This window comes from Rutilus rutilus, assembly GCF_951802725.1.
Source record: "Rutilus rutilus genome assembly, chromosome: 8".
Taxonomy (NCBI): Eukaryota; Metazoa; Chordata; class Actinopteri; order Cypriniformes; family Leuciscidae; genus Rutilus; species Rutilus rutilus.
In genome coordinates, this window is record NC_140222.1 from 24,223,193 (window position 1) to 24,295,281 (window position 72,089).

Below are 72,089 nucleotides of genomic sequence, written 5' to 3' on the forward strand. Positions count from 1 at the left end.
CTCCTTCCTTCAAGAGCTGTTGGATAAGGGCAGAGCCCCATCCACGCTCAAAGTTTATGTGGCGGCTATCGCAGCGTTCGCTGAGACAACGCTCGGTCAGTCGATAGGAAGGAACGATTTGGTCATCCGCTTCCTCAAGGGAGCTAGGAGACTGAACCCTCCCAGACCCCCGTCGGTCCCTGTTTGGGACCTCTCTACGGTCCTGGAGGCCATGAAAGGTTCCCCTTTCGAGCCCATCCAGACGATTAGTCTCAAACATCTGTCATTTAAGACAGTGTTTTTGCTGGCCCTTGCTTCAGTGAAGCGCATAGGGGACCTGCACGCGCTCTCAGTGAGCCCGTCGTGTCTGGAGTTTGGGCCTAGTGACTCGAGAGTCATACTCAAACCTAGGCACGGCTATGTGCCGAAATCCCTCAACACGCCGTTTCGGGCTCAGGTTATATCCCTGTCCGCCCTGCCGGTGTTAGAAGAGGAAGGAGACTTGGGCTCTCTCTGCCCTGTCAGGGTTTTAAGAGCCTATGTGTCTCGCTCTGCTGCCTTTAGACAGACTGAGCAACTATTTGTCTCGTTCAGTGGACGTTCCAAGGGAACGGCTGTTTCGAAACAAGGCCTATCCAGATGGATAGTTGACGCCATAGCGTTGGCATACACCTCCAGGGGTCTTCAGTGCCCGCTGGGTGTCAGAGCGCACTCCACGAGAGGCGTTGCCTCTTCGTGGGCCTGGTCTAGTGGAATATCTCTACAGGATATTTGTATGGCGGCAGGCTGGGCCTCGCCGTCTACATTTATCAGGTTTTATAACCTCGAGGTTCCCGCTTTGCAGGCTAAGCTGTTATCGGTGTAATTGAACACTGAGAATGCAAGCACAGTGCGTTACTACTATCTTACGGGCAGTTTTACGTAAGACCTATATTCCCACTTTAGTCAAGAGTGTCTTGTCTAAGTGATGTCTTATATTACGTCTGCAGACGCAGCCACATATCAGAACGGAGAGTTCCTCCTCTTGTTCTAGGACTCTATGTCAGTCCCTCTGGTGATTGTGCACTGTAAATCCTGGGTCAGCCTCCAGGTTTATGGTTGTTAATCCCTGCACGCACGGCGTCTTACATTGGGTTCCCGCAGCGTCTTAGCTAAGACGCAGTACGAGAGAACTCTCGTAAGAGAACGTACTCGGTTACTAACGTAACCTCGGTTCTCTCTAGAAGAGGGAACGAGTACTGCGTTCCCTGCCGTGCGTACGATTCACTTTGGTTCGCTTCTTCGTTGAAATAAATCAAGTGAGTCAGCCTTTTCGAGCTACCTTTATAGGGCGAGGCCACGCCCGCGTCGGCGGGAAGTGGCCTCATTGGTCTGATGTTGCATCAGCCTGCGCTCGATAGGCTTATGCATTTGCTAGTACAACAGCCAATGAGCAAACGAGCCGTCTTGCCTATGGCTGCATACTGTGGCAAATGCGTTTTACAAATATTAAAATTAAGGATAATTTTTTGCTTCAATATTCGTGAAAAGAGACTTTTCCCGCAGCGTCTTAGCTAAGACGCAGTACTCGTTCCCTCTTCTAGAGAGAACCGAGGTTACGTTAGTAACCGAGTACGTTCTGGCTCAGAAAGAGAGTACCACGCACAGCGTGGGCCTCCGGTCGGCTTCGCGTCAAGGTCAATCAAGCATGCATTGCAGCTTTGAAACCTTGGGAGGCAAAAGACTGGTACCAATCAGGTGTAAGCCTGGGGACTTCCTCGAGAGTGATGGTGGTGTCCACGGACGCATCCACCTCGGGATGGGGAGCGCTGCTCGAGGGCAGACCGCTTTTTGGCCAATGGTCAAAGCAGGAGAAGCTCTTACATATCAACTGCCTCGAAATGTTGGCAGTGAGCAAAGCGTTCACGCGCTTTTGTCCCCTCATAAAGGGACACCACGTGCTAATACGTTCAGACAACGTCTCAGTGGTGTCCTACATAAATCGCCAGGGCGGCCTCAGGTCCCTGACTCTGTACAGGCTAACCAGGCGCCTCCTGATATGGGCCCGCAGCAACCTGCTCTCGCTGAGAGCAGCGCACGTGCCAGGGCTCCTAAATATAGGACCAGACAGACTGTCCAGGAACCAGGTTCCGACAGGAGAATGGTCTTTGCACCCACAGACAGTCCAGCTGCTGTGGAAGAAATTCGGCAGAGCGGAAGTAGACCTGTTCGCGTCTCAAGAAAACGCTCACTGTCCAGAATTTTTCTCGAAGAGCAAGGACGCGCTGACCCACGAGTGGCCTCGCCGTCCTCTCTACGCTTTTCCCCCCGTCTCCCTCCTGACTCAGGTGGTAGAACGGGTCAGGGAAGAAGGATGCTCAGTGCTGCTTGTAGCCCCACTTTGGATGAGCCAACCTTGGTTCCCAATTGTGATGCAGTTAGCGAGCACCGCCCCGTGGCCAGTGCCTCTGAGGAGGGATCTCCTCTCTCAAGCCAACGGCTCGATTTGGCATCCTCACCCAGAGCTGTGGTCCCTCCATGTGTGGGCCATCAACGGGTACCCGCTGACCTCCCACAGGGAGTGTTAAACACTATCACACAGGCCAGAGCTCCGTCTACGCGACGTCTCTATGCCTCAAAATGGTCAGTGTTCTCTAGCTGGTGCACAGCTCGTGGTGTGTCACCCCTGCATTGCGGTGTGACGGAGGTTCTCTCCTTCCTACAGGAGCTGTTGGATAAGGGCAGGTCCCCTTCCACGCTCAAAGTCTATGTAGCGGCCATAGCAGTGTTCTCTTCGACCACGCTCGGCCAGTCTATTGGAAGGAACGATTTAGTCATTCGCTTCCTTCGAGGAGCTAAGAGACTGAATCCTCCCAGACCTCCCACAGTCCCTATATGGGACCTTTCTACGGTACTGGAAGCCATGAAAGGTCATCCATTTGAGCCCTTGCAGGAGATTGATCTTAAACACCTGTCTTTCAAGACGGCGTTTCTTCTGGCTCTCGCTTCAGTGAAGCGCATAGGGGACTTACACGCGCTCTCAGTAAGCGCGACGTGCATGGAATTTGGGCCGAATGACTCTAGAGTTATACTCAAACCTAAGCATGGTTATGTTCCTAAATCCCTCAATACACCGTTCAGAGCACAGGTCATTTCCCTGTCTGCCCTGCCGGTCACTGAAGGAAATATGGACGAAAGCTCCCTTTGCCCAGTCAGGGCGTTAAGAGCTTATGTGTCTCGCTCGTCTGTTTTCAGACAGACGGAGCAGCTCTTTGTTTCGTTCAGCGGGCGTTCTAAGGGACTAGCCGCTTCGAAACAGACCCTATCCAGATGGGTAGTGGACGCAATAGCGCTAGCTTACACAACCAAGGGCATGCAGTGCCCGCTGGGTGTCAAAGCGCACTCCACGAGAAGCATGGCTTCATCGTGGGCATGGTCAAGTGGGATTGCCTTGCAAGATATTTGTATGGCGGCAGGCTGGGCCTCTCCGTCTACATTTATAAGGTTTTACAACCTAGAGGTTCCCGCACTACAGGCCAGACTACTGTCGGTCTAGTATGGCCAAAATCTCATAACTGGCGCTGTCAGTTATGCAGCTATTGAGTATTGCAATCCTTGCTCTATGCTGCTATAAGAAAGATAGTGGCTAACCCCCCTCTCTTCCAGGATTCCCTGTGAGTCCCCTGGGTGATTATGTACTGTATGAACTCCGGGCTGTCGCCCTTGAGTCTATGGTATCAGATCCCAGCACGCACAGCGTTTTACAGTAGGTTCCCCTAGCGTATTCTACGCAGTACGAGAGTATCTCTCGTAAGAGAACGTACTCGGTTACTAACGTAACCTCGGTTCTCTCTAGAGAGAGGAACGAGTACTGCGTATCCTGCCGTGCCTGCACGCGCTCTGGTTGCTTCGACTATGAAAAACCAGAGAAATAATGCCTGCGAGCGGTATTTATAGACCTAAGCCACGCCCGTCTCGGCGGGACGTGACGCAGAGGGCGCGAAGCGCCCTCATTGGGTCTGACGTCACTCTAGGTCTCGCTCGATAGGCTTAAGCAGTTGCCAGCAGACCAGCCAATAGGCGCGCGAGCTGCCTCGCCTATGTCTGTATGCTGCCGCAACGCGTTTTACATTAATACAAAATTAAAGGATAATTTTTTGGCTTCAGTATTCTCGTGGAAAAGGATTTTCCCCTAGCGTATTCTACGCAGTACTCGTTCCTCTCTCTAGAGAGAACCGAGGTTACGTTAGTAACCGAGTACGTTCTTGTAAGAACTGTTTACAGAGAGGTTCTTTGGAAAACCCCAAATGGTTCACTGCTGCAAAAAAATATGTGGAATCATTATAAGAGTGTAGACTAGCTTCTCATATCCTGCTAAATGTAACATGTATTTCACAAATTACTTTGACATTCTTCTGTGGAATACAAAAGAAAATATTTTGTGTCTCTGTGTTTTTGATTTTGTTGTTTCGGATCTTCTTCTTTTGTGTTCACCAAGAAAGTAAGTCATACATTTTTTATTAAAATATATTACACTTATTTTCTGTACAGCATTGTGGTCAACTTTTGTTGTGTTTATTTGTGCTTTATAAATAAATTAAATGAAATACATGTGTGGAACGACAGAATTTTAATCTTTGACTGAACTTTATGAGCTATGTCAAAAAAACAACTCGGTTACTATCGTAACCTCGGTTCCCTGAGAGTAGGGAACGAGTTAAATCAAGGAAAAGGAGTTTCCCCACTGCGTATAGCTACGCAATACGAAGTAACCCGTTTTTGAAAGGGAACAAGCTTCCAGTAACTGATAAGGAAGTTCATCAAAGCTTCATCAAAACTACCTTTCCCTTCCCAGCCAAAATGAATGAGTAAGGCTGACTAATTTCACATAAGCCCATCCTGCAATTGTGATGAAATGCAGTGTATGTGTTCTGCACACATTTATAACAAACTTCAGAGACTGTTCAGAATTAACATGGGGGCCGACTGCTTCCAGGAATCAGTGTAAAGGAGTCAAAACAGCGTCAGGAATCCCTCTGTCACACACAAATTAAGATCTGGCATGAGGAGACACGTTTCTGATGCCTGTACCGAACTGTGATGGGAAACATTGCAACTATGACGAGAAAAAAAAAAACATTATGTTTGAGCATTCTGTCTTTTTAGGGTTGCATCTCGTGACATTATGTCCCTTTTTTGGTTTATGTTTTTGGTGTTCATACCATTCAAACCACACCAAAGTTCGTTTGGAAACGGATTGAGACCCATTTTTTAAGGGAATTGAATTGAACCATACCCGGTGTGAACACACCTTAAGGCATTGCTGCGAAAACACCCTTTAGCATTTATTTTTACATCCCTCCAAAATTCAGATGTTTATTCATTTTTAGAAAAAGCAAGAAGTGGGTGTGTAGTGATGGAGGCGGTGGGGCTGAGCTCCACATCATGCTGTCTGTGTCCTCCATCGCGTCTCATTTTTCGTCCGCAGAACAACAACAGACGACTTGGGCACCAGTCACATTTCCCACTTATGCAGCTGTCATAAATACCCACAGCGGCAAGTGACAAGACACTGAAGAAAGTGATCAAGACAAATCCTGCATACTGAAAGAACAGAAAAAAACCATTACTTAAATTTTTATTCGTCCAATATAATTTGTCATTTTCCCTTTCTGACATATTGTGAGGTCAAGAAAGGATTAATTTAATATTTCCTTTATGATATTACAATAACAGAACAAGCTCATACAGTATAGGATATTTACCTGAGATTGATGAATATATTTGCGAGTTAAATCTCGTGCCTCCATCTCCTTTCGCATCCCTTCAGTTGGTTTACACCACCGCGTTTCTAGCTCATCAAAAACAAAAACTCCGTTCCAGTCTGTCATGGCACATGCAACATATGCACCTTCAAGTAACAAGAAGAGGATCCACATTACAGGTGGAATCAGACAACATTATGAAAGCTTTAGGACAGCTCAGAGGAGTATCATCTTCCACTCGTTCAGGGCACTGAAACCATCCGTATTTAAGAGGCCTTAGAATGTGGAACATTATGACAAAGAGAAAAAAAGCAGGTCCAATGAAGAGGAACACGGTTACCACTTCATTCTGATCATTTCTACATGGGCATTTGAATTGACGAGCCAGTCCAAACAATAATGCAATTAACAAAAATGTCAATATAGCATAGCCTAAAGCAGTACAACGTTTCATGTAACTTTGTTTCTCTTGAAATGACATCTTCTGAGGGAAGTTTGATGAAGCATTTGATTGCTTATTTCGCTTTTAGTCCGGTTCAAAAGCTCTTTGTAGTCTCGACAGATTCCCTTTAATGAAGAAGATGAGAATTATTATTCATAGCAGGAGAATGAAGCATATGGTTTTGAACATATCAATAGAATATTTCACTCTTAAAAATTAAGGTTATGTATTTGTACAGTATTGATGGTTCCATGATAAAATTTAACATTCATAGAACCTTTCCATTGCACTAAAGGTTCTTTATGTTGGAAAAAGTTCTTTACACTAAGAAAAAATAATTCTTTGACTGGTTAGGTTCTTTACCAAAAATGTTTCTATGGCACTGCTATGAAAACCCCCTTTTAGAATTTTAGAATCTGTGTACAGTGTACAGAACAAATATGAATAAGGTGAGTCTGAATGTACAGTAATCCTTATTTTTAAAGCATCTGCATAGTTTGATGGACTTTAAAATGATTAATACTGCTGTTTTCTCTTCTCATCTCTTATTTTTGCATAATATCTTATCCTCTGCTGCTTTCAAGGTTGCCAGGTCTGTGTAACACAACTAGCCCAATGGCCAATCAAAAAATAGCCCAAAAGTAGCCGAATGACCTTAACTTAACATCTATCACAGTTTTAGCATTAGTAGGATATAAAATATTTCAATACAATCACTTCAGTCAAATATTATTTATGCAATATGTCAAACCATTAACCCAACTTATTTGGGACTTATCTTGAAGTATTTGATGGTATTTTAGACTTTTAATGTAATTGTCCAATTGTTTGTTTAAACAAAATGTAAATTTTCAGTTAGTGGTACCCCAGAGAGCATAAGAAAAAGGTATAAAAGCATTTTCAGGGCAAGTCAATACCTGTGTCACATCACACAAAAAGACTAAATTACTTTATGAATTTGACTTTTCCTGAATCACGTAATAAAATCTCGAATAACAACCTACCTGCAACTAGTGTGATTTCACTTCGATGCATGCAACTTTCGGAGTCTGCTGCACAGTGCTCTATAGGCCTACTGAATGTTTTCCACACCCTTTTCTCTTTGGAGAAAACACACATTCTTTTCAAATTGCTCCTCCTTTACGCAGCAGACAGATGTCTCAGTTTACACAAGCCCGCATGCGCACAAGTGTTTTGCAGCATGGCACAAGCCTGATGTTGTATTGATTCTATGCCACTTTTCATGCGGGCATAAAAACGTCTTTACATCCATCTTGTTAATTTCGTTAACGAAACATATGAAGAAAAATATTCGCTGACAACCTTTTTTTCCCTGAGAGCAAAAGTTACATGGTGTTGCATGCGTCGCGTCTGAACACGTTGTTGTCTTTGGAGCTCTATCGATTTGATTTATAATTCTTGATTTTTCTCTTTAAACTCACTTACAACAAACATTTCTACTTTTCCTCACTGAGAAGCACTACTGCTCAAACCTCATAGTTACAATGCGGACTGTTGAGCAGACGCGTCTCAAGCCCTTTAGTGATCCAACAACGGATACTCTTATAGGTTACTCCTGTGGATCACGGCTGAACGCGTATTCTCCACACTCACTTACAAACAAAATATTATTTTTTTTTCGCCTATCGTGGGTCTACTCTACACCCTTACCACTAAAAAGACGGATTATATCCAAGACTTCAGTCATAAATTAGTATTAATATTGATAGCATCACTGGTAGCTTCATTGCTAACTTACTGTCCATCTGTTAAAATGGCGAATATATCAGATGTAAGTAGTCTACCTTTTGGTGCAGGTGAGGACACATTTGAGCTGCACGCACTGCAGTCTGAGCTGGAAGCTGTTGAGAAACAGATCCACGACCTTTTACTGAGACAAGCCGAGCTGAGAGACCGCCGTTTAGCTCTTGAAACATCACGCGCCGATGCACACAAATCAGTGATTAACGTTACTAACCCGCTGACTCCGACCTCGTCTACTCCGTGCGTTTCTCAGCATCGGTCCCGAGCGCCGAGGTCGCGATCAGCCATGGTCTCGTTCACTCCGGCTCCAACACGCCACCACGAAGCCTGGGTGGTTCCGCAGCGGAAGAGACGAGTCAGGTCTAGACCAAGACTCTCTCCTACCCTCCCGGTTTTCGAGTTATCCACACAAAACCTCTTCTCCCCTCTTTGCGAAACAGAACGCGATGCTATGATCATCGGCGATTCCATCGTTCGGCACGTACACGCTACGTTAGGTAAAAGTAAGGTGCACAGTCACTGTTTTCCTGGTGCTCGTGTTTCTGAAATCGCTGCTCGCGTTCCCGAGATTCTAAACGGTGACGAGCGCGTCGGAACTGTGGTCCTGCACGCGGGAGTGAACGACATCAGGCTGCGCCAGACGGAGGTTCTGAAGAAAGACTTCAGGAATCTGATCGATACGGTACGCAGCACATCGCCTGAAACAACGATTATTGTGTCAGGACCGCTTCCCACGTACCGACTAGGGCATGAAAAGTTCAGTAGATTATTTGCGTTAAATGAATGGTTAATGTCATGGTGCAATGAGCAGAAACTGCTCTTTGTAAATAATTGGAATCTGTTTTGGGAGCGTCATAGGCTTTTCCGTGCTGATGGCTTACACCCAAGCAGATTTGGAGCAGATCTTCTGTCGGATAACATCTCCAAAATGTTAAATACCGTTTGACTGGAACCAAAAGTCCAAATCATAGTCTCTGCTGCACCAATTTAACTGATATAAATACTAGTGTAGAACATTGCATAGAAACCGTGTCTATTCCTCGTTTAGTGAGATCAAATAATAAATCTACTGCAGGATCTAGGAAAAATCTAATTGTTATTAAAACAGAAAATGTTGCCATTAGTAAACAAAAACAATTTCTAAAGCTAGGTCTTCTAAACATTAGATCACTCACTCCTAAGGCAGTTATTGTAAATGAAATAGTCACAGATAATAGCTTCGATGTACTTTGCCTTACTGAAACCTGGCTTAAACCAAATGATTATTTCGGTCTAAATGAGTCTACTCCATCTGGATACTGTTATAAGCATGAGCCCCGTCTGATTGGTCGTGGTGGCGGTGTTGCAACAATCTATAGAGATATTCTCAATGGTACTCAGAAAACGGGTTATAAGTTTATTTCGTTTGAAGTACTTGTACTAAATGTTACGCTCTTAGATGTTAGAAAAACATCCCTATTATCTGTAGCCTTGGCTACCGTATATAGACCGCCAGGGCCTTACGCTTTCCTAAAAGAGTTTGCAGATTTTCTCTCAGACCTATTAGTCAATGTCGATAAAGCATTAATTGTTGGAGATTTTAACATATACTGTACGTAGATAATCCAAATGATGCGTTAGGGGCTGCGTTTACAGATTTATTAAACTCATTTGGGGTCAAGCAAAACGTCACCGGACCAACTCATCGTCTTAATCATGCACTCGATTTAATTATATCACATGGAACCGATCCAACCGATATAGATATCATTCCACAAAGTGATGATGTCACTGACCATTACATGGTAACTTGCATATTACGTACTGCTGTAATATGTCATGCTGCGCCGCGTTATCGATTAGGCAGAACAATCCTTCCATCCACCATAGATAATTTCTCAAATTGCTTATCTAATCTGTCTCAGCTGCTGCCTGAACCCAAACAAACAGATGAACTAGAGGAACTAACTAGCACTATGAGCACCATTCTCTCTGGAACATTGGATGTTGTTGCACCTATTAGATTAAAAAAGGTCAGAGAGAAAATCAAAGCACCATGGTACAACAATACTACGCATGTTCTAAAGAGAGAAACCCGTATTTTAGAGCGTAAATGGAAACAAACTAATTTAGAGGTCTTTAGAATCGCGTGGAAAGACAGTATGTCACGTTATAAAAAGGCCCTAAAAGCGGCCAGGGCTGAGCACCTCCGCAAACTAATAGAAAATAACCAAAATAATCCAAGGTTTTTATTTAACACCGTGGCTAGACTAACAAATAAACAGACGTCACCTGAACAAAATATCCCGTTACAGTTTAGTAGTAATGATTTCATGAAGTTCTTCACTGACAAAATAGAAAACATCAGAACCACAATTGTAAACGTTCAATCTTTAATTGCGCCTTATAATTCAACCTCATTTATCACCCCGCAAGAACAATTACAGTGCTTTACAACTATAGAACAAAAAGAGTTAAATAAACTTATCACTTCATCTAAAACAACAACATGTTTATTAGATCCTATACCAACTAAACTACTGAAAGAAGTGTTACCTGTAGTGGAAGAGCCTCTCCTCAATATTATTAACTCGTCTTTATCTTAAGGTCATGTTCCTAGAACATTTAAATTGGCAGTTATAAAACCTCTCATTAAGAAACCACAATTAGATCATAATAACCTAGCAAATTATAGACCCATTTCAAATCTCCCATTTATGTCTAAAATATTAGAAAAAGTGGTGTCCGCTCAACTGGGCTCTTTCTTGCAACAAAATGATATCTATGAAAAGTTTCAGTCAGGATTCAGGCCGCATCATAGCACAGAAACTGCGTTCGTTAAAATCACAAATGATTTACTTTTAGCTTCTGACCAAGGCTGTATCTCAATACTAGTTTTACTTGATCTTAGTGCTGCGTTCGATACTATAGATCACACAATACTCTTAGATCGACTACAAAATTATACTGGTGTTCAAGGACAAGCATTAAGCTGGTTCAAATCATACCTATCTGACCGCTACCATTTTGTCTATTTAAATGGAGAAAAATCGATCATAACTCCAGTAAACTATGGAGTGCCGCAGGGATCTGTGTTAGGCCCTCTGTTATTCTCAATATATATGATGCCACTTGGAAATATTATAAGGAAACATGGAATTAGTTTCCATTGTTATGCTGATGACACTCAAATCTACATTTCATCATGGCCAGATGAAAACGCTAAATTATCCAAATTGACAGAGTGTGTTAAAGATATAAAAGATTGGATGACGCGTAATTTTCTTTTATGAAATCCAGACAAGACAGAGGTAATACTTATCGGTTCAAAAAACCGCCCAAAAAAACCTTGCACAATACAACTTTAACATCGTAGGATGTCCTGTTACTTTATCCTCTACAGTAAAAGACCTGAGTGTTATACTCGATTGCAACCTGTCTTTTGAAAATCATATTTCATATGTTACAAAAACAGCCTTTTTCCACCTTAGAAACATTGCTAAGCTACGTAATATGCTATCAGTTTCTGATGCAGAAAAGTTAGTTCATGCATTCATGACCTCGAGACTAGATTACTGTAATGCTTTATTAGCTGGTTGTCCTGCATCCTCAATAAACAAGCTACAGTTAGTCCAAAATGCCGCCGCTAGAGTTCTTACTAGATCAAGAAAATATGATCATATAACACCGATTTTATCATCACTGCATTGGTTACCTATAAAGTTCCGTATTAATTACAAGGTATTGCTACTGACTTATAAAGCCCTAAACGGCTAAGCTCCAGTCTATTTAACGGATCTTCTATCGCCCTATAATCCATCGCGCTCTTTAAGATCACTAAATTCGAGGCTTTTGGTCATACCTAGGATATCCAGAACCACCAAAGGAGGGAGTGCATTTTCACATTTAGCTCCAAAACTCTGGAATAGCCTTCCTGATACTGTTCGTTGCTCAGACTCGCTCTCCCAGTTTAAAACTAGATTAAAGTCGCATCTCTTCAGCCAGGCATTCATATAATATTTGTAATCTTACAGTTCAAACTACAATCCAGCCTCTAGTTCATAAATGCCAGAGGAGAACTGGCCCCCGACTGAGCCTGGGTTCTCCCAAGGTTTTTTTTTTCTCCATTAGGTCACCTGATGGAGTTTTAGGACACCATTAGGTCACTTGATGGAGTTTTTCGGTTCCTTTCCACTGTTGCCTTTGGCTTGCTCAGTTGGGGATATTTTGGGGATATTTAATTTAAATTTATCAATCAATAAATTCCACTAGAAACAAACCTTGTTGTATTATTTTAATTTAACACTGTGAAGCTGCTTTGATACAATCTGTATTGTGAAAAGCGCTATACAAATATACTTGACTTGACTTGACTTGACTTGACTTGACTATGACTAAGGCAGTTTACCACGCGGCAGTTTCTTACTGTAAGAAACTGTTCCAGCGGGTGGAGTTTACTGGTACTGAATATTACCTGTGTATACTCCATGACTGATGACACCCAATCATAGAGCCGAGCGTGAGCCTCTGCGTCATCGTTTCTAAAGTCCTCCGTTTTGACCCGTCTTCACTAAAACGCCCTCCGGAGATTCAAAACGCAAAACGGGGTCGGCAGCGTTTCTAAACTTCTCCGTTTTAGGTCTTCGTTTTTGCCGTTTTAGTCTGGACGGGAGGTGCAAACGTAGCAAAAGGTCTCCGTTTCTAAACGAAAACGCAGTAGTGTGGATGGGGCCTAAGACAAGACAAAGACGAGGCGACAATAACTCTGTGGCTTAATCAACATACAATATCGTTGAGGAAAAAAACAAGACTAAAATATAGTGGAAAAATAAATAAAAACTAACCAAAAATCTCTTTATTTTCGTCAACATTTATTTTTGTTGCAATCCGCTGTTCATTCATTAGATGGCATGAGCGTCAGTTGTTGTTCCTTTTTTTCAAGTTCAGATCGCGATATAGCATATTTACATGATACTTGGCATCAGAGGTTAAATTGGGCCGGAGCGCATCGAAGCGCTCCGCCTCGTCAGGTCCACAACACCCTGCCGGAGGTCAGATCCGTCTCCTTCATTACCAAATATTGTTTTTCAAATACATGACATATGAGACTGCATAATAAGCAAGAGAGAGACCCAGGCTACATGGAATTATCAGACGTCATAATGCATTAATCTCTGCCTTCCCTGGTTCAGCACCCCGCCCACAGCCATCAAGGGAAAACTGTCACAATTGTAAGCCTAACAGCGACATTTCCATTTTTTACCATCATTGTTAGTTCATGGTACACTGAAAAAAAAAAAAGATTTGTTGAATTTAATAAAAAAATGTATGGTAAGTGGTTGCACACAATTGATTTTAGCTACATTTAAACAAATGCATTAAGTTGAACTAAAATTGATTAAGTTCAACTTAATGCATTTGTTTAAATGTAGCTAAAATCAATTGTGTGCAACCACTTACCATACAATTTTTTTTATTAAATTCAACGAATAATTTTTTTCAGTGTACAGGTCCACTAATTAATTTTAACAGATACAAGTAGCAGACATTACAAAATACAGCGGTACTCTCTCAATCTTTACGCTAAGGAGAAAATCCAATGCAACTTTTATCAAGCAAAACATGATTACCTATTTCTGCTCAGCTAGCGACATTTGGCACCAACAACATGGCAAAACCTAAAATTTTTCATATTCAGTTTAGTTTCTTTGTCTAACAGTTCATTCGAATAACGTATCAGACAAGACTGTTGTAACGCTTAAGTTCAATAAAGATGAAGATGAGGAATATACCACACAAGGTTTATTAGAATAATCCAAACAGCCAACATGCGAAACAGCGTGCAGACACAAACAATACCAAACAATAAGGAGTGCAGGTGAAGGAGCAACTTAAAGGCCCACTGAAACGCGCAGCTTTAATGATGCGTTGACGTAATTTCCACTGAAACAGGAAGCTATGGCGGGACATATTGAGCCCCTTTTCAAATAGATAATAGCGTTTAGACTGCACATCGTACTTGACAGCACCATGAAAGCGAATCTGAGCGCTGATGATACTTTGGATTCAATAGTAGATGTGTTAATAAATTCAAGCCATTTCATTCTTAACCAACGTACGGAATAAAAGTCGAGCGTTTGAGCAACCGAACACGCACATCTCAAACCCATATTGCTCCGGTGTCAACAAAACATGTCCGGTTCGTGAACCATATAGTTGTATATCTCTCCATTTAAAACATCTGCGTAGTTTGATGGACAAAATGTCCATTTACACAGTTTTTTATTTTTATTTTTCTCTCTCCGTCTCTGCTGCTTTCACCAACATCATCACATCCTTCCTCCAACATTCCCTTTTCTTTCATAACTTCTTTCATTCATTTTATAATTATGTTAGCTTGAAATATTTTAAGTGATTAAAATAGCTTGTAATGTAATTGTTAGTTTAAACAAATGCAAACTTTTGAAACAGTTTCTCCTTACTTTTTATCAACAGATGTCTCATTTTACAGAAGCCCACCAGTGTATTACAGCAGCATTGGCACAAGACTGATGTTGGATTGATTCTATTCCACTTTCATTGGTATGAAAATGTTACATCCATCAATGCCTACAATACGTACATTTATAGGATATCTCAGTGGAACAGACATTATAATATTGCTAGTGACACAAGGTCCCATTTGTTAATGTCAGTTGATGCATTAACTAACATAAACTGCTAAAGATTATTAAATATTGTAACAAATGTATTACGCATTGTTAGTGTTGAGTAATACATTTAAGTTACTTATGACATCTGTGCAGCACACAGTGATTTTTGATGATGTTTTGGCAGCTTCTTTCTCTAATGTGGAAATGCATCCATGAGATGCATGTGAAATTATGGTGGGCAGAACTGCTTCAATGAAAATAATAATAATAATGTCAAGTTTTTCTTAGTCTTGCTTTTTCTGGGTCAGAGTGAACTGCGGCACTAAGTTCATTCACACGTCGCATCTAAAAACATGTGGAAAACACCGACCACGCCACTTTCTCCTTCTTTACAAAGCGCTCCAGTGGTGTCTACCATTGCTAAACATGTCTACCATTGCTAAACATGAAGAAAAAAAAAAAAAAAAAAAAGACTGTGTTTGGGAGTTCCTCCATCTTTGCTGAGATTTCAATGTTTGTGATTGGTTGGTTCTTGTCACATGACCTGCTGTGCACGTGCAAATTTCGAAAAATGTGAGATTTTTTCATCTCGCTGTGGCGTAGTTGTGCCTGGAAAAAAATTGAGCGTGCAATTAAGACTAGAATAAAACATATAAGAGAAATAGGGGGCAAAAGCATTACATTGGTTTTATAACAGCTGTGTATGTTTGTCGTTCTTGGTGAAACCATCTGATTCAGAAAGCCAGGTTTAATCAGGTATTAATTGATGCAAAGATACCTTTTAAATGGTTAATGAACTCTTAACTCCAAAAAAAAAAAAAGAAAAAAAAAAAAGGATAAGCATTTGATTGCATTTAACAGCAAACACATTGTCATTTAAATATACACCGCATTTTTCCAATGTATCATGGCCTTTTACCTTTAAAAATATAACTCAGAACTCGGGAGTTTGGTCTCATTTTCTCAGTTTTAGAAGTAACTATGATCCTGTTAAACCTACAACAGCACCATCATCAGAACATGCAAGAATCAAATGAATAATGAATGAAAGGAATCAAAGTGCTTTATAAAGTGGTAACTTAAATATAAATTGGTTTCACTTCATGAACACTTCATGATTTCAATGTCAGCATTTTTGTAATGTATGTATGCATCTTGGTTTATGATTCTAACATCTTGTTTCATTTCTCATTGGTTCATTTCTCACAAAAAAAGTTTCTCAACGGCCACAAAGTTCTTAACCTTCAAAATCAACATTCATTCATTTTGCTTTGAAGTCCCTGTGAGTTTCAAATAAGTTAATGTAATGAATGAACCTGCTGTTGTCACTTGTACCAATATTGCACATTATCACAATAGTCACAATGTGATACCTACATAAAACGTTTTCTCATTATATAGCCTACTGTTACGTTCAGGTGTGTGTTGGTTGAGGCACAGATGAAGCAAGATCCAGTTGCAGCACACTTTATTAATTAGATTCTAAACTAGAACAAACTAGGACAAGAACACAGGAACAGAACAACCGAACAACAGCGTCACTGTAGACACAAAACAGTCAAACAAGAACTCACAAAGACAGGGCTGAAACACAGGGCTTAAATACAGGGGTAAACGAGCTAGACAGGATAACAAGGGGGCGTTGGTTAATGGGACACACCTGGGATGACTAATAGACAGACAGGGAACCACTAAACATGACAGGACACAAAACCACATCGTGACACCTACAGTGTAAAAAATTGTCTTTTGTGTTGGTATTTTTTAAGCAAGTTTGGACATTATCTCAGACCAGTTTCACATCTTCTTAGAAAATAGCACTTTCTGTTGTGTGTTACTAGCTCAGCAGATATCAGTATGATGCCAACATGCCACATGCATTTAGGAATATGGCTTTTTACTTTAATTGTCTGTTTTGAATGCAAGAATCTTGAATGGGAGAAATTTGTGTGGAATATTTATGTAAGTGATGTACTTAATTTTCATCTCAGTTTGGGATATATTATTATGCAGTTATTATACAATTAAAAAGCTGCTCAATCGGCCAAAATACCCCCGACGATGTCTAACTAGTGCCGACGATGAAGAACTCACAGCAAAAACTGGGTTCGGTGTGTATCAATATAAAAACATAATGGGCAGATTAATGGATCACAATAATTTATTCAAAAAATGCAACAACAACAACAACAAAAACTATTTAATTTAAAAATAGTCACATTTGATTTGTGAACACTGAAGACCTGAAATGGACTACAGGGCAAAGTTCACATATTTCCTGGGAATTTACCCCGTGACAACAGATGTAAAGCAAATCAGTAATATAAAATGTCCATGCTATATGAATTCTACGATTACTGTAATAACAAACAAGCACAGAAAGAGAAGAGACATGAACAATACTTTTTAAAGCCCACTATTTTACTTTAACACTACAATTTAGCTATTTATTCTCTGTGATGCAGGAGAACAACAAACTGATTTATATTAGAATATTAACAATCAAGAAGAGAAAGTATGGAAACAGCAAATTAATCTCTACTGGGCTAGAACATGAAACAGATTAACCTGAATCGATATTTAAAAAGTAATTAGGGTATTCAGGTAAGGTATTCAAGTTATTCAGATAATTCTGTGTTCTTTGATTCTGCAGTGTGGGAAGAGGTTTTGTTCTTGGTTGTATCCGGTCGTGTTCCATCATGTTTTCCACAGCAGTCACAAATTCCAACATAGATAATTGGCAAGACAATGAAGAAAGAGCTCACAGCATATATCTGTAGGAAAATAAAAATGTTAAAGAGAAATCACTATTAGTTGAATGAATGTTGTTTTTATTAGACCTAACTGTTAGATCCGTAAAGCTGAGAGTTCATGATGAGCTGGTTGAGGTTTGTAGGTTTAAATGGTGCATTAGCACAATAAAAAATATACATTTTTCGTGACGTAACGCTGCTTTGACTGTCGTGAAGAAGTCTGCTGCGGAGTTGCTTCAGTGCAGGCTTTCTATTATGATATTACAATAACAGGAGAAACTCATACAGTAAATGGTATTTACCTGAGATTGATGAATATATTTTAGAGTCAAATTTCGTAGAACTGTCTCCTTTCGGAAACTTTCGACAGGTTTACACCAAGACCTGTTTAGCTGATTATCGAAAACAGGATCTCCCTTCCAGTCTATCATGGCACAAGCAACATAATCTCCATCAAGTAACAAGATGATGACCCACATTACTGGTGGAATCAGACAAGATGCAAAAGCTTTAGGACAGTTCTGCTGAGTTTCATCATTTGCTCCTCCACAACAACGACTGCATCTTTCTTTAAAAGGCCTTAAAAACAATATTTCAAAAATAAAAGAGCAGGTCCGATGAAGACGCACGCTGTTAGTTGCACATTGAGATCAGGTCTACACGGGCATACAAAAACTTGTATTTCCATGAACTCCTCCACTCCGATCAACAAAAGACTCAATGGAAAAATGTTTAAAAGGAAAAACGTTTCAGAAATGCATGTATTTTCTTAAAGAAGTCTTGGAGTGAAGACAAACAGATGGATGATTCGTTTGGTGGCATCTCTGTCTCCTGGACTGTGGAAACGTCTGTAGGCTGTTCCATAAGATCTTTATATGGTGAGCAGATCCCCTTCAACTGAGAACATAATTTTATTAATTTCAGTATCATTCATTTTTCACTTCTGAGTATACAAACTGCAGCAAACACTTAGCGGGGTAAAGTAAATCTAAATGAAAAGATTTTTTTTTTTTTTTTTACTTACTCTTGTTTTCGTCCTTCTTGTCTGTTGTGGTGTGTTGTCTGTGTATCTTTAATTCCTGTCTCTGCATTAACACTTAAAGGCAGCTGTGCCATACATTCTGACAGAAAAAAAGAAGTGGTTTCAGCGAGAACTCAGGAAAACCCAACTCGCTGGAAAAAAACGTGACACTACCTACACTTCTGCTCCAAACCTAGTAACCACATACAGTTTGCTGTTCAAACACTTTCGGCTATGTTTGTGTCACACTTAATTACAATATTATACTCCCTAGCTAACTATTATCTAAAAATAATCTATTAGTATGTAAAATGCTAAGAAAATTAAATGCTCCTTGAGTAAAACAGAATCCTATATGAAACCCTCTTAAATTTGAATTCTGTCCAATGGATAAATATCCATATGAATGTAAGTTTAATGAAATATTCTTTTTTGTAGAAACTTAAAGGTATGTGTCTATATAGAGATTTCTGAGATTTCTGGGTCTGAGATGTTTTCTGGGCCCTGGAGATGTTTTGACATGCCCTTACATTTGTGATTATTTCGGTTACATTGGTTATTATTTTTCATGGCTAAAATCTGCTTACCACCAACCCCAGGGGGTTAAAAGCTAGTATAGCACATGCTGTACATTTAAATGAACACGTATGAGATATTACTTACCACTGGCATTTGCACTGTCATTGCTTATAGAGTCAATATAGTGTTTACCTTCATGTATTTACTCTTCAGCACAATGGTAACCACAAAAATTCTATATAACAGAAATTATTTTAACTGTCAAATGCTACATCATTAAAGGTAGGGTAGTTATAGGTACAATCTGTAATTTTGTTCGCCGCCAGAGGTCGCATTTTCAACACAATAACAAAGACAAAGCTTGATGATGCTATGAAGGAGAGTGGAACAATGGGAGATGTCATTTTCACCATCCAGAGATATATAGAATTCATGAATCATATAATATCAGCTAATAAATTAGTTTCTGAATTACCTGTATGACGTTTGATCATACTATTTTATGTCATTGTAATGAATTAGCTGCAAGGACCGTGAAATGTAAGCCTGTTACTAATATGTGACTAATTGTCAAATTATTTGGTGGGTAAATGCTGTGCAGTTTTACACGTTTAAAACAATCATACTAAAAATACATTTGAACACTGTATTTGCAAGTAATGGCTAAATATTTTTAGTTTAACACATACTGTATTTAATTTCACTGCCATAGACTACTGAGGTACAATAACCGTATATGTGTACAATAAATAATAAATATGGGCTTACCTGTGGATAATCAATACAATAATCATGAACATACAGTAAACAACTTACAGAGCTCTTACTTGTACCACTTGACTGCTTCAGATTCATTTTGGTGGTGATAGTGTGGAGAAACGCATAAATCCGAGTCTGAGAACATGAACAGCTCTGTGTAGAACATGCATTCTGACCGAATGCAAGAATTGGACAAACATTTTTTCATCCTGAGACTTTCACAGAAGATATATGTATATTATTATCAGCAAACATGAGTGTAACATTCTGGTAAATATAATATCGGTGCATTGCAGAAGTTAATGTATCAGGTACTGTATCTCTCACAAGTGAACAAAGTGTCAATGGAGGGATTTCATCAAAAAGATCTTCATTTGTGTTCTGAAGATGAAGACGACTTTCTTACTGGTTTGGAACGACATAGGGGGTGAATAATTTTAAAGTCTAAACACTAGGGCTGACTGTTTTACTAACTAAATTAAATCAGTATCGACAAAATCCATTTAAACAATTGCATAAATAATGTTTAATGAGATTAATGTTCTGAAGATAACATTTTAAAACACAGAAACATGAATGGGAGCAATTAAATGACACTACACACACCAGTAGCAAGTCTTAATAAATAAATTGTAGAATAATTCATTCAATTTGTTTATTTGACACATTTTCCACTTGCAATTGCAGTATTTAAAAACAATCAGTGTAATTCAAATCTAATTTAAAATAAGCTTAACATACAAAGGTTGTGTAGGCTAAAATGAAAAACAGAACAAAGACTAGATGTCTCAAACAACATTTCAGTACCTATAAATTTACTATGAACTCTCTCTTAAAATTAAATAATTTTAGGAATTATTTGTGTTCAACTTTTTGTTGTGAAAATTATGTCTATACAGAAATTGACTGAATTAAATCCTGAGAAATATGCAGTAGGTTAAAAAAAAAGTGAAAACTGTTCCAACCTAAATGAAAAACACACTGTAATACACTAGACATTTGCCAATATTAAAATTGCATGTCATGTAGTATAAACATGGTCATATAGTTAGTAAGTAATTACAATATTACTCTTATGAAATTATAGCTGACAGGCACATATAAAGCCCAATATTATTGGCGCTCAGAAATAGAAAATACATTTATTACCACCAGCAAGCAGAGGGATAACATATTTGTAAAGGAAATCAGTAAAATAAAAAGTTCATGCCATGAGACTTAAATATTTATCATATATTACAGTTATGCAACTTGCAGAGGGAAAGGGTAAGATGTAGGATTCACTCAGAAATGACTTGTGTCCCAGGCAGCATCAAGTTTAAGACAATTCGTTAATTTTCATGCTTTCTTAATCTTTTTTTCTTCTTCTCATTTGTAGAATAGGCTATCCTTACCAACTTTTTGGCTGCCTGTTCATGACCCTCTTTCAAACATTGGGTTCCTCATGAGGAGGAGAGGGAGCACCTTGTGACGGAGACTGATTTGGTGCAGTGTTCTGTGTCCCTTCTGTTGGTGTGCAGCATTGACATGGGCAGCAGGAACATTTTTTAGTTTTGTAGCAGTCATAAAGAGCCAGGATAATCACCAAGCTACTGAAGATGCCGATTAAGAAATAACCTGCTATCTGGGAAATAAGTAAGTAAATAAATAAATAAATAGATAGATAGATAGATAGATAGAGAGATAGAGAGATAGATAGATAGATAGATAGATAGATAGATAGATAGATAGATAGATAGATAGATAGATAGATAGATAGATAGATAGATAGATAGATAGATAAACTAACAAACTCAGGTGACACATGCAACAGACCTCATTGATTCTCGCACATCAAACAAGCACATTTGAGCTTCCGTTTACCATTGATGTGCTCAATGTGAGTGTGTTGATCAATGATTATATGTAAATAAAAGCCTAAATTAAAGACTTTGATTAAACCGCTCATTCCTATGGGTTACTTTTACAGTGTGGCTACTTTTACAGGGCCCATTTTCAGCCCGGGAGCGTTTTAAATCAGATTCATTTCCAAGTGCAAGGAGGAAGGCACAATCCTGTCTACAAAAAATACGGAACACAAACATTTTCTGAAACGGTTTAGTTGGACATTCGTCTAATATGTTTTAAATGTTACTAATGCTTCAGATTGTAAAAAGAACATTCAAAAGTAACATTTCCAAAATGTTTGCAAAATTAAATGTTTCATCAACGTTCGCACGTGTTTTTTTTTTTTTTTTTTTTTTTTTTTAATGTTCAGATGACATTCAGAAATAACGTTTTGATAAGGTTAGAACATATTTTTGTTAGCTGGGGATTGAGCCTGCTCAACTTGACTGGGTGCTTCATTGAGCAAATTGACAAGGTCAGGTCACTTCAGCAAACGAATGATAGTTCTGTTATGATAGTTTCTGTTCTGATATTATAGATAGAAGTATATTAACATACTTAACTATTTCAATAATGATAGGATATCAGTAAAAGTTCATACACTATAATATATTTACCTGAGAGCGATGAATATATTTGTTTGTCAAATCTCGTAGGTCTGTCTCATTTCTTGTCCCTTCTGTAGGTTTACACCAAGACCTGTTGAGCTTATCATCAGAAACATAAACTCCCCTCCAGTCTGTCAAGCCGCAAGCAATATATTCACCATTAAGTAACAAGATGATAATCCATACGACAGGTGGAATCAGACAAGCTGCATAAAATGCAGGCTGATTATTTGGCTGATTATTAGCATTTGCTCCTCCATGGCAATAACTGCATGCATGTTTAAAAGTCCTAAAAATTATATACATTAAAGCAAAAATGAAAAGAGCAGGTCCAATGAAGATAGATGCCATTAGCAGTGCGATATCCTCAACTTTGCATGGGCATGAAAAAATTTCTTTTTCAATCAGCTTCTCCGCCCCAATTAACAAAAGACTAACTGGAAAAGTCTTAACGCCAATTCCTGACACAATGTCTTGTACATCTTTAAAAAAATGCTATTTCCAATGACATCTTTTGAGAGAGAGTTCAATGTGTACAGGGTCCTTCAACAAAAAAGAAAACAATTATTATTCACGTCATCATCATAAAAAAAAAAAAAAAAAAAACGTATAGTCTCTAATCAATATAAGGACAAAAGAGAATTTAACTGAGTTTATATGAACACAGAAAAAAAGTTACCTCAGGTTTTTAAACCTCTTGAAGGTATAGGTGTTTTTAGTTTCAGGTGTGACTATTTGCCATTGATCCGCTCTGTTAATTTAAATAATGTTTCCTCAACTGAAAGCAGATAGTTAAGGATGATATGTGGAATCAACAGGTTTCACATTTCCATCTAAACAAATTAGGCTATGGCCAACTGCCACCAAGCGTAGCTTGAAATTCTCATAATTTAATAAAATACTTCCTTTTTAGTGCTGTTATAATAACATGTTACTATGTTCAAAACATTTACATTTTTAAAATATGATAGGGTATAACTGAATAAATAAATACAACATAAATACATGTGCACAATTTTAGCCTAAATGTTGTATGTTTTCTATTAGTGCTATAACTGGCGAGGGTGATTCTGCCAAGTAAGACACTATATTCCTGTCAAAAAAACAGGTCCTGATCTGTTAGGGTAAACTTGACATTAAAGGAATAGTTCACCCCACACTGAAAAAATTTTGGAGTAGGATTTACTTGAAATAAGCTTGCTAAGTTTTTTCACTCAGAAAATGCTAGTAAATTTACAAAGTTTGCCAAGTAAAAACCTAAACATATTTATCAGTAGCTTTAATTAGAAATCTGTAAGTTAAATTTACTTGGAATATGGAATTAAGTAAACTTTAAGTGAAAGTAACAAAGAAAATAAGTAATTTTAACTTGGCTAGTAAAAGGTTGATTAATATCGATTTAGTTGAAATTTCCTTTGCATTACATTTCACTCAAACAATAATATTGAATTATACCAGTCATTTATAGTATGTGTTTTACTTAGATTATCTAAGTAATTTATACTACATTATGTCAGATGTTAAGCATCATGTGAATGCAAAGACCTCAATACTTGGTAGACAATACACAATGACAGTAACATTTGATGGATAATTTTTGTGTTTGAATGTGTCATTTTGAGCAGAAAATTTACTCGAAATGTCACAAAATGGCAAGTTACTAATCCTGACAACAAAAGCAATGATAAAACAGTGTAATACAGCTGGAAAACAGTGAAAAATGAACCTCATTAGAACCCCAGTATCAGAAAAGTTGAGTAATTTTTACTTAATTTTATTGAGTTGATATTTACGCTTTCATTTCTACTCGCTTGCATTAAGTACTGATATGCAATTTACTTAGTTTTTTAAATTCTTGCCTGAATAACTTTTTCATGTAAATTACATTTTTTTTCAGTAGTATTTACTTCACCAAAAAATCTTTTTTTACAGTGCAAATTAAAATTCTGTCATCATTTACTCATTTACTTGTTCCAAATCTGTATGAATTTCTTTCTTCTGCTGAAAACAAAAGAAGATATTTTGAAGAATATTGGTAACCTGTCACATTCACCGTCTGTCATCGTCTTGTCTTCACTACAGTTCCCAGAATCCTCCTTGTTTCCACACCTGAACTCACTCCCTTCATTACCCACCTGTTCATCATCATTATCTGCATCATCTGTCTTGTGTTCATCTGTGTGTGTATTTAGTTCCCCTTCTCACTCATGTCTGGGTCGGTTATTGTTTGTGCACCAGCACACTGTTTCATGTTTGTTTTGAGTTACCTCCTGTTAAATAAACCGTTGTTATTTTGGTACTTCACTTGGCTTGTCTCCTTCCTCACCCGGACCCTGACATAACCAAACCATTTATTTTCTTTTTTTTCCATACAATGTAAGTCAATGGGGTCAATATCTTCTTTTGTGTTCAGTAGAAGAAAAAAAATCAAACAGGTTTGGAACTTGAGATGACAGAATTTAATTCCAGGAACAGCTTGAAGCTACTACATGTTTCAAAAAATGAAAAATGTAAATTATTTCCCTTAGAAGAGAGACTTTTACAAATGTGCAAATGCAAAATATTAACTTGCACCCTTTTCTTCAAAAAGAATTTATAAGAATTTAAAGAATATATCATTTTCAATAAAATAAATTGAAAAGTTTTAATTTAAATTCTTTACATATTCTTTTCAAATATTTTCTTTAGTTGAGCCAAAAATGAAAGTCATTCATGTTTAGAATGACACTGGAGCAAAGAGAAAGACAAATGGTGAATCAAAGATTATCACAACTATCTTTTACACAATCTGTAAATACCAATATGTGACCCTGGACCACAAAACCAGTCACATGGGTCAATTTTTTTGCAATTGAGATACAGTATATACATCATATGATAACTGAATAAATAATCTTTCCATTGATGTATGGTTTGTTAGAATATGACAATATTTGGTCGATATACAACTATTTGAAAATCTGGAAGGGGTGCAAAAAAATTGAAACATTGAGAAAATTGCCTTTAAAGTTGTCCATTTATGTTCACGATATTTATATTATTCACAAAAAAAAAAAAATTTAATATATATTTATGGTAGGAAATTTACAAAATATATTCATGGAACATGATCTTTACTTAATAAACAAATGATTTTTAGCATAAAAGAAAAAAATATAATTTTGACCCATACAATGTTGGCTATACTGCCACAAATATACCCGTGCGACATGTGACTGGTTTTGTGATCCAGGGTCACATATATAGATGGCGCCAGCCTCGTCTCATTGTTAATACGCATCATCAATACATAACATTTTAAGGTGCAAAATGTGCATTTTGGTACATTGGATAGATGATGAAATGTACACTATGGACATATTGACAACATTTAAATGTAAACATTATTACGTACAGCTAAAAAAATGTAAAAATGTATATATATCTTTTATATCAAAAAGATATTTGTATAATTTGTATAATTATACCATTTTATAGATAAATTGAATATAGAAAGAATATATAAAACGTAACGGACAGATGTGTAGGGAAATTACACTTTAAGTAAAAATATATTTTGAGCCGCTAATCCCTCTCCTACCTCTAATTATTTATATTATTATAATTGTTATTATTTTTAATCTACTTCCCAAAAATATCAGAAAGGAAAAGGATAGTTCAGTTCCCTTATGTATTCCTGTGCTCATAAATCATATAATGTGTTAGCTCACCCAAAATTAAAATTAAGTAACAAGATGATAACCCATATGATTGGTGGAATCAGATAAGCTGCATTGTGGGCTGATTATTATAATTTGCTGCTCTCCAACAGCAGTTGCGTCCATATTTAAAAGCCCTAAAACCGAGATACATTAAAGTAAAAATGAAAACAGCAGGTCCAATGAAGAAAGATGATATAAATGTCCACTTCAATCAACTTCTCCAATCCAATTAACAAAAGACTTGCTGGAAAAGTCTGAACAGCATTTCCTTTCAGAAATTCTTGTACATTGCTTAAAATATCTTCTTGCAAAGACATCTTTTAAGAGAGTTTACAATGTGTGCAGATTCCTTAAACATAAAAAGGAAAACAATTATTATTCATATCATCAAAAATAAAATTCTTGTCTCTAATTAATATAAAGATGAGTTTATATGAACACATATGATCGAAGACGAACAGTTAAGGAATCCTTGAGGTGGGTAGTCAACGGTAGGTATGTGGGTAGAGTCTGTAAGTGTACGTAAGGACGAGACCAGACAAAAAAGTGAAGGAGAAGTGCCTCTTTATAGTGTGTGATGATGATGTGCAGTGAATCAGAATTTGGGGAGAGGGAACGAGTGGGCGGAGCTTGCTGATCTGGTGACTCCCTGACAGTTGTTTTCTCTTTTTCCCAATTTTAGTTTCAGGTGTCATTACTTGCCATTGGCCAGCTCTGTTCATTTAAATGTGTTTCGTAAAAACTAAAAGCAGACAGTTGAGGATGATATGTGGAAACTCAAAGTGATTCTGTTTCTTTCATTTTTCTTTTTTTAAAAAGTGTGCTGAACAATATAAAGATAAAATATTGCATTTAAAAAAAAAAAAACATTTTAGGTAAAAAAATGATGCCTTTTTACATGGAGTGATTGCTACATGGACTTTATTTTGTTACTAGATGAGTCTGGTTCCTCATTAGTTTTTTTTTTTTTCTCCAATACCTCACAACCAATGGAGTTTTTATTACATTTTTTCTTGATTTATTGCTAGATTCCCTGTTCATTAGGACCCTAGACATTATGAAACTGAAACATGCATTTTGTATAAAGCTGCTTTGAAACGATATGTATTATGAAAGCGCTATATTGAACAAATAAACATGACTTGACTTGGTGGCAGCATTGCACAAAAACTGAAGACTAATGTAAAAGGCCAGAAGAGAATGACATTCCCCTCGTTCTGTCTTCTATTATAGTATAAATGAAAGGAAACATTGCTGATGATATGCAGATATTATAAGAAACAGGAGCAGCAGCTTTTTACTTTTACAAATGTTTACAATTTTCCCCACATAATGTCTGAGCTCTGTTAAAACAAAAAGTTATGAATCAAACAATATCTAAACACCAAAACAATATCTGTCAGCTCTTGTGAGAAAGGGAGAAAAGTGAGAATGAACTGGATGTAGTTGAAATAAGGTTTAATGTAGAAAATAAGGTTTAAAAAGGGTACAATATTGTTAAGTCTTTAGGAAGTAACAGCAAAAAACTAATATACAAATACATATACATAAAAAAGAAAAGATGAGAACTCTGGCTAAGGGATAGTTAATAAAAAATGCATAGTTTTATTCACAGAGAAAGAATAAAGTTTAGAATGGTTTATAATGACATTACGTGACATGACAGAATGTCTGAACTATCCATTTAAACACTCAGTTGAGATTCAAGGCATTAAGCACAGGTAAAGGAAACAACAATATAAAATAAATCAAATTCAGAAAAGGTGTATGAATCTGCATTCACTAGACCAGAATGTTGATATTATTAAACCTGAAACCATGCATACTAAAGTTTGAGAGTTTCCGCCTTCTTAAGTAGAACTGTCTGTTCATTCTCAAATATTAATATAACTTGCATATTATTAGATAACTAAAATTTTACATTTGTGATCTTTAATCAAAAGTCCAAAAGGCACTAACTTGATGTCTGTTCAAGAAGGATTAGAAGGATGCTTGGATGGGTTGGAGGACAAATTCAGAGTATGAGTTATATATTTGGCCTTCACTTCACTTCAAACTAACCGTTTATTTGTATAGCACTTTTTTAAAAAGCTCAAAACATACTCTATTTGAATTGATCAATTATCTGGTATCTTGATCTAGTTTACGAGTTTTATGTTTGAATTGAGAAAATAGAGGTGTAGCTTCAAACTATTGAATCTATTTCCAGAAAAAAAAGAAAAAAAAAAACTATTCACAACCAGCATGCAGATATTCTTTGAAATCATGTTGGTATGTATAGTAGGTAGATAGATGTAATTGGTACATACGTTATTCTGCCCATATCTCTGGCAGTGTTTCCATTCCGTGAAATGAGGAAATTAAAGAAACTCACTTGAATAAAACTGAAAGTGAAACATGCTTGATGCATATTTGCATAAGAAATTGTGATGAACAGGTGAATTTATTAATCTATGAATTTGTGAATCGCTTTAAATGTATTACTTTTGAAGTATTTTTTCACAACTCTTTGTATTTTTTCTTTTTTATACAAATAAAATTGTACAAATGTAAAATTGTAAAAATATTGTACCAATGACAAATAAGGGACATGCATTATTTCGAAATTAATTTGATTATTAATTATGTTTTTTTTTATTATTTTTTTTCACTATTGTTTGACCTTACACTAAGCCTTAACCACAGAAAACAGAGACTAGAAATTTATTTATTTATTTATTTATTTATTAAGACATTCTTTTTCAGAATTTCACAAAATGAGTTATTTTACCCTTAAAGGATAGTTTAACATTCTTTAAAAAAATGTGCACATGTGAAATATTTTACTTTTATTTTTGATGAGCTTTTTTTTTTTTTTTTTTTTTTTTAAATGACAGATGGTTTCATAGATTAAACTCTTATTCCTCAGCTGGGATTGTGTAGAGCTCTTTGAAGCTGCACTAAAACTGCAATTTGGACCTTCAACCCGTCGTACCCCATTGAAGTTCACAATTATGGAGAAAAATCCTGGAATGTTTTCCTCAAAAACCTTCATTTCTTTTCGACTGAAGAAAGAAATACATGAATATCTTGGATGACGCTGGGGTGAGTAAATCATCAGGAAATTTTAATTCTGAATTGAACTAATCCTTTAACACAAAAATGATATACTCTGATACAGGCTATGTCGATTAGCTTTGCATTATATATATATATATATATATATATATATATATATATATATATATATATATATATATCATTCTTACGAAAATATCTGTGATGGCTTGAAGAAGACCAATAAACACAGATCATTGCAATCATATTGTCTTCATGTTTCATTAGTCAAAACGTGTCTATCATGTAGCTATAGCCATATCTGATGTCCATATAAAGGATTTAATATAAGGGCGCCCTCTGGCCTCCAGGATGAATGAACCAGAAATAAAATGAGTGTTTAACGATCCGTATTGTTAACATCACCTCATTTTGGATAAAAATGGAAAAATATAAAGTACTTTGGAACGTAGTAACTTTAGTAGTTTTTCAGTAGTTTTACTCTGACTTGGGTCATATTGTTTTCCAGTACTTCTACTTCTGCTCAATATTTTTTTAATTCTATTGTATCAGATCTCTCTGACCCCTGTTGTCTCAACCTGTTGTCCGGTCTCTCTCCCGTTGGAGCAGAACTCCCTGGCTCAGGCGGTCCCGTTGGAGCAGAACTCCCTGGCTCAGGCGGTCCCGTTGGAGCCGAACTCCCTGGCTCAGGCTGTCCCGTTGGAGCAGAACTCCTTGGCTCAGGCGGTCCCGTTGGAGCAGAACTCCCTGACAGGAAAATAATCGTAAATATTAAAATTGTATTAAATATAGCATAATCATTTCCAGCCATTTCCAGTTCATTGTATTTAAGTTTTAAATTTAGGTTTAACCCTCATAAAGCCTTGTTTATACTTTCGCCTGGCTCTGCAGCGCGAGTCTCCGCACACTGCGCGCACACCTCCCCAAACGGACGAGGCATTTATACTCGACATGCTCGCCGTTGTACTATTCTGTGAAACGACAGAGGGCGACTCAAGTAATTGTCCTCTTAACCATCAGGAATCAATGGTGAGAAGAAGAAAGCTATACACACGTGACAATGTTTATTGAAGTACACCACCACCAATACCACACTACAAAAAGAATCATGTAAAACCCAGTAAACCCTGAGATTATTACTCCTGACAATAAAACAAAATATATGGATATGAGAATGTGTATACAATATAACAAAATTAACAATCTCTTACATATGTTCTAATTTCACTAAACATTTCATTAAGTTTCGTGAACATTTTTATTAAACGTGGACCTTTATGTTCATTAAAAATACTTTTTATGCTATTGTATGCTCATTTTCTAAATGTAAGCAACTAATTTAGACGTGCAAACTGGGTGCCGGTGTGGTGAGAAGTTAGAGCTTGGCCAGATTCGGCTCGAAGTCGTTCATCTTCAGATGCGGAGCCAAAAAAAAAAAAGAAAAGCCGTGCACACCGCCAAGGCGAAATGGGGTCTTGCGCACCCATCGCGCACGACCGCCCACACGGCAATGACGTCATTTTTGTCGCGCGCACCTTCGCGCTCGTGCGGACGCGTCGAGTATAAACCTAGTTTAACAGATTCAGGTCGTTTTTAAAGAGATAAGGTACATAACTTTTCGAAAAAGAAATGCAAGTTTTTTATATATATATTAAGGTAATTTATTAAGATATAACCTTTAAAAAAAGTTACACATTTCATGCTCAGGTCAGTTCGGACTTGGGTACTGTATGTATGGAGTAGCATTAGGTGTCAACCATACTTATTGTCATAAATATATTTATAAAGTTATATTAGTGTAAAAAAAAAAAAAACTTATATTTAAGAAGACTTAAGTTCAAATAACTTAATGGGCTGTTCAGTAGTAAAAAAAAAAAAAAAAAAAAATGTTAATTTGATGATCTTGTAGTATACAAGTTTTTTCTAAAGTTGAATTGTTTTTTTTTTTTTTACCAAAAGTTTAACAAAAATACTTTTGTCCCCATAACATATGGTTTACCAGGACCACACACACATATGCCTTGATGCTACAATTACCAATCACATATTTATCAAATTAACCAGAGCAAGTACACATAAACACCCACAGACATATAGGCTATACTAGTCTTTTTAGACTTAATCCAATAATTCAACAACCTATTTTTTCTACATTCTTATAGCATTGCTTGTGTTACAGCACGTGGGTTATTTTTTTCTTCACTGGGAAGAAGCGATAAAATATTAAAATATTTGTTCATTTCTGTTAAACATAATATCTGTGCCTTGCTAGAAGTAACAGGCTAAGATCGAAGTAGCACAGTGTTTGATTCTCTCCACTGTTCTTGAAATTGTCTCCTACCTTGTCCCTCGTTCTGTTTCACTGCTGTTCGTCCATAGCAGAGTAACAGTCGACTTGGGCAGCAGTCACATTTACCAGTTATGCAGCTGTCATATATAGCCACTACGATAATCCACAAAGCACTCAAGACGCAGATCATGACATAACCTGCGAACTGAAAAAAATAATAATAATCACCCAAAAGTGAACATTAGCCCATGATTTACTCACCCTCAAGTCATCCTAGGTGTGTATGACATTCTTCTTTCAGACGAATACAATTAGAGTTCTATTAAAAAATGCACTGGCTCATACAAGCTTTATAATGGCAGTGAATGACTGTTTCTGTTTTGAAGTCCACAAAAGTGCATCCATCCATCATAAAAGTGCTCCACATGGCTCTGAGGGGCTAATAATTCCTTCTGAAGCGAAGGGATGAGTTAAAACAAATTAAAAATAATATTTAACATGTTACGAAGTAAAATTCTACAAACATACGCAGTCTACTTTTTAAAGTGCAGTCTACCTGACTAAAGCACAACTTATGACGTCGGAAGTAGCATAGTGTGTCATGGTTAGGGTTGGGAATCGTAAGACGTTTTCCGGTTCCGGTTCCGGTTCCGGTTCCGATTCCGGTTCCGCCAAACGATTCCGGTTTCGGTTCCGGTTCCCATTCAATACAAATTGTTAAAACAACTAATAAAAAAAAAAAAAAAATTGTAGTAAGGGGAAAATGCACAATCCTTTTTGTGTTTATTTCTTATACTTGTCAAATGAGTTTAACAGACTGGTAATGTCAACAAATTCAACATATTATTTAGCAATTTTTTGCAAACATAATACATTTTTCTGAAGGAAAGCTTTGTAGTAGTAGAAAACCTGTAGTATTTTTGAATTACTGTGCTTTCTACCCTCATATCCCCCTGAGATGAGAGATTAATGTATTTTTTTGTCTGGAAAAAAACCCTCCGATGACGCAAAAATCGTCATTTTGCGTCATTGGAGGATTTTTTGGCCAGAGGCTAAAGACTACAGCCAGTAGTAGGGGCTGTCTCGCATGTTTTCAACCCGCCCATAGAGGGTGGGATCTCACTCACAGAATATACACAGTGTCAGCCGTCTTTCTTTGGAAGCTAAGCTAGCAGACTCTTGTTCTGTGGAGAAAGCTGAGTAATAGGGGTTACCATCCTCTTTTTCCTGGACATGTCCGGCCGTCGAGAACGTCCAAAATGTCCGGGATTCGGCTTTTGCTTTCTGCAGTCGCCATTCATTGTTTACATGCACACCTTTTATTTCAATCTAACTGAATTCATTCTGATTGCTGAATCTGAATGTAGTGTTTACATGAACGCTAAACAAGTGATCGGTTGATGTGCGTTTTAACATTGCTAAGAAAATTCCCGCTCCTCCGTGAGAGATACGAGACCGGTGCGTCTCACAGACTTTGACTGCAGCGCGTCCTGCTCATCGGTAATCACGCCACCGGCCTCTCATCGTTCTCCCACGGCCCTCAGTCTCGTCCTGCTCGCCACAGTAAACATAATGAATGGCGAAAAAGAACGCAAAAGCCGAATCCCGGACATTTTGGGCGATCTCGAAATCCCGGGCAGACTCGAGTCGTCACGGAGACTCACTAGTAGCTAAGCCTTGTTGTTTAACTGCTGCGCTCTCTTACCGGTAGGCGTGGTTTGGGAGTGGCCTCCTAGGGCAGCGAAGCAAGTGCATTCTGGGAGTTGTTGTCTTTCATTCACATCAGCCAAAAATACATTTTCTGGCTTTTCTCAGTCTAGAAAGCTCCAAATTCAAAAATAATTTCACATTTCACATCTTCTACATAAATGACCCATTTTAAATACACATTCATCTTTCCAGAGGTGAAGTATCCCTTTAAATAAACAGAACTGCATGCGTCTTGCGGAAGAACATTGTAGCCGGAGCTACTTCTCTATGTTTATAATTACTCCGCAGCGGTGCTGGCGTAAAGTAGTCTGAGTATAAATGCTTATTACAGGCTTACCGTAGTGATTCAGGGTAAGACAAAAACATGGTTTGAAAAAAAGCATTCATGATGTAGTCGCTCATTATATACATTTAGTAAATTCTGAAGCGAATTTTCGTTATTTGAAGCGACTTTCAAAAGGTGATTTACTCTGTTTTGGTTGCTACCGTAGGCATCAGTGTTTATTCTCGAACTATAAACTTTTATTTCAGTACTTCTGTGATCATTTGAATATTTGTAACACCGAAATACCGATACTGTGTTGTTGAAAAGATTGTGAAAGTAAAGCTGTTTCATATTGACAGCTGCTCTCTCAGCGACAGTGCAAACAGATTTGAATGTTCCAGTGTGAAGTTTTTGTTATTTAGGAATAAGATCGCGTGGGTGTTTAAATCGAGATCCTCTCTCTCTCTCTCTCTCTCAAAACGTATATGAGAAGCGCGAGTGCTTTCATTACTATTTTAATATATAAGCTCCCAGCACTTCGCCCACACATCAGCCCAGAACCGGTTTTAGAAACCAAAACGTAGGAATTTTGCACGGTTCCGGTATTTTTCAAAAAACACTACCGGTTCTGGATAAGAACCCTAGTTCTTATTCGGTTCCCAACCCTAGTCATGGTGTATCGTAAATATGAGCAGTACATAGCATTGCTCACAGAAGTTGCACTTTAGGCTTAAGTTGAATCCTTATGTTTGTTATTTTAACATATGTTTTGTTATTTTGCTAGTTATTTTCCTTTATAAAGTTTTAAATATGAATATTTTTCTTACACAAACGCTTCGCTTCAGAAGGCATTTATTAACCCCCCGGAGCCGTGTGGAGCACTTTTATGATGGATGGATGCACTTTTATGGATTTTTAAGGATCTCAAAACAGAAACAACCATTCACTGCCGTTATAAAGCTTGGAAGAGCCAAGACATTTTTTTTTTTTATATAACTCCGATTGTATACGTCTGAAAGAAGAATGTCATATACACCTTGGATGACTTGATGGTGAGTAAATCATGGGCTAATTTTCATTTTTGGGTGAACTATCCCTTTAAGCAACAATTAAATATTTATATAATACTGTTAGATGTATATATGCCTGTATATATGTCAAAGGCAGTTGCACCCATGAATACTAAGAAAAACTGAACATAACTGTGACAGTACACCCCCCTTCGGCAAGGTGCCGTAACACATGAGGACAAGGGGGAGGGATGGAGGGGGTTTTGGAGGGGGGCGAGGAGATGGCGAAGGGATGGTGAGAGCAGGCAGTGGCGATGGGGTGGTTAGTAGACGACGATCCCCTGGTGGTAAAGGTGGAGATAGTCCGCTGGCACAGACCCAGAGCTCACCAGTGCTGACAGATCCAGCGGAGTCGAGGGAGGGAGGAGCCAAGATGGTGTAGTGGCTGACAACAGCTGAGGAATGATCCATAGGAGACCAGGCAGATGGATCCATGGGCGCATACGGAGAGCTGATGGAAATGAACGACATTGCTGGCACTAGAGACCTCTGCGATGACGCAGCAACGATGGTCAGAGGCGGAGCCAGAATACGTGAGGTCTGAGACGTAGCTGGTTCGACGGAAGACAGAGGCGTTGCCGAGGGGAAGGAAGAACCCGCTGTAGCTGTAGGGGTGAAGGGACGAAGCACAGCAGACAGCCCGTAAGTCCGTAGTGAAAGTAGAGTGACGACTGATCAAGGGGGAGCCGGCAGGACGAGGGAACCCAGTGGAGCTGCAAGGCCGAGGTTCTCCGGTGGAGCCGAAGGTGGGAGGAGACACACCAGAGCTGACAGGTTAAGATGAAGGGAAGAGGTAAGAGGCCGGAGGCGAATCCACAGGATCTTCTCGCATTGGTGCTGCTGGTGGATGCACAGCCTGCGGCTCGACATCACGAGATGGTGCATGGCTGTAGGACTGGCTGAGCTTTGCGGTGATAGTGGCAGGAAGAATCTCGTCAGAATGACACAAACCATGTAGTTTGATGAAAAGAATAGGTCATAGATCACCTAAGATCTCAAGGGTCTTAGACACTTGTGTTGTCTAAAAAAATAGTGATGAAGGTACCAGGTGGGATAGGGTGGGAGTCAATACATCTACTGATTTCGTGGGCTCACACCCCTGGTCAGACTCACTGTGGAGCTCAGCTTCTGGGGTGAGGGCCAGCTCTGTTCTCTTCTCCTCTGGCTCTGGCTGATGCGTCACAGTGGGTGGGAGCTCTCTGTCTGTGGGGGGCACACACGGTTCTTCTGCGGTCGAAGGTGGTGGTTCGAGCTCTGGGTCTGGCTGTGTCTTGGATCAGGGAAGGATGCTCTCCAGATCCATCAATGGGATGGATTACCATCATCTTATTGACCTCCCAGACACCACTGGACTGAACTGGAAATAAGTCATTATCCAGTGGTGTCTCGGAGGTCAATGGGATGATGGTAATTTGCCCCAATCCAGAACAGTAACTTCAGGGTCTTGTCGTTGTAAGGTCAGGTGACAGCAAGACGGCAAAAGCCCTCCGTGAAAAACAAAATATCAGTGCTCTCCTGAGCCAATGCAGTAAAACGCTTCATAATCCATTGTTAAAGGCTCAGTCTTCTGTCACGGGTGGTTGCATGAAGGCAGAAGACGATGAAGAATACATTTCCAGTACGAAGTTTAATGAGGATAATACAAATAATAATCAGATAGGCAGGGCAACACACATTAAATGTAACTTAGACTGAACATTGAAGGACTGTGAGGGAAGAACCTAAATAGTGACACAATTAAAGGTAATTAATGACGTGCACCTGAAAATAATGAACTAATAACAGTAACCATAGAAACAAAGGAGTGGCGGGAATATCAAACAAAGGCGCACATGGGCTGGGTCCGATGTAAGCAGGTGACTTGCTGTCTCGCTGCCCTATCAGGCGATGACTTTGCAGGATTTCGGACAGACTTCTGAGGCAGCGTAATGGTTTAATTATCGATAAAAAAAATCTGCCTTCAAAATTCGATCAGATGAATGTATCTCAGGAGACAGGAAGTGAAACTAACATTGCATTCAGACATGCCTTGATGCCTTCCGACCTTGGAATGTGTCCTCCGAAGGCAGCATTTATCAGTTTTTGGAAGAAGCCATGATGTGAATGAAAACAAACTAAAAGTCCATGGATACTAAGACAAACTGAACATAACTGTGACAATAGGTTTGTTGTGGGTTTAAATGGGTGTAAATAGTACCAGCAACAGAGCTAGCGTCTGCCTTTATGCGATAGTTTATCCAAAAATTACAATTCTGTCATTGTATAGGCTTCTCAACCTTCCTGTCATTTTAAACCTGTATGACTTTTTTTCTTTATTAATTCTAATTTGTCAGGTTTAGATATGGATGTTTTTGTCCATACAGTGGAAGCCAATATACTACAGTGGTTCCCAACATTATTCAAAATAATTTTGTGTTCCACAGAAGAACGTAAGTCATGGAGGTTTGAAACGACATGATGGATGAGTCAATGATAATGATTTTTTGGTAACACTTTACATTAAGTTTCATTAGTTAACATTAGTTAATGTATTAACTAACAATGACCAATACATTTGTTACAGTATTTATTCATCTTTGTTCATGTTAGTTCACGGTGCATCAACTAATGTTAACAAATACAACCTTTGATTTTAATAATGTATTAGTAAATGTTGAAATTAATATTAACTAAGATGAATTAATGCTGTAGAAGTATTGTTCATTCTTAGTTTATGTTAACTAAGGTACAGTAGTTAACTGATTTAACTAATGAACCTTATTGTAAAGTGTTACAGAATTTTCATTTTGGGTGAACTATCCCATTATATGATTTATGAGCACAGGAATACATAAGGGAACTTAACTATCCTTTTCCTTTCTGACATTTATGGTAAGTAGAAAAAACGAATTATACATTATGGCATAACAATATCAAGAACAGCTCATATAGAACAAGATATTTACCTGAGAATCATGAACATATTTTTGAGTCAAATCTCGTAGCTCTGTCTCATTGAACACTTCTGTAGGTTTACACCAAGACCTGTTGAGCTCCGCATCAAAAACATAATCTCCCTTCCATCCAGTCCTGCCACAAGCAACATAATCTCCATCAAGTAACAAGATGAAGATCCACATTACAGGTGGAATCAGACAAGATGCAAAAGCTTTGGGGAAGCTCTGCGGAGCATCAGAGTCCTGCGGAGCATCAGAGTCCTGCGGAGCATCAGAGTCCTGCGGAGCATCAGAGTCCTGCAGAGCATCAGAGTCCTGCGGAGCATCAGAGTTCTGATGAGCATTTGTCGTGTTCTGCGGAGTATCATCATTTGCTACTGCACACCAACTACTGCCTCCACATTTAAAAGGCCTTAAAACAAGATTCATTAAAGCTAAAATAAAAAGAGCAGGTCCAATGAACATGGACACTGTTAGATATATATTCTGCTCATCTTTGCATGGGCATTTAAAAACTAGTTTTTCCATCATCTCCTCAAATCCAATTAACAGTAAGCTCAATGGGAAAGAGCTGAATACTGGAGATTGTTTCAGAAATGTATATGTTTTCCCTAATAGTTCTATTTCCCTCTTCATCTTCTGAGGGAAGTTTGATGATGCTTTAAGCTGCTTCTGTCTCTTGTAGTCTGTGAAAATGTCTGTAGTCCAGGTCACAAGATCTTTAACTGGTGGACAGATGCCCTTTAACAAAGAAGAATATAATGATATTTGCATCAGAAATGAAATCATATAGTTCTGGGTACAAATATATGTTTAAAAAAGAACCTATTTGCACTTTAAAAAATTCTTTAAAAAAAAACAACACAAAAAAAAAACCCTGTACAAAACAGTTTCTGTAAAAAAGAAATGAACTTTTCTCTGACCTAAAGTTGCAAGAAAAAGTTTGTATTCTGTATTTTTCAGACTGCACTGAATGATTGATAACTCAATGGCTTCAATAACAATGTGAAAAGTTAGACTGTTTGTGTTATTAGTTTAGTAAGATGGTGTTTGTCTATTTATTATAGTTAATGACTTACTCTTGTTTCAGCTCGTCTGTTGTGATGTGGTGTTAGAGCATCTTTCTGCCTTTGCATCAACATTTACAGGATAACAGTAAACAGCATAATCAGGAAATAAAGTGGCTTTCTGTGTTTTCAGTTAAAAAGCCATAAGAAATGTGATTAAAAAAACACAAGTGTGCTTTCTTTCTTCCAGTCCGAAATAAAATTCAAATACACACGTCAGTAAAATGTGCACTTTCAGCATTTTATTGGCTATTGCTACTCTGATAGAATAACGACAGTGAAGAGGAAAATAGAATCACGGCCCAGAAACTTGCATTTGATGTCTGTCTTGGCTAAGTTTCATCATCAACCTGCATTGCTGATCAGGGTTTTGAGTATTGATACTTTTCAGTTAGAACAGCATGCAATTATATGCAGATATACAGCCATAAATGTAAGAAAATACAACAAACTATTCAAGTCTTAAAGGAATATTCCAGGTTCAGAAAAGTTAAACTCATTCGACAGTATATGTGCATTTGTGGGACCCAGGAAAAGATTTTTGTCCAATATAGTGGACATTATATTTTAGTGACAAAAGTCTATTTTAGTAAGTCTGGATGTTCTGTAAAGAGCACATTCAGGGCTTTTCAGAGATACCAAATGTTTGGAGGTTTTACTATGAAAACAACTTCTCATTGGTCTTTAAAGATGACTGACATTAATTTAGTGATCAAATGTAGCACTCTTATGGAAATATGATAATATATTGTAACTGTAACTACTCGGACTACGCCACTAAGCCACTCGGACTACTTTTCAAATTGTATTTCATAAATCAACATCTCAGGAAAATGTTATGGGGTTTCAAATCAAAATATGAGGTCACTGATTTCATACGTCCACTGTAGTGGACACCAGGACTTAAATTATGTTTATCGGGCATTTTGGGAGACACAACAAGTGAATAAGGAAAGGAATTTTACATCAATATTCCTATGAGATATTAGATATTATTATTAAAATTTTGACAATTATTACTCCATTATTACACTTCTTTTTTTCATTACATGTTGTCCCAAGAACACATTAATATGCAAATTAGATACAGTGTATAGATAAATTGAAATGAATTGGAATATTAATTTATGGGCATTTTACCCACATATTGCATAAAGTAAAATGGTGTTTCATTATAAATTTTAATTAAAAAAATCCTATTGTTTTTGCCTATACATGTAATTTCATGCCATTTTATTTAAAAAAAAAAAAAACCCCGTTAATAACATTTTCAAAATGAGTGAGTGGAATGTTCCTTTAACGTTCACATTAACCAAGAAAAAACTTTCTTACAGTGGTGGAAAAAGTTATAAAAAATTTTTGGCTACTTTAGTAATAATTTACTTGAGTACAAGTAAGTACTGAATGACTCAAGTAAGAGTAAATAAGTAGTTTGCTTAAAAACTTCTCAAGTATGTTACACTACTTTAGAATTATTTTTCTATTTATACCCAAAATGGGGAGATGATAGTGATATGGCGCGCTAAACACTCACATGTCATCCGTTTCATTCATACTGGAAGCCCAGTACACACTGATTCATACCTCGTGCAGAAAGTCCACAAGTGAGATTCATAGAAGTATTAAATGATGTTTCAGGAGACAAATGAAGACAAACAGGTGCTAGCGATAATATATATGAGTTCATCAAGCAATCTCAGGTATTTTCATAAGAATGATGTATGTCTTTAAAGGGATAGTTCACCCAACAATGAAAATTAGCACATGATTTACTCACCCTCAAGTCATCCTAGGTGTATATGACATTCTTCTTTCAGACGAATACAATCAGAGTTATATTAATAAACACCCTGATGCTTCAGAGCTTTATAATGGCAGTGAATGGCTGGAGAAAATTTGAAGCCCAAAAAAGTGCATCCATCCATGATAAAAGTGCTCCACTTTTACTCTAGGGGGTTAATAAAGGCCTTCTGAAGTGAAGCCATGCATTTGTGTAAGGAAAATACCCATATTTAAAACTTTAGAAACTATAATCACTATATTCCACAAGTCTTCAACGGTGGAAGACTAACCCCAGACCAGACACACAGCGTATGACGCACGTGGAAGCTCTATGAAGGTAAAAGAGTAGCAAAACTCGAGAGCACATATATGTGAATTTGAGAACTTGTACAATAAATACAATGCGGGGGTGTTCAAAGGAGCCATTTTATTGGTTGGTGCCTAGCCAATGAAATGGGACTTCTATTGTACGTGATGATGTCACAAAACCTGTGTCCTCAGGGACGCTCTGAAATGCTAACATTTCTTAATGCATTATACTGATTCACTCCCATAGAGCTTGGAAGAGCCGGGACATTTTTTTATTTAACTCCTATTGTATTCTTCTGAAAGAAGAATGTCATACACCTAGGTATGACACCTAGACTTGAGGGTGAGTTTCATTTTTGGGTGAACTATCCCTTTAGTGCAATGCTAATCAACATAGCCTTAATGATATAATTTAATAAAATAATATATACTCACTTTGTGTTAAGAAGCACCATGAAACCACAGAAGTAATTTCAAACACGACTGACATGTATTGTGATTTTGGAGCAAAACATATTAAACTAGGCTGATCAGACGTCCCGAAAAATTCGGGACAGTCCCGAAATTTAAGCTGTTGTCCCGAATCCGGCCCTAATTGTCCCGAAAATTATACTAAAGCAAAATCTTGAGTAGTTATTGTCTGATAAATCATTAAAAACTGTCCTTGGAGGTTGCGTCGTCCTGCAGCCATCCCTACCGGCTGCTCATTGGCTGCAGCATCTTCTTTTTTTTTTTTTTTTTGAAGTTCTATGAAGATACCATATAGGCGCGAATTTAGATATGCATAAGCGAGCGCGTTGCAGCAGCCGTGAGGACAGTGTATGTGAAGGCAGCCAGTCGTAAAGGAGTGATTGATTGGTCGCGGCACTGTGTGCAAAAAATACTTCGGCCTAATGTCTGATGTCGGGTTGCACAAAATAAATTCATCTACACAATAATTTAGTTTTCTTATTTAATGACCGAAAATTCAGTTGTAAAAAAAAAAAAAAATGCCATAAGGCTTTATGCCATACTGCGTTAGGCAATAGCCTGAAAGGTCTGATTTACACACTGTTACAACAGTCATTGTTTTTTTTTTCACAATGTCATTTTTTTCTAATTACATTGTTGTTGTTGTTTTTCTTTTTTTGTTTGTTTGTTTTTTTGGCAGGCTAAAGAATAATGACAGACTGGTGATCTTTGAATAAAATATGTTTGGTTCATGTTTGAAATTTATTATCTTTTATTATAGGCTATGTAGTCTAATATCATAGGCCTAGCCCAGGCCTTTTTTTTTTTTTCAAAATTGTCAAGAGCAATTTTTTTATTACTAATTTTGAAAAGTAAGTCCAGGTAAGATAATTTTAATGTTTTCATTTGAATAATTTCATAATTGAAAGCAAAGAAGGTTAAGTGAGAAGTCCGATAAAAAAAAAAAAAAGATATGACCTATACTTAGCATAAAATGAATGTTTGTCAAATACATTTTAGTACATTTATTTATCAATTGGGTTTGATTCTGGCTGTAAATATATGCTCCAAAAAAAGTTCCACTTGATTGTATTTAACCTTTAGGAACAGTAGACATGACTATCACAGAAATCACCCGAAATCAAAAACTCTGTTTATAATGACATGTTTTGCAATGCCAGGATAGCTTATTCTCGAAAAATAACAGAAGAAACTTACTGCACTTACCTGTAACACAACAATAATCTTGTGAGCTTGAGCTTGATTTGTTCAGCAATGAACAAGTTGTTCAGAGAAAGCACTTTGTTTATTTTTAAGTAGGCTACATCAACTCTAATGCGTAATGGAAAAGTGGTTTTGAATGGTTTTCAGTAAAGATCACAAATGTACACCAAACAACTGGCAAATGTTTGATGCTGCTCCTGTTTGTTATATACGGTGGCCGAGAGAGCTAAACGCGCAGAAGCTGGAGAAAACACATGCAAATAGAAAAAACACATGCAAAAAAAACAAAAAAAACACATGCAAATTAAGAAAACATCTTCATCAGTTTCACAACACACGTGTGCTCCAAATACTCACAACACAACCAAATACAGAAACGCGCTGCAAATAGCATAGGCCACAACAGAAATGTTTCCAGGGGAACCAAATAAGTGACGAACTCAGCTGAGACGTGCTTATTGCTCGTGAGCATCCCTATGCCCTGCTCCCTTCGTAGGGCAGATGGAATTGTTTTTTCCGAAGGGCAGACAGAGCCCTTGAAGTGGGACTTTGGAGTTAGCAGTGCACTAGTGTGTCATTATGTAGCCATTTAGAACGCACTTAATGCGACTTCCTGCTCAGCTACTGTTCGGACGCTCTTGCTTACTGCTCCGCGCTTTGCTCTATCGCTTTTACATTTTATCTCCTATTTTTTCTATATTTTATTTCCTTTTATCACCTAATTTTAACTTCAGCAAATCAGCACAGTGCTCATACGACAAAGTTTGGATTACTACAAAAACTGAGAATTCTTTTACCCGACCAGCTTACATTCCGGGAAAGGAAAACACAACTGCCTACAAGGATAAGAGAAAATGCCTCTTCTGGAATCTACTTGCTGCACTAACTGCCACAGACTTTTACAAAGGATTGCAGTTCTAGAAACAAAGTTACTTACGGGACCACCAAACCAGACGGAGCACACAACAAAGCTTCGTCATGGACACCCTCAGCATACCGGTGAGTCCCATGAAACTAGTACTCCTCGACAGGTAGAGAAACAAGCCGATCGACTTACTAATCGATGGCACAAACAGGGAGCTAAACCCAAAGGCACTCGAGACATCAGATTGTCACGAGCATCACATATTACCGCAGTAGCATCCTCTACCCCAGATACAGCTCTGACAAGGATTGCAAACACTGGTCTGCTACCACTGCCTATACATCTTGAGAACAGATTTGAAGTACTAATGAATGTAAATGAGGAATCCACAAATGTGATGAATGTGATCGAACACAGACTGAATAGGACAGTAGCTAACACCGATGCTAACTGGCGCTCAAAGTCGAGCAGACAGCGGCACTCAGCTCAGAGCGCAGCTGAGCCCAGGACTCTGATAGTGGGGGACTCCATAATCAGAAACATTAGCAGCAGGGATACAACTACGTGCTGCCTTCCACAAGCAACAACTTCTGATATAAACAGGGAACTTCAGAACATTCTGATGAAACATAAGACTGCAAATCGACTCATCATACATGTGGGGAAGAATGATATTCATAAAGAGCAGTCAGAACTCCTTAAGAAGGATTTCAATGAACTTTTTGAAACACTTAAAAGACTGAAAGTTCAAACATTCATCAGTGGACCACTACCAGCAAGAGGAACAAACAGGTTTTCACGGTTGCTTGGGCTTAATACATGGCTGCAAAAAACCTGCAATATAAAAGCAGTGAACTTCATTGACAATTTCAATCTTTTCTGGAGTCAACGACAACTGTTTCATCGGGACGGCCATCACCCAAACAAACTTGGTTCAAGAGTGTTAAAGGACAATATCTACTTCTCCCTAAATCATCCTTCTGCGGTTTGTGCCAATCCACTCAATCTGAACGGCACACACACACCTGGACACAGTATGAATGACCACAGGACTTCACATCAGCAGCAAAATGGACATGATAACACCACTCCGCCACAACAACCTCTGCTCACGGACACAATCTCAGCTGAGCCCTGCACACAGAGCTCACCACAGACAGCCATATCAGAACTGCTTGAAGATTCAGCACCCAAGGACGACTTCCTGGAAAACAGCCAGGGAAGCCAGGACAGCATATTACAGCCTCCTATAACACCAGAGCAACAGCCCCTTTCACCAGACACTTTCTCCCTCTCCCCTGCAATGCCACTACTGTGCTTCTCACAGAAAATGGAAGAACTGGTGCATGCTGGAACCAGACTATCCCACTCTTTTGCTGCAAGCCCCCAGATACCAACTAAAAAAAGACAGGCACCACTACCACCAAAGCCTGCGGGCCCAGCTCGCCCTCCCCCTCCTCCTGTGAGAGCTCTTCGGCCTCTGCCACAACGCCAGGGCCCACACCCTCCTCCTTCTGCTCGAGGTGAACCAAAAACAACTGATACCAGCTCTCAGTGATATGTGTCGGGTCCCCGTTTTGATAACAGTAACTTTCTCAAATGTTTACAAAACAAGCGGGAACCCAGTGTGCCTGTATCTTTCTCTATTGCTGTTCTTTGACATGATAGAAAGTCTAAGGCCTTCAATAGCCGTACAGCAAACCCAACTAATCTGGTGCCTATTACACGTCAAACTAATATTGCTGTGGGGAAAAGTAAGACTGTCAAGTTAGCTCTTTTAAACATTCGCTCACTTAAAAATAAATCACTTCTAGTCAACGACTTAATAACCACAAACAACCTGGATTTTATGCTTCTAAATTAAATCTGGCTAGAAGACAGCTTCAGTGCAACAATCCTCAATGAAGCAGCCCCTCCTAACTTTACTTTTATGAGTGTCTGCAGAGCTGTTAAGAGAGGTGGGGGTCTAGCTGCTCTTTTTAAAGATATTTATCAATGTAAGCAAATATTATTTGGGAATTACTTGTCTTTCCAATATCTGGGTATTGTGTTAAAAGGTGCTCCACGCATTTTACTTTTCATTATTTACAGGCCTCCAAAATACTCTCCAGCCTTTGCTGAGGACTTTACAGAACTGTTATCAACAATTACCTCAGAGTTTGACTGTTTTGCCATTGCTGGAGATTTTAACATCCATATAGATAATGGAGAAAACAATATGGCAAAAGAAATCAAAACTGTTTTAAAAACTTTTGATCTGACTCAGCATGTACATGGACCCACACACAATCGTGGACACACTCTAGATTTACTTATCAGTAAGGGTCTAAACATTTCATCGATTGTTATTAAGGATGTAGCACTGTCTGATCATTTCTGTATTTTCTTTGATATATTGATCTCTCCTGCCACTGAAGCTAGATCTGTGTCTGTCAAGAAGAGATGCTTAAATGAGAACACTGGTGTCCTATTTATGAAGGCTATATCTTTAACACCAAGCATATCTGCTGACTCTGTTGATTTTCTCCTTGATTCTTTTAACTCAAAAGTTAAAGGTGTAATTGATGATATTGCTCCTGTTAAAGTCAGGAAGAAGAGTGGCAGACAAAAGGCACCTTGGAGAAACTCAACAGCAGTGCAAAATATGAAAAGACAATGCAGAAAAGCAGAGCGCATGTGGCGGAAGACAAAACTTGTAGTCCATTATAACATCTACAAAGACAGCCTTCATGCTTTCAATATGGAACTAGGCAAAGCTAGACAGACTTTCTTCTCAAATATTATAAACAGCAATTTAAACAACACACGCACTCTTTTTGCTACTGTAGAGAGACTGACAAACCCCCCAAGCCAGACTCCCAGTGAAATGCTCTCAGACAGCAAGTGCAGTGAGTTTGCTTCTTTCTTCTCTGAGAAAATCAACAATATCAGAAAGGTGATCAGCACATCCTTGACTTGCGCCGGGGTCAGACAGATCAAACCACCTGAGAAAGTAGTTACTATGTCTGATTTCAAAGAAATTGATGGCAAAATTTTGGAAGAAACCGTACAGCACCTTAAAACATCAACCTGCGCTCTTGACACACTTCCCACATCGTTTTTCAAAAGTGTGTTAAACAGTTTAGAAGCAGATCTTCTAGAAGTGGTAAATGCTTCACTTCTCTCTGGGAGTTTTCCAAACTCCCTAAAAACTGCAGTTGTCAAGCCCCTCCTGAAAAAGAGCAATCTGGATAAGACCATATTAAGCAACTATAGACCGATCTCAAATCTTCCTTTCATAGGCAAGATCATTGAAATAGTTGTCTTCAATCAGCTGAACAAATTCTTATGCTCGAATGGATACTTTGACAATTTTCAATCTGGTTTCCGACTGCACCACAGCACAGAGACAGCGCTCATAAAGATAATAAACGATATTCGCTTAAATACTGACTCAGGCAAATTATCAGTGCTGGTACTACTCGACCTCAGTGCTGCATTTGACACTGTCGATCACAACATACTTCTGGACAGGCTGGAAAACTGGGTGGGGCTTTCTGGGATAGTCCTAAAATGGTTCAGGTCATACTTAGATGGGAGAGGTTATTATGTGAGTATAGGAGACCATAAGTCTGAGTGGACATCCATGACATGCGGAGTCCCTCAAGGCTCAATTCTTGCGCCACTCCTGTTCAACCTGTATATGCTCCCAATGAGCCAAATAATGAGAAAGAACCAAATCTCTTACCACAGCTATGCAGACGACACACAGCTCTACTTAGCCCTATCGCCTAACGATTACAGCCCCATTGACTCCCTGTGCCAATGCATTGATGAAGTTAACAGTTGGATGTGTCAAAACTTTCTTCAGTTAAACAAAGACAAAACTGAAGTCATTGCGTTTGGAAACAAAGATGAAGTTCTCAAGGTGAACGCATACCTTCACTCTAGGGGTCAAACAACTAAACATCAAGTCAGGAATCTTGGTGTGACACTAGAGTCAGACCTTAGTTTCAGTAGTCATGTCAAAGCAATAACTAAATCAGCATACTATCATCTGAAAAATATAGCAAGAATAAGATGCTTTGTTTCTGTCACGGTTCATAAATTCATTGCTTCCTTCTTGTCTCGTGTAACTGTTGTTCTGTGTGTGTGTGCGTGTGTGAGTGGGCGTGGCACTCATTCCGGATGATCAGCGATCCAGCTGATCTCATTCAACACTCCAGCTGCAGCTCATTCAACCACCTATAAAACCTCACCGCACTTTTCTCTCATTGTCAGATCGTTGGTTGATGTCTCCCGTGTGTGATCCCAGTTTGTCGACGTTCCTGTTTCATGTTCCCGTTCCTGTTCCTCGTTTCTCGGATTTCGTCTTCACCTGGGTTTCACGGTTTCAGCACTTCACCACGGACATCTCGCTGACCATCCAGTCCTTGTGTCACCAGCTCCTCACTCATCACCGGATCTTCACGTTCATCTTACCAATAAACTGAGTTTACTTGCACTATTGCTTCTGTCGTTTGTTCGCCATGACAGAACGATCTGACCACGTTATGGAAGCAGCAAGTGACCCATCAACTCTCGAGACTTTTGTCAACACAAGTATACAACGTATGGATCAGCAGGAGCAGAATCTCAACGACACAGCTCGGGCAGTTCAAGCGCTGGTGACACAAGTGTCCGAGCTCACCCAGCAATTACAGATCTTGCGAAATCCCACTGCGCCACCCACACCGCCCGTTCCCCCCACACCACCGGAGAGTGCTTCCCAGTCAGAGCCGCGCCTTCCCGTACCTGAGGCTTATGCAGGTGAGCCAAGTTTTTGCAGAGCGTTTTTGACTCGCTGTTCGATGCATTTCTCCCTGCAGCCAAGAACCTTCTCCAGCGAATCGGCCAAGGTGGCCTTCGTTCTCACGCTTTTGACTGGGAAGGCAGCACTCTGGGGAACGGCGGTGTGGGAGAATCAAGATCCATGCTGCACCTCGTTCCAGACACTCTCCGCCGAGATGAAGAGGGTCTTCGACCGCGCCAGCACCGGGAGAGAGGCGGCTCGCATCCTAGCAGAGCTCAAGCAAGGAGAGAGGTCAGTCTCTGATTATTCGATTGAGTTCAGAACCCTGGCGGTAGAGTGTCATTGGAACGAGGAGGCGCAGTGGGACATGTTCCTGCATGGGCTGGCTGACCGCATCCAGAAGGAGATCTACGCCCTGGACCTGCCCACGTCCCTCAATGGGCTTATAGAACTGGCACTTCGAGTAGACGCTCGTTTATCCCGTGTGGAACGACGGAGGTTGCCTGGTCGAATGGCGGAAGGAGCCGAGAGTCAACGGTCCAGCGGCGGGGATGCGGTCAGCCCCGTCTACGATCACGAGCCCATGCAGGTTGGGCGGGCTCGGCTTACTCGGGAGGAGAAGGAAAGGCGGAGATCCCAAGGACTCTGCCTTTACTGCGGAGCAGCAGGACACTTCGCCTTCGGATGTCCGGTAAAAGGGCAAGCCCGGCAGTAATTCTGAGGCTACTGTCGGGTGGGATCTCCGCCGAGAAGACCTCATCAACATCTACGCTCCTCCCAGTAAGACTGAGATGGTCAGCTCACGAGCACGACGGGCAAGCACTGGTGGATTCAGGGGCAGAAGGTAATTTTATGGACTACACGTTTGCACACAGATTTCAAGTTCCCCTCTTACCACTCACCCGCAGGATTGAAGTCCGCGCACTCAATGGCCAGGATCTACCCAACATTTCATTCACCACCGGACCCGTCACACTCATCACATCAGGCAACCATACGGAAACCCTGTCATTCTACATACTGGACTCCCCTCTCGCACCCATAGTCTTAGGACATCCCTGGCTCATCAAACATAATCCCAAAATAGACTGGCAGCAGCGCACGGTGTTGGAATGGAGTACCAAGTGTCATGAGTCTTGTCTTGTCTCTGCCTGTCCGTCTGTTTCTGTCTCTGTGTTTCAGGAGGAGGCAGGGGATTTATCTAACGTGCCCACGGAGTACCTGGACCTGAAGGAAGTGTTCAGTAAGTCTCGGGCTGCTTCTCTTCCTCCGCACCGTCCCTATGACTGTGCGATAGACTTACTGCCAGGTAAATCTCCGCCTAAGGGCAAGTTATATTCGCTTTCTGTTCCAGAGAGGGGGGCCATGGAGAAATATATTTCTGATTCTCTAGCAACCGGGTTCATCCGTCCTTCCTCTTCTCCAGCGGGGGCGGGGTTCTTTTTTGTGGGGAAGAAGGACGGGTCTCTGCGACCTTGCATTGATTACCGAGGGCTGAACAGCATCACGGTAAAGAATACTTATCCTTTGCCGTTGATGTCTTCTGCCTTCGAGAGGTTGCAGGGAGCGTCCGTCTTCACTAAATTGGACTTACGTAATGCTTATCATTTGGTCCGCATCAGGAAGGGGGATGAGTGGAAGACTGCTTTTAACACCCCCAGGGGGCACTTTGAATACTTGGTCATGCCCTTCGGGCTGTCCAACTCCCCAGCAGTCTTCCAAGCACTCGTCAATGACGTGCTGCGAGATATGGTCGACCAGTTTCTATATGTCTACCTGGATGACATATTGATTTTTTCATCTTCTCTCCAGGAACACGTGCAGCACGTCCGACGAGTGCTTCAGAGGTTGTTAGAGAATGGACTTTTTGTCAAGGCGGAGAAATGCGATTTTCATGCACAGTCTGTTTCTTTTCTAGGGTACATTGTGTCGGCTGAGGGAATTCGGATGGATCCGGAGAAGGTTAAGGCTGTGGTGGAATGGCCAACTCCAGATTCCCGTAAGGCCCTACAGCGGTTTCTGGGGTTCGCCAATTTCTACCGGCGGTTCATTCGCAACTTCAGCCAACTAGCCTCGCCTCTGACCGCCTTGACCTCCCCCAGAACTACGTTCAGGTGGTCAGACGCAGCTAAGGCTGCGTTTGCCAAACTCAAGAGTCGCTTTGTTTCGGCTCCCATCTTGATTACCCCTGATCCATCACGTCAGTTCGTGGTGGAGGTTGACGCGTCAGAGGTGGGGGTAGGTGCAGTGATCTCTCAGCGTTCTCCCTCAGACGATAGAATGCACCCATGCGCGTTTTTGTCCCATCGTTTGTCTCCTGCCGAATGCAATTATGACATTGGTAACAGAGAATTGTTGGCGGTCAAGTTAGCATTGGAAGAATGGCGTCACTGGTTAGAAGGGTCGGGGGTACCTTTTATCGTCTGGACAGACCATAAGAATTTGGAATACATTAAAACTGCCAAAAGATTGAACTCCAGGCAGGCTCGGTGGGCACTTTTTTTCGGACGTTTTGATTTTACACTCTCGTACCGCCCGGGTTCCAAGAACATCAAACCCGATTCTTTATCGCGAATTTTTGATCGTTCCGAACGCCCGTCTACTCCCGAGTGCATTTTACCCGAGAATCTATTTGTCTCCACACTCGTATGGGAGGTCGAATCGAAGGTCAAGAGAGCCTTAGAAGGGGTAACGCCCTCGGCCGGTTGCCCACCGAACCGCTTATTTGTACCGGAGGGATTACGGTCCGACGTTATTCAGTGGGGGCATTGTTCCAATGTGGCTTGTCATCCAGGAGTTAATCGAACCAAGTTTTTGGTCAAGCAACGATTCTGGTGGCCTCTCATGGCTCGTGATGTTCACAGTTTTGTTTTGGCTTGCTCAGTTTGCGCCACTGGTAAGACTTCCAATCGTTCCCCAGATGGGTTACTCCAACCGCTGCCTGTCCCTTCGAGACCCTGGTCCCATATTTCGCTAGATTTTATCACCGCCCTCCCACCCTCTCAAGGGTACACGGTAGTTTTGACTGTGGTGGACCGGTTCTCGAAGGCGGCCCATTTCATTCCCTTGCCCAAATTACCCACAGCCAAGGAGACAGCGTTGACCGTCGTTAATCACGTCTTTCGCTTACATGGCCTCCCGACAGACGTGGTTTCCGACAGGGGACCCCAATTTGTGTCCAAATTTTGGCAAGAGTTTTGTAGATTATTGGGGGCGACGGTAAGTCTGTCCTCAGGGTTTCATCCCCAGAGCAATGGGCAAACTGAGAGAGCCAACCAAGATTTGGAGAGAACGTTGCGATGTCTGGTTTCCAAGAATCCTTCCTCGTGGAGTCAGCAATTGTCTATGGTGGAGTACGCACACAATACGTTACCAGTGTCATCTACGGGCCTATCTCCGTTTGAGTGTAGTGTAGGTTACCAGCCACCAATGTTTCCTAGTCTGGAGTCCGAAGTCGCGGTTCCCTCTGCCCACGCATTTGTCCAGAGGTGTCGTCGCACCTGGACTAGAGCCCGTGAGACTCTACTCCAGGTGGGAGCGCGCACCAAGGCCAAAGCCGATCGCCACCGGTCTAGGCCTCCCGTATACGTCGTTGGTCAAAAAGTGTGGCTTTCTACTAAGAACATTCCGCTCCGCTCCGTTTCTAATAAACTTGCTCCTAAATTTATCGGCCCGTTTACTGTCACCAAGATCATTAGTCCGGTGACAGTCCGCCTCAACCTCCCTCCAGTGTACAGGAGGATTCATCCCGTGTTTCATGTATCCAAAATTAAACCCGTGTTTTATTCCCGTATTAATCCGCCAGCCCCGGTTCCCCCACCGCCGCGTCTCGTAGACGGGGAACCAACCTATTCGGTAAATCGTATTCTGGACATGAGGCGGAGGGGACGCGGATTCCAGTACTTGGTGGACTGGGAAGGTTACGGTCCGGAGGCGAGAAGTTGGGTACCTGCCAGAGACATTCTGGATCACTCCCTTATTGATGATTACAATCGACAGGTAAGGGAGCCTAGGGACGCCAGGAGGCGTTCCTAGGGGGGGGGGTACTGTCACGGTTCATAAATTCATTGCTTCCTTCTTGTCTCGTGTAACTGTTGTTCTGTGTGTGTGTGCGTGTGTGAGTGGGCGTGGCACTCATTCCGGATGATCAGCGATCCAGCTGATCTCATTCAACACTCCAGCTGCAGCTCATTCAACCACCTATAAAACCTCACCGCACTTTTCTCTCATTGTCAGATCGTTGGTTGATGTCTCCCGTGTGTGATCCCAGTTTGTCGACGTTCCTGTTTCATGTTCCCGTTCCTGTTCCTCGTTTCTCGGATTTCGTCTTCACCTGGGTTTCACGGTTTCAGCACTTCACCACGGACATCTCGCTGACCATCCAGTCCTTGTGTCACCAGCTCCTCACTCATCACCGGATCTTCACGTTCATCTTACCAATAAACTGAGTTTACTTGCACTATTGCTTCTGTCGTTTGTTCGCCATGACAGTTTCCAGACAAGACTTAGAGAAACTTGTGCATGCTTTCATCACCAGCAGGGTGGATTACTGTAATGGACTCCTCACTGGCCTTCCCAAAAAGACCATAAGACAGTTGCAGCTCATACAGACCGCTGCCGCCAGGATTCTGAGCAGAACCAGAAAATATGAACATATCACACCAGTCCTCAGGTCTTTACACTGGCTCCCAGTTAAATTTAGGATTGATTTTAAAGTATTATTACTGGTATATAAATCATTCAATGGCCTAGGACCTCAATACATTGCAGATTTGCTCACTGAATATAAACCCAACAGATCACTCAGATCATTAGGATCATATCAGCTAGAAATACCAAGGGTTCACTCTAAGCATGGCGAATCTGCTTTTAGCCATTATGCCAGCCGCAGCTGGAACCAGCTTCCAGAGGAGATCAGATGTGCTCCTACAGTAGTCACTTTCAAATCCAGACTCAAAACACATCTGTTTAGCTATGCATTTACTGAATGAGCACTGTGCCAATGTTCGTCCGACTGTTTGTACTGTACTGTATTTTATTTTATTTTTCTAAACTGTTTTAATTATTCTTATTTCTTTTATTATTTTAATTTCTTCTATGTAAAGCACTTTGAATTGCCATTGTGTATGAAATGTGCTATATAAATAAACTTGCCTTGCCTTGCCTTGCCATTATAGATATTTTTGAGCAGCTACTCATTTCTTAATCCAACCCTATAACAGAGCAACAGATGTAACAGAGCAACAAGAGTAATCACAATTTTTAAAAATGCCAACTTATGTCGTAAAACTGGTCGTAACGCATCTTGAGGTGAAAAATAAGATTTTTTAATGAGAATGGGTGAATTTCAGAGTTACAGTCATGAGGATGAAGAGAGATTAAAGCTTGAATTTGTGTCTGTTCCTCACACAAAGCAATCATATGGTTTCTGGAGATTTGGATTACAGCTCACATAGAAAATGTATTACTTGTATGGTCATTTTACGGTGAGATTGTGGTGTATTTTATGGTGAGCTCTCTCTCTTTTTCTTCTTTTTTTTTTTTTTTTTTAGCCACAACACATTCAGAAAAGTATTTTCTGAATTACAAATAAGTTGAATATGGCACCATAATTCACACAGAACAGAATTAAATATTAAGTTTAAATTAAGTGAATGTGTGAACTGCATTAAGGGGTGAATAAACTTTTTGAAATTGAAAATGTCCCATTTTACCTGAATTCACCCCAAATGTCATGGCAATGATAACAATAATTGTCATTTAATAATCAATGAAAATTAATTTAATTGATAATAAATTAAACAACATCAATTGATTAATTCCCTTATTTAAGTGATCATAGGTTCATGAGGTTTTGTAAACATTTGTACACCTTTACGTTATTTGTAAGTTAATTATTTACTTTTTAGATGCTATACGTTAATATACATTTTAATATCCAATTTAAGTGCGATAACCACACTTACTCACCCACTTTAGAATAACACAAGTTTGTATACTGAAGAATAAAGCATGGTCAAAGTTAGCATACATTAGCATGGTCAAATATATAGCATATCTGCCCATACACAAAAGAATTGTATTTGAAATATATTTTCTGGATATGTTTTGGAATATATGCAAATATTTGAAATTGGCCCAATAAATATATTTCATACTTATATTTCATATATTTTTGATATATTTCAGAATATATTTCAATGTATTTGGAATATATGCCACATATATTTTTGACACTTTTGGGGACCCGTACAGAAAAAAATACATTGAAATATATTCTGAAATATAACAAAAATATATGAAATATAAGTATGAAATATATTTATTGGGCCAATTTCAAATATGTGCATATATTCCAAAACATATCCAGAAAATATATTTCTTTTGTGTATGGGTGTACACATTACATTTTTTAATATGTTAATGATTTACATTTTAGATGCTCTTTTATACCAATATACATTTCAATGTCTATCAAAACATAAGTAAATGTACGTATGCTAGAACCACACTGATTTAAAATACACATCTTAATCCATAGGATGCACCCCACATCTGAATGGGACGGGATCTTGCCCCCTACGGACACAATCACTTGAACCAAGAATCTTTAGTGCCATACCTTGCTGCACAGCAGTAACACAAACAATATGCCAGTGTTTCCTTTGCTTTGTGTTTATTCACGGCCAGCAGGAGCTTTCTCAGTCGCAGCAGAAAGACTCACACACCTAAAGAATCACACAAGTTTATATACTGTAAGATAAAGCATGGTCAAAGTTAGCACACATCACCGTGATTGGTTCTACCATTTTCATAAATACAGTAAGTAGTCTCTCTGTTACTTGGCAGATCAAGTTGGATATACAGTTAGCACATCTATTGAATTAGAGGATCTATTGCCTAAGTTATTGCACAAGTATCATAGTTATAAATATAATGCAAGAAACATAGCTCTATCTAGTTTTTGTACCCCTTATTACATCCTCTTTATCAGAACCCCAGAACATCCTTAAATAACCTTAAAAATCGTCTTAAAATAACCCTCACAAAGCAAGTTCTCTTTTCACCAAAACATCTTATACGAGTCAAACTCTGGTCCGGGAGGGTCGGTGTCCTGCAGAGTGTAACTCCAACCAGCTCTATAACACCTGCCTGCAGGTTTAATCCTGAAGACCTTCTGTTACGACCCTATGGTTTGTATTTTGCTGCCTCCCTGTTGTTTTGTCAGTCTCTCACTGTGTCTGTCTAGGAACGTCATCTGATGGATTCCTGCAGGATAATTGGAACGTCATCTGATTGGTTCCTGCACGATGATTGCTGCTCGATCCTGATTGGTGCAGCGTGTTTTAAAAAGACACGTCATCACTTCCTCTAGAGAAAGGAAGGAGTGGGTTTTGTGTTTGAGCAGAGAGCTTGTTATTTGAGTGTAAAGAGTTTTTGAGTGTAAAGAGTATTTGAGTGTTAAGAGTATTGAGACTGTGAGTAGCCTACCGTTTGTTTGTTTGTTTGTTTGTTTGTTTTGAAAGCTGTTTGTACCTAAACATCTCATTGGCCCAGTTGGCACATTTGACCCCTTTGCCTGTTTACTGACACTGATTTGGACTGCCCTTTTCAGTTTGTTTGCCTGGTTGTACATATTGTAAATACTGATTATTTTTGGGAAAGTAGGGAGTTTGACGCCAATCTTTTCTTTATTGTAAACTGTTTAATCTCTGTTTTTGGTTAGGGAGATAGGTTTAGTGATTGTATTTTCATTTTCTTTTCTTTTGGGTTAAGGTTTAGGAAAGAGGTTTAAATTTAAGGTTGTTTTGTTTGTTATTTTGGCTTTGTCAGCTCCTGAATCATATGTCCCAAACTACGAAAATAAATAACTTTGGTTCTAATTCCTTGCACATCGTTGGCTCTTTCATGTTGCCCCTTTTCCCCTAGACGGGGCGTAACACCTTCAGATTCAGGTGTGTTTGATTAGGGTTGAAGCTAAACTCACCAGGATGGTGGTTTGCCAGGAACTGAATTTTAACCACTGTTTTATACAGTTTGGTCTTTACTGGTTGATTTGCTCTCTGTGGGTAATAAGTACAGTGAGTTTTTTAAATATCTTCCATCTTTAATCGCAACTAGGCTCACCACCACCTGGTCAGCTGGTCAGTGAGTCAAACACCCTCTTCACCCCATGATCTTCCTTTCTTTCCCAACTGAAACATGGGACCGGACTGGTGCCTGTGGACAAGAGCAGATTGAGAATGCGTTACTTTAACAGAGAATGACGATAATTCTGAACAACTACAGCAAAGGTTTCAACCAGTGGTTCCTCAACCACTCCTCTTCAAATCATGGCCTGTAAACCATAAAGTACAATGCAAATGGGGTGGGTTTTTTTTTCAATATCTGTAGATAAAGTGAATATGGATCAAATGAAGAAATCAGGGCCCAAATATAAAATCAATTTGGCCATTTTTGTGCAAAAGTCCCTCCTTTTGATAATACTTACACCCTGATGTCTATCTGTCAATTTTAAAGGCTCAGTCAATCTAATGAAAATTGTACGACAGTCAAGACATGTTAAAAATGGACACACAGCAAAAAGACTCGAGTTTTACATCATCGATCCATCACATTTGTTTGAGTTCGGGTTACTGTGAGCTGCATTACATGCGGGATTGAAACGGTGACTAACAAAGAAAAATTAAATGAAGTCTGATTGCAATGTTCATTAATCGGCTGTTGGTAAACATGTCAAACTAGCGATCAAAGACTACAGATTTTGGCCTATAGGATTGTAGGAATCTTTTAGGATTTTCTGTCTCAGACAACCAAATCGTGACCAAAATTGTACAGTGTGAATGGGTCTCTATCGCTATTGTTGAATATTTGACCCCTTTTTCAAGGAAAGGGATGGAATGTCTTTCTACCTGGATTATCATCACTGGATTTAACTTTGGATCATCGGTTAGTTGGGTTGGTTGAGCATCACCCTCTTCATCCTATGCAGTCATCCACTGCTGGTGCCCAAGAGCTTTTGGGATGGAAGGAGATGGATGCAGTTGTCCTTCATTTGGACAGTCTTTAGCCTAATGTCCTATTTGTCCACCTTTGCTACACTTGTCTACTTAGCATTTTTTTGGTCCATGGCCTCAGCCTCTCTCAAAGTGTCAGCCCTTCCCTCGACCCCTGAACCAGATTGGTCAACAGTTCTCTGTACTCTTCTCAATATTCAGATCAGCATGTTTGGTGTGTCGCAACACCAGACCTGCCAACCTCATCGTTCACCAGATTAGTGTTCTTTTTCATCTCAATTATGAAAACACCATCAGGCATATGTCTTCAAACTTTGCATCAAACTAGGAGGAAAAACAGTAGAAGAAATTTGCACTTGCTGTTCCAATAAAACTATATCAAAAAAGGATACAGCAAACTTCTACATTTAAATGATCTCCCTGATAAAAAAAAAAAAAAAAACATTCAGTCTGTAAGAAGTTATAGTAAAATAACAAAATATAAAGAAAAACCAAAAGACGAAAACTTTCTTCACATTTCTTAAAGGGATGGTTCACACCAAACCGAAATCATACAGGTTTATAAAGAGAATAAAGGTTTGGAATGATGTGAGGGTGAGTAAATGATGACATGATTCTAATTTTTTAATCAACTCAGTGTTGATTTAAATGGCTACTATGCATAGGTAAAGGGAATGAAATAAATAATAACACTCTATTTTTTTATTTAAATCTAACAGGGATTCTTGACTTCTTGCAGAAAAAGTGTATAGAAGCTCAGTCAATAGACCAAGGCCCTCATTTATGAAGTGAAGTGACGTCAGTAACTCATACTCTGAATTTGTCTTCTGCATTTTACCCATCCAGTTAGTGCACACACATTAGGAACACACACACACACACACACACACACACACACACATACAGGTAAGCATGACTTACAGTATAAGGACAATTTCTTCGAACCAGAAAAAAAGGTGGTTTAGGGGGTCTATGACTTCCTTTTATGCTAGAGCTTTCAAATAAAAATGGAAATGCTTTTAAAAATCATGGCTTCAAAACTCAAACTCTATTATTTATTTACACCTTATAAAACAAGATACATGGCACCCTGATTTTTTTCTGACTTACAAGGACATGTGTCCTAGAAGACAAAAAACAGGATTATGAGGACAAATGGATTACAAGGACTATGTGATGTCACAATGACATCACAGCTCATTAACATATACAAAGAAACATGACTACACACTGCACTGCAAAGACAGATGGGTTTACTGGGACTATGACTTGTCTTTGACATTAAAGTTAACAATCACTACACAAAAACAAAGCCAGAAAGGTTTGTTTGTAGCTTTAATGTTATTTATATGATACATGTTAAAATTGTTTGGGTTTTATGTATATATTCTGGGTTCAGTCCTTTTTGTTGGGTTGTTTTCACTATGCCGACTAGGTTTTGGGTCACTCACTGCCGAGTTAGCAGTTGGGTTACTTTCACTGATAGTAGTAATAGTGCACCCCCTCACAAACATATCCAGCTAATAGGTCACATAACCCACCACTGGACTGCCAAACCAAATAAAAGAGGCCTCCTGTCCTGAGACGGTCCCTATCAAATCTTTACAGAAAGAAAACTGAAGAAACACAAGAGAATGCACCCATATCAATATCACCAAGTGTAGTGTCATAATGAATGCCTTTAATCAGCTGCCACTGCCACACTTGCTGTGTGGGAATCTTTGTTGATTACACTGGGATTCATGCAGAGTTCAGCTCCAGCTCGCCCCAACACTCCTGCCTGGAGGACTCTAGTATGCCTTGATGACTCTAGTATGCCTTGATTCGCTGATTTAGCTGTGTTTAATAGGGGTTGGAGCTGAACTCTGCAGGACAGTGGCCCTCCAGGACCCACTTTAGACACCCCTGGCTTTTTAGACTTTTCATTTAATTATATATAATATTGGCAGCAATAACATTGCAAACCTTTGCATTCTACCTGTTAAGTTTGTCGTAATATTAAGTTGTATGAAGCGCTATAGAAATAAAGATGACTTGACCCCCCTCCTATGGGTCTAACCAACTTTCCAATAAAATCTACATAGGATTTATGGGGTAACTGTATTTTCCAGACTATCAGATACAGTATAATTTGTTTTGTGTAAATCAAGATTAACCATATCCATCTACTAAACCTTTTCATCAATTTCTCCAAAGTTGAATAAATTACCTCCTCAGTTGATCTGCTATGTTGCCTAATTAAGATTATTTAATATAAAGCACTGACGAGTAGCAGAGAAAATATACCAAATTGACTAGAAACTCAATATAAAATACAGATCTTTTTGTAACAGGAAGAATCCTTATTTTTGATTTGTTCAACTTTAAGTACTAAAATAAGAGGTTACTCTACAATAAAAAAAACAAAAACACAGTGCAAGTCTCATACCTCTAAACAACCTCAAAATGGGCACATTTGAGATGATTCCCTCAACGCGCGCCTTAATTAAAGTGTGGGTGTCTGCAGGCTGGAGTAATGGGTGTGGAGAAAGGTCTTTATGATTCGTCACTAAAGTAGCCTGTCAGGGTGTGGGGTAGGGTTAGGGCTTAGTTTCTGTTGTAGCAATTCACCTTTTGGCACGTCCATTACTCTGACCTTCACCTTAATTTAAAGAGGTTCATACCTGTGCATCAAGCAGGTACAGTTGAACTCTTATGTATGTTCACTGATCAATGTTTGTATGTGAATGAAAGCCTGAATTCAATCGGTTAAGTCATGATGTCTCGTCAGAAGACTGGATTAAACCACTCCATTCATATGGATTTGTTTTACCATTCTTTATAAATGTTTTGAAGCATCAGAGTTTTGGTTGAACAGACTTTTCAATGGAGGGACAGAAATCTCACAGATTTCATTAAAAAGAGCTTCATTTGTGTTCTGAAGATGAATGAAAGTCTTATGGGTTTGGAACAACATGAGGGAGAGTAAATGACAATTTACATTTTTGAACTATACCTGTAGTAGTGGTAAAGTATTAATTGGATTAGGGCTGGTGTCAGAAGCATGAAACTGCCTTCTGATCTTCTTTGCAGGTTTTCAACAACTTAGTTCTGTAAGATTTCAAGGAAACATCCTCGCTGGTAATAAAGAAACAATACCTCCCCTTCATCAAAGAGGCCTCTGAGGGGTGGCAACTAAGCAGTTGAGTAAAAACAAAACAACAAAAAAAACAAGTTTTAACCATGTTAATGTTTTGTATTTAATATTTGAATTCATTTGAAGTGCTTTAAAACAATGTGAACAGTAATACACTTATCTTGCCAACAATGCAGATACAACATTTAAAGGGATAGTTCACCCAAAAATGAAAATTCTGTCATAACTTACTCACTCTCAAGTTGTTCTAAACCTGTATGACTTTCTTTCTTCTGCTGAACACAAAAGAAGATTGAAGAGTGAAGAATGTTGGAAACTAGACAGTTGACGGTAGCCATTGACTTCCATAGTCAGAAAAAAATAATAATATGGAAGTCAATGGCTACTGTCGACTGTTTGACTACCAACATTCTTCACTCTTCAATCTTCTTTTGTGTTCAGCAGAAGAAAGAAACTCATACAGGTTTTTGGGTGAACTATCCCTTTGAAACTAATAATAATAATAATAATAATAATAATAATTTATTGTCAATGAGATTACAGCATCAACCGACAGTGCAATTTCATGGAGTGCAAGAGATCAACAATAGCATATTTTGTAAACAGGGCAAGCGACAAATAACAAACAAGAAAAAAAAAATTGTAAAAGGCAAAGAATCATTAGAAACCAGGAACAATTTGTATAATGGTGTGTGCTGCAGCGATGCAAAGTCCAGTTCACAGATATTGCATTGGTGGAAAATATGAATAATACACTAATTAAGTGAGATCAACAATAGCATACAGTATTTTGTAAACAGGGCACATGGACAAATAACAAACAAGAAAAAAAAATTTATATGAGGTGAAGAATCATTAGAAACCAGGAACAAATGTGTATAATGGTGTGTGCTGCAGCGATGCAAAGTCCAGTTCACAGTTATTGCATTGGTGGAAAACGACAACAAATAACAACAAATTGGAACATCTCATTGGAAACCAGTCACATCAACAAAGAAGTGAAGTGTAAATAATCCAGAACAAGAACAAGACAGCAAGGAGGCAACATTTGAAAATAATAAAATAAGCTAAACCAGTCTTACAAAATGTAAAAGCTTATGGCTGCATTTCATGAACAGCACTCATGCACTTTCATACTGACTTCTCCTTTTGGCTGTTATACCTCTGTTTCTCACAAAATCCCTAATGTTTTGTACTGACCGGTTTTGTAGCACATGTTTTTCAGCAGATTTGCATTGAAGACACTCAGATTTTGTGGTCAAATGGACTTTGGCTATGTGGATTTTAAAATGCCGTATCACAGCAGCAACTTCTGCTTTTGACCATATTCTTTTCTTCCCACGATGTTCAACACTTTCAGTCACTAAAAACAAGAAAGATAAAAACAAGAAAACATTGCAATGTGAAATGTTTTATATTAAAAAATCAGTTACAAGTTACAAACATTTACAATTTAGTTCACAAAATGTTACAAAATGCATGTAACTTTGATAATACATGCATTTCTGACATTTTATGAACAAAAATAGACTAGAATGTAAGGTTTGCTAAGTTGTAAATGGCTAAAATGGCTAAAAAAGGGCTGTAACGATTTGAAACCTCCCAGAGTTATCCTTCCTGTCCAGATCCAATGTTACCACATCTTTAACCCTCTGAGGTCGGCAAACGCGCCGGCGCGGTTTGCCGTATTTTCTTCACATTGTAGCACTATAAACTTACATTTCTCCGTCATTTATGGTCATACAGAAAAAAGAATTTTAAAAAGCAATTTTAACCAGAAAAATCTCAAATTTATTCCCAAAATCGTGCAGGCCTATAGTTTCTCTTGATATCAGTTTGTTCACTTTTTTTTTTTTTTTTTTTTTCAGGGCCCAGATGCCACTCCTGCTAACTTCAACATTCACATGAGTTTGTACATGAACATGGTAAAGTGAAAATCCAAAACCTTGGAAATGAAAGGTATGTACAATGTTTTTAGGAATGGCACAAAGGTCTCTGTCTTTGGAAAATTGTTTTCAATGAGTGCTTTTTTGTCATTTGTTTTGTATCTTTGGATTATGTTGTGTTGTAAATAAATCCAAAAAATCTAAAAGCCATTCTTTTTTAAATCTCCTCATTCTTTGTGCAAGGTTGCTCAGAATGATAGGGGCCTGATAGCTCCTAATAGGGCCGTTAGGGGAGGTTCTTTGTCTTTCTCAGGTGTCAAAAGCTTACATATTAATGAGCTCCCGCATAAAGCTTTTTCACACAAAACACGTCGTAACATTTTTAAATCAATATATTGTCTTATCTGAATGAGCAGTCAGGGTGATTTTCACATGGAGCAAATATTCTAGGCTACGTCATCCAATTTTCAAAAGTCTTGTGAAGAAATAATCAGTATGGGTTTCATGACCTTATTTCAGTGAGTGAAGAATGTTGGAAACTAGACAGTTGACGGTAGCCATTGACTTCCATAGTCAGAAAAAAATAATAATATGGAAGTCAATGGCTACTGTCGACTGTTTGACTACCAACATTCTTCACTCTTCAATCTTCTTTTGTGTTCAGCAGAAGAAAGAAACTCATACAGGTTTGGAACAACTTGAGAGTGAGTAAATTATGACAGAATTTTCATTTTTGGGTGAACTATCCCTTTGAAACTAATAATAATAATAATAATAATAATAATAATAATAATAATAATTTATTGTCAACGAGATTACAGCATCAACCAACTGTGCAATTTCATGGAGTGCAAGAGATCAACAATAGCATATTTTGTAAACAGGGCAAGCGACAAATAACAAACAAGAAAAAAAAAATGTACAAGGCAAAGAATCATTAGAAACCAGGAACAATTTGTATAATGGTGTGTGCTGCAGCGACGCAAAGTCCAGTTCACAGATATTGCATTGGTGGAAAATATGAATAATACACTAATTAAGTGAGATCAACAATAGCATACAGTATTTTGTAAACAGGGCACATGGACAAATAACAAACAAGAAAAAAAAATTTATATGAGGTGAAGAATCATTAGAAACCAGGAAAAATGTGTATAATGGTGTGTGCTGCAGCGATGCAAAGTCCAGTTCACCGTTATTGCATTGGTGGAAAACGACAACAAATAACAACAAATTGGAACATCTCATTGGAAACCAGTCACATCAACAAAGAAGTGAAGTGTAAATAATCCAGAACAAGAACAAGACAGCAAGGAGGCAACATTTGAAAATAATAAAATAAGCTAAACCAGTCTTACAAAATGTAAAAGCTTATGGCTGCATTTCATGAACAGCACTCATGCACTTTCATACTGACTTCTCCTTTTGGCTGTTATACCTCTGTTTCTCACAAAATCCCTAATGTTTTGTACTGACCGGTTTTGTAGCACATGTTTTTCAGCAGATTTGCATTGAAGACACTCAGATTTTGTGGTCAAATGGACTTTGGCTATGAGGATTTTAAAATGCCGTATCACAGCAGCAACTTCTGCTTTTGACCATATTCTTTTCTTCCCACGATGTTCAACACTTTCAGTCACTAAAAACAAGAAAGATAAAAACAAGAAAACATTGCAATGTGAAATGTTTTATATTAAAAAATCAGTTACAAGTTACAAACATTTACAATTTAGTTCACAAAATGTTACAAAATGCATGTAACTTTGATAATACATGCATTTCTGACATTTTATGAACAAAAATAGACTAGAATGTAAGGTTTGCTAAGTTGTAAATGGCTAAAATTAGGGCTGTAACGATTTGAAACCTCCCAGAGTTATCCTTCCTTTCCAGATCCAATGTTACCACATCTTTAACTATACTGTGCCCATTCAACCTGATCAGTTTATTTAGAACCATTCAATAGATAGAGTGATACAACAGGTTACATTAGTTTTAAGTTTTTGTCATTTACTCCTTTGTCGTGTGCTTTATTACAACCTTATGCTGAGTTCACACTGTACAATTTTTACTATCAAGTAGCATTCAGTTGCTGCTGTCTGCACACTGCTCAATAGATCAGTGGCAAGGGGTTTCACATTGCATGACTTTACAATTGGAAGAATCGCTAACAACTCTGTCTGGAAATAATTGTTAGTAAGCTCTAACTTTTTGGGGCAAAAAGATAAGCATTTAATTGTTTAAAACACACTTATCTTTGCAGGAAACACATTGTAATTTTAGTGTGATTTTTTTTTTTTTTTTTTTTAGTTAGATTTTGCAGTTCAGTTTCCTTTTGTCCTTTTAGAAGTTTTGGAAGTCACCATGAACCTACAACTGCATCATTATCAGCACATGCAAGAATGTAAGGAATCAAACTGCTTTATAAGGTGGCAACCTTCGTGACTTACTTTTAAAATGGTTTCACTTTATGAACACTTCTGTAATGTGTAAGTTCTGTTTTGTTCTTTTTTATTATCATGGAGTTTTGGTTCTGTTTTCCCTGTTCCCGTACTTGAGTTTCCCTTTCAAGGGAACTCGAGCTGCGTCGAGACGCGGTGGGAACGCCCTGCGTGATTGCGTCGTGAAGCACGTGTATAATCAGTCCAATGGAAAGACGAGAAGTCATAGGCGGGTGACGTCATCGACCAGGAAGCTATAAAGAACCCCTGAAAACAGACCGCGACAGCTTCTGTGCCTTCAGCAAGCGATCTGTGTATTCTGTCCTTGTCATATTTATTGTTGTCTGTCAAGTTGCAATATATATATATTATGGCAAAAGAGAGCAAGCAAGCATTGTGTTGTTCCCTGCCCGCGTTATATCACGGGTGGGGACACACACTCCAGAGTAAAAGCTTTGTGTTGCTTGTTTGGGAGTGGAGCATGCCAACAGTCAGTTCTCAAGGGGGCTGACTGTGAGCATTGCGAGAAGCTGTCCGTGAGGACGCTCCGCTCCCGCCGGCCGCTCTTCGAGGAGGACGGTTCGGTGCGCGCGCCCCGAGGCGCGGGTCCCGCTGCTGCCGAGGCACGGCGTCGACGCGCATCTTGGGGATCGCAAATGGTTCTTACAAACACCTGTTAGATCCAGTGTTTTATCTCGGGGAGAAGCACGCTCTGCGGTTTCTCCTCCCCGGGATGAGGCATTCATCCTGCGATTTCCAGTTCTGAGGAATTGGTATCGTTAGTGTGTTTTAAAAAAATAATAATAATAAGGCAAGGCAAGGCAAGGCAAGTTTATTTATATAGCACATTTCATACACAATGGCAATTCAAAGTGCTTTACATAGAAGAAATTAAAATAATAAAAAGAAATAAGAATAATTAAAACAGTTTAGAAGAATACAAAATAAAATACAGTACAAACAGTCGGACGAACATTGGCACAGTGCTCATTCAGTAAATGCATAGTTAAACAGATGTGTTTTAAGTCTGGATTTGAATGTGACTACAGTAGGAGCACATCTGATCTCCTCTGGAAGCTGGTTCCAGCTGCGGCTGGCATAATAGCTAAAAGCGGACTCGCCATGCTTAGAGTGAACCCTTGGTATTTCAAGCTGATATGATCCTAATGATCTGAGTGATCTGTTGGGTTTATATTCAGTGAGCATATCTGCAATGTATTGAGGTCCTAGGCCATTGAATGATTTATATACCAGTAATAATACTTTAAAATCAATCCTAAATTTAACTGGGAGCCAGTGTAAAGACCTGAGGACTGGTGTGATATGTTCATATTTTCTGGTTCTGCTCAGAATCCTGGCGGCAGCGTTCTGTATGAGCTGCAACTGTCTTATGGTCTTTTTGGGAAGGCCAGTGAGGAGTCCATTACAATAATCCACCCTGCTGGTGATGAAAGCATGAACAAGTTTCTCTAAGTCTTGTCTGGAAACAAAGCATCTTATTCTTGCTATATTTTTCAGATGATAGTATGCTGATTTAGTTATTGCTTTGACATGACTACTGAAACTAAGGTCTGACTCTAGTGTCACACCAAGATTCCTGACTTGATGTTTAGTTGTTTGACCCCTAGAGTGAAGGTATGCGTTCACCTTGAGAACTTCATCTTTGTTTCCAAACGCAATGACTTCAGTTTTGTCTTTGTTTAACTGAAGAAAGTTTTGACACATCCAACTGTTAACTTCATCAATGCATTGGCACAGGGAGTCAATGGGGCTGTAATCGTTAGGCGATAGGGCTAAGTAGATCTGTGTGTCGTCTGCATAGCTGTGGTAAGCAATTTGGTTCTTTCTCATTATTTGGCTCATTGGGAGCATATACAGGTTGAACAGGAGTGGTGCAAGAATTGAGCCTTGAGGGACTCCGCATGTCATGGATGTCCACTCAGACTTATGGTCTCCTATACTCACATAATAACCTCTCCCATCTAAGTATGACCTGAACCATTTTAGGACTATCCCAGAAAGCCCCACCCACATAAAAGAAAATAAGGCAGATGTTTTTGAGTTTTCATAATAAATAAATATATAAGTGAGCTCATAACTCTGTTGAATAAAGAGGAGCTTATAAAGGAGGTTTTATCCTGTGCTGTTGCTAAGTTAAATATTTCTGGCCAGCCAAACATATATGAGAGTGAAAATATAAGGAAAACTCTATATCTCAGCCTCCTCGTCGGGGAGTGCCGTTTTTTCCCTATCTCCACACTGAGGTGTCGAGATCGTGGAATAAACCGGTTTCTATTTGTGTTTATCCCTAAACTTCTACTATAGTAATGTTATGGGTATAAAGTATCATGGTATGACAGTGCCTCGGGTTAAAGAGACGCTTGCGAGCTATCTCTCTCCCGGGTCGTCATCATAAAACACTCATCATTACCCACCAGCCATCATAAATATTAGATAAATATTATTAGGTAGCACTGGTAGGTAAAGTATATAAGGACATGGATGAATGCGAGGATGTAACAGCACTGACGCTTTTCGAGAATTGCGTCGTGCAACAGATAAACTATACCGGGGAGGGACGGTTTCGAGAAATCGTTTCTTCTTGGCGTCCTCTGGGTGGCGACTCTCTGAGGAGGGTCGCAGCGCTGTCAGTTCGGATGTTTCCTGCTGGTGGCCACGGAGTGATATATATTTATATGTGTATATATATATATATATGTATAGTTTTTTCTGATGGAAAGAGAAATTAAAATATGTCTGTTCTTCTGGACGCTCCGCTTTCAAAAAAACGAAGAAATAACTCTTCAGCGGCGTTCCAGAGGTTTCTTCCTCACCGATCTAATGTTCCTGAGACTGCTGGGCGGGAGCAGTCTCAGCCTACTAAAGCTCCTCGCAGCATAGAGTGCGGCAAAACAGAGATTCGCCATTCGGGTTCATCCACAATCGAAGGTGACTTGGGTGGCGGTCGCAGTCTAGCCAGTTAGAGATATGCAAGATCTGAGGACTGTTTTATCTCTAAAATATCTTGGAAGAAGAAGCCCTGACGCCGAGGCTGCAGGCTTCTGAGGGTGGTCCCCTCCGGGGTAGGGACGGTTTTGAGAAATCGTTTCTTCTTGGCGCCCTCTGGGGTGCGACTCTCTGAGGAGGGTCGCAATGTTGCCAGTCCGGTTTTCCTGCCGGTTCGCCGTTTCAGGATACCGAGGTGTCAGCGTCCCCAAACGATCCTCCGAGGAGGGTCGTAGAGCAGTCATTTCGGTTTCCCTGTCGGTTTGCCGTTTCAGGGCACTGAGGTGCCTGCTTTTTCCAACGATCCTCCGAGGAGGGTCGTAGGAACAAAGCTAGTTAGAGGTAGGCAAGATCTGAGGACTGTCGTTATCTCTAACAAAACTTAGACTAGAAGTCGTGACGCTGAGGCTATCAGGCTTCTGAAGGTTCCTCCGGGGCAGGGACGGTTTTAAGAAATCGTTTCTCCTCGGCACCCTCTGGGGTGCGACTCTCTGAGGAGGGTCGCAGCGCTGCCAGTTCGGTTGTTCCCTGCCGGTTCTCCGTTCAGGGCACCGAGGTGTCAGCGTCCCCATACGATCCTCCGAGGAGGGGCGTAGAGCGGTCAGTTCGGTTGTTCCCTGCCGGTTCGCCGCTTCAGGGCACCAAAGTGACTGTTCAACCAAATCCAGAGGCCAGTCTCGAGAGACTGGTTCCCCTATTAGAATTTCTGGCAGCGTGGAAACTACTGCCACATATTCTCAGTGGGTCCTGCACACTATAGAAAAGGGCTTCAGAATTCAGTTTGGTTCTCGTCCGCCCAGATTTCTAGAGGTCCTCCCCACAGTGGTGGACCCCGAGCAGGCTCTGGTTATGGAGCAGGAAGTACTGACACTTCTGCAAAAGGAGCTATAGAAGGGGTTCCTCCTCCCATCAGACAGTCAGGGTTTTACAGCCATTACTTCATTGTTCCGAAAGAGGATGAGGGGTTGCGTCCTATTCTAGACCTGCATCAATTAAACAACAGGCTTCAGAATCTCAAGTTCAAAGTATGCTTACGCTATATATGATTGTGTCACAGTCTCAGTCCGAGGACTTGTTTGTCACAATAGACTTGAAGGACGTGTACTTCCATGTATCTATCCATCCTCATCACAGGAGGTTCCTGAGGTTTGCTTTCGGGGGCGAAGCATACCAGTATCAGGTTCTTCCCTTCGGCCTAGGTTTATCACCCCGCACCTTTACAAAATGCGTGGATGCAGCTCTGGCTCCTCTGAGACTCCAGGGCATTCACGTATTGAATTATCTCGACGATTGGTTGATTTTAGCTCAGTCCGAGCAGATGGCAGTTTGGCATTGAGATGTCGTTCTGTCTCACTTAAAGAGATTGGGGTTGTGGCTCAACGCCAAGAAGAGTGTGCTCCTCCTAGCTCAGAGGACCACTTTTCCGGGTGTTTTATCTCACAGCCATAAAGGGGGTAAAACTAGGCCAGTCACTCACTGTGAAACAGTTTCAGAGACTGTTGGGGCTCATGGCAGCTGCGTCCAACGTATCTCTTTTGGCCTTCTGTACATGAGACCTCTGCAGTGGTGGCTCAGGACCAAGGGGTTTTCTCCGAGGGGAAATCCGTTTCGCATGATCAAGGTCACGCGGCGATGCCTTCGTGCCTTGGTCATGTGGAAGAAACCTTGGTTCCTCGCCCAGGGCCCAGTGCTGGGGGCTTCTTATCGACGCGTATGCTTTCGACGGATGCTTCCCTCACGGGATGGGGGGCGGTCATGAGTGGCCGCTCGGCGAAAGGTCTTTGGGACCATCAACGTTCTTGGCACATAAATCGGCTAGAAATGATGGCAGTATTTCGAGCTCTCAAATACTTCCTGCCAGACCTGAGAGGTCACCATGTGCTTGTCCTTCTGGACAACGCACTGATGGTCTCGTATATCAGAGCAGATATCCTGTTGAGGCAGGGGCTGAGGCCCGGGGAATGGAGACTTCACCCCGAGGTGGTGGAGCTCCTTTGGGAGAACTTCGGTCAAGACTCAAGTCTACTTTTCGCATCGTTTTATACAACGCATTGCTCTATGTGGTTCTCCCTGACGCGTCCAGCTCTGCTTGAACTGGATGCAACGTATTAGGTGTGGTTGAGGCTTCACCTGTACGCATTTCCCGATATCTTTGCTCCCGGGAGTTACACTCATCTGGAGTTATGGATACTGTGGACTCGGTCTCTGAGGGGGCCCAGCTCATAGATTCAGGTCTCTCGACTGAGGTCGTGGAGACCATACTCCAGTCTAGAGCTCCCTCCACGAGAAGACTGAATATGCATTGAAATGGAAACTGTTCTCTGCCTGGTGCGGAGAACGCCTTCTGAATCTTGCTATCTGCCCTATGGTACAGTACTTGATTTCTGCAATGAATGTTTCTTTGCTGGGTTATCTCTGAGGAGAGATCCTTATTTCATCTTCTCCGTGGTACATGAGGCTGAGGCCTGCACGTACTTGGATTTGCACCTGGTATGGTGGTAGTCTTTCCTCACCCCTTGCCGGGTTGTATTCCTAGGTCCCTATTAAATTTGTGGGTCTTTTGTGCTGCAGGCCTTCTGTCCTCCACCTTAATACCCCAGATCAGGAAAAACTTAATCTGTTATGCCCTGTCCGGGCTTTGGATGCTTATGTCCACAGAGCTCCCTGTGGCGTATATATAAGAGCAATTATTTGTCTACTTCGGGTTACCTAAGTTGGGTTGCCCTGCATCTAAACAGATAATGAGCAAGTGAGTAGTTGAGGCTATCTCACTTGCTTATGAAGCGGCCAGACAGCCTTCACCATTGGCTGTCCCGGCCCCTTCTACCAGGAGTATGGCGGCCTCTAAGGCTTTATTATCAGGAGTTTCACTCTATGACATCTGTAATGCGGCAGGCTGGTCCTCACCGCATACATTTGTTAGATTTATAACTTGGACCTAGGCTCCACTCCAGGGTCTAGGGTGCTTGTTTCCTAGTGTGCGCATGGTCTTCATACAGAACAGGCATTTGTCATATGGCGTCGTGGGTATAGGGTTCCCACCGCGTCTCGACGCAGCTCGAGTTCCCTTGAAAGGGAACGTCTCAGGTTACGTATGTAACCCTGATTCCCTGAGAGGGAACAAGATGCTGCGTCGCCTTGCCATACTCCTTGCATGCCTGTGATCAACTTGCTTCGGCTTTTCAGAAGCTGTCGCGGTCTGTTTTCAGGGGTGCTTTATAGCTTCCTGGTCGATGACGTCACCCGCCTATGACGTCTCGTCTTTCCATTGGACTGATTATACACGTGCTTCACGACGCAATCACGCAGGGCGTTCCCACCGCGTCTCGACGCAGCGTCTCGTTCCCTCTCAGGGAACCAGGGTTACATACGTAACCTGAGACGTTTCCTCTGTTCTCTGTTCCCTTTGCTTTTTTAGTTTCCATGGCTCTAAATTAGTCAACAGTGGTTTCTGTTCCTGTTAATTGTCTGTGTTTGAACCTGTGAGTATTTCTGAGTTGGATTTAAGATTAGTTTTAGGTTTTTGTCATTTACTCCTTTGTCATGTGCTTTATTACAACCTTATGCTGAGTTCACACGGTACAATTTTCACTATTGGGTGCTGTCTGCACACTGCACAATGGATCAGTGGCAAGGGGTTTCACATTGCATGACTTTACAATAGGAAGAATCATCAACAACTCTGTCTGGTCCTCAAACTACATTTCACAACCAAACACACGTGAGAAGTGATGACGAAATAACTCAAAATGCGCCGTGCGTGAAACCGAAATTGTTATTAAAAATGATAGCCGCAAGAAGCTTGCTCACTGAAAATGAGAAAAAAATATATATAATATGGAGGAGGAAATGATTGGGGAGACGCGGGGAGCAAGGATTGTGTGTTCTGCAAAGAAAGTTGGAGGTATAATTTTGTAATGTGCTGCTGTTTCGGCTGGTTAAGCAAATGTTTGTGCTTTGTTTCTGTTTGATATAATTGTAAATATATCCATTAAAATACTGATATTCTGGTCTATAACTCCTCCCCGAACATCCCGCTGCCATGTATCTTGTTCTCTCATTGGCTGCAAGTCATCACCGATGTAGTTTTCAGTCAGAACACATTTCACACAGCAGGATTTTCACCTCCATCTCTGGGTGGCCCGGGAGATAGGGGAGTTTAGGAATAGATTTTTGCCAGGTTCAGCCAGAGATGGTATTCCTGGACTACCAGAGTAGAAATTGTCTGACCCAGGGACTGCGCAGTGACTTTCGTTCCCCTTAGAGCGAGGTCCGTCGCTGTGCGCAGTTCCTGCGTAACCCCTGGGTTGAAACTGCCCTTGTGCAATTCCATGAGCGCTTTGGCCTGGTACACCTGCAGGAGCGCCATGTATGCTCTCGCATGCAAGGCTTACAGAGCCTGTAGAGAGGCTGCTTCCGCTCTGCATGCCTCTCCACAGGCTCTGTAAGCCTTGCCTGTGAAAGCATACGCAGCTAGCATAGCTGCATAGCAGCTAGCTCTGAGTCTGACTCTGACAATGCTATGGTCCCCGAAAGGGGTAACACAGCCAAATCTTCATCCCCAGAGGAGTCCAGCTCACCCTCTGATGCAGCGATCGACATACTGTCATCCAGTGGAGCCCCAAAGGTAACGACTTGTAACCCCTGGGAGGGGCCAGCGCACTCCCTTGGAATCTCCAATGGCTGCGGTGCACAAGAGGAGTGAGGGGCCCGAGAAGGTGGTCTTATCGGGGAAGCCATCACTGTTAATCAGATCACCAGTGCAATTAGCCGAAATAGACCGGATCTGGTGGCCACCAGATCCAGAATTAGATCGGGGAAAAGGCAAAGGGACTCCGCTTAGAGAGACATATTTGAGTCTCGATCTCAACACCGCAATGACGCAATGAGAACATGATGCATCTACGAATGTTGCCTCACTGTGTTTAAATCCCAGACACGAGAGACCGTGATCATGACCATCAGCTGGAGCCAGATGACTACCACATCCAGAAACAC

At 39.8% G+C, this 72,089-nt stretch overlaps 1 protein-coding gene across 2 annotated transcripts; it reads right to left on the minus strand.

Moving 5' to 3' along the window:
* Nucleotides 1-28,973: 28,973 nt before the first annotated feature.
* On the minus strand, nucleotides 28,974-55,451 carry LOC311295811 (uncharacterized protein). 2 transcript variants are annotated; one of them, XM_084417336.1, is made up of 5 exons: nucleotides 54,673-55,451; nucleotides 54,228-54,333; nucleotides 37,147-37,878; nucleotides 31,208-31,361; nucleotides 28,974-29,613 (listed from the first exon to the last, which is right to left on the minus strand). In XM_084417336.1, exons 3-5 carry the CDS (start codon nucleotides 37,771-37,773, stop codon nucleotides 29,390-29,392), a joined length of 1,005 nt encoding a protein of 334 aa, XP_084273462.1. In that variant the 5' UTR covers nucleotides 37,774-37,878; nucleotides 54,228-54,333; nucleotides 54,673-55,451; the 3' UTR covers nucleotides 28,974-29,389. The 2 variants fall into 2 exon arrangements, with proteins under 2 accessions (XP_084273462.1, XP_084273461.1); XM_084417335.1 differs by having other exon boundaries at nucleotides 54,653-55,451.
* Between the last annotated feature and the right edge of the window lie 16,638 nt (nucleotides 55,452-72,089).

What these genes read in the sequence shown, in the direction of transcription:
- LOC311295811 (XM_084417336.1), bottom strand. Translation starts at nt 37,773, where the DNA reads ATGAAGAGGGAAATAGAACTATTAGGGAAAACATATACATTTCTGAAA. An exon ending in AATATGTTCATGATTCTCAG is followed by an intron (nt 31,362 to 37,146) that starts GTAAATATCTTG and finishes TATTTTTTTCAG; the next exon opens with TTCGCAGGTTATGTCATGAT. An exon ending in GAAACAGAACGAGGGACAAG is followed by an intron (nt 29,614 to 31,207) that starts GTAGGAGACAAT and finishes TTTTCCTGTCAG; the next exon opens with GGAGTTCTGCTCCAACGGGA.